At 43.1% G+C, this 72,089-nt stretch overlaps 1 protein-coding gene across 1 annotated transcript; it reads right to left on the bottom strand.

The window, feature by feature from the left end:
• Positions 1-23,321: 23,321 nt before the first annotated feature.
• Positions 23,322-53,081, bottom strand: LOC309557928 (kinesin-like protein KIF13A). Its single transcript, XM_082260800.1, has 7 exons — positions 51,014-53,081; positions 45,279-45,529; positions 42,348-42,560; positions 30,049-30,092; positions 26,453-26,732; positions 23,759-23,962; positions 23,322-23,666 (listed from the first exon to the last, which is right to left on the bottom strand). Exons 1-7 carry the CDS (start codon positions 53,065-53,067, stop codon positions 23,653-23,655), a joined length of 3,060 nt encoding a protein of 1,019 aa, XP_082116926.1. The 5' UTR covers positions 53,068-53,081; the 3' UTR covers positions 23,322-23,652.
• Positions 53,082-72,089: the final 19,008 nt, after the last annotated feature.

The raw sequence follows: 72,089 nt of genomic DNA, 5'->3' as shown, positions 1-72,089 counted from the left end.
ACAGGTTTCAGAATCAGCATAATCTCAGCTGGGTCTGGACGAATGCCCCTTGCAGGCAGGGACCGCGGGTCCCTATGGTGTAGCAAAAAAATGGAAATCTTTAGTGCTAGCTGTCCTACCTGTGGCTACTGCTCCCAGTTTCACATCTTCAGGCACTGCCAGCCCTCCTGGCTGCAGTTGCCTCTTTCTTCTGCCTGTGCCACCACAGTCCTCCTTACTGGCTCTGCACCCATCCCAATCCTCTCAGGCGTGTCTCCCAGTCCTGACTGTGTGTCACTCACCTGCTCTCTTGGCTGTTCCTTGTCCTCCTGGAGACATGCCTGACAGTGTTCTCCCACTGTCCTCTTCTTGCTCCTGTGCCTCCTGGCCAGGACACCTCTGTGGGTGTGAAGAGGGTCCTGTCTGCACCTGAGCCCGGGCCCAAGGTCAAACTCCCCCCCCCCCCCTCACCAGACTGGGGAGCTCCCTCAAAGGTAAGGTGACCTGATTTTAAGATGAAATCCGAGGACATATTGTTTTTTATTGGCAAAAGGTAAACTATTTTGTAAGCATATTTTCCTCAAATTATATATGCAGTGTATGTGGTATGTGTCTATGGAATGATTGTATGATATATATATATATATATATATATATATATATATATATATATATATTATTTTTCACATTTCTTCCATGAGATTTAAAAAAAAGATACTTCTTAGAATTTTTGGGGATATGAATACCAAATGTTAAAGCGGAGTTCCGGGCACAGAAACCATTTTTCAGTAAACATACCCCCGGGACAGTCAGGGCTAGTACATTCCACAATGGCTAGCCTCTGATCTGTCCCGGTTCGCACTTACCTGCAAGAAGAAATACTTACTTATAAAATTTCTTCTCCAGCGCTGCCATCTCTGTTGTGGGCAGCTAAAGCCGGCGCGATCCTCTTCCGCGTCTTCTTCCGCGTCCTCTTCTCCCAGAATGCGCCTGCACCGGCCCCTCTCGTCACTTCCGGTGCGGCGCCCCATTCCTCCACAGCTTCTGGGCATGCCCAGAAGCTGTTTAGCAGGGAATGCGGCGTCGCCCCGGAAGTGACGAGCGGGGCCGGTGCCGTCGCATTGATTCCTGGGAGCTATGACGTTCAGCTCCCAGGAATCATTGCAAGCCCGGAAGTGACGGCGGAGCCTCGGCACAGAGGGAGGAAGTGAAGAATAGGTGAGTATATTCGATCTACAATTACAAGGTGAGTACAAGAAAAAAAAAAACCCAACTATCCAATTCTGTTTCAGGTGAAGGAGAATAAGCGGACGGGCACAAAAAAAAAAGATTGATTTTGTGCCGGGGAACTCCGCTTTGAGAAGATAAGATAGAGAAATGATTGTATTTTATTATTACCAAAGAAGCGCAGAGGTGCTATGTACAGAGTGCAGAGTTTCACTTTAATGGCAGGGGAACATTAAAAACCTCCAGATCATATTTGCAGCCACAAAATACTGACTAGCTGTGCACACATAGTCCCACAACATGGACACTGACATACCAGAAGTATTGCTATTGGAAAAGTTGCCATAAATTATTTTTTTTTTAATTCAACCAAAAAATTTTTTATTTTATTTTTTTAAATCCATCAGAACTGACAGCAGCCGGTAAATACATGTCTAATACATATAGGGTCCATTCACACATCTGTAAAATGGGTCCGCATCCATTCCACAATTTAGCAGAACCTTTACAGACCCATTGATTTTCAATTCCAGTCTAAAAAATTAGGCATTCAGAGGATAAAGTAGTAAGTGTCGGCCAGTACAGGCCCCAAAAATTAGCCCACATGCGTTCACCTGACAGCAAAGAACTCGGTGGCTGGAGGTACATTAGGCATTCACAGGTACAGTAGTAAGTGTCGGCCAGTACAGGCCCCAACAATTAGCCAAAATGCGGTCACCTGACAGCAAAGAACTTTGCATTCTGTGGCTGGAGGTTGCTGTGTGGAGCAGGGACAGACTGTATAGTGACACAAGTCGCTAGCTAATAGGTCCAAAAAAGTCTTTTGTCAGTGTAGGGAGAGGTTGGGTCAGGGCTCCAATGGTAGAAGAGGGTCTCCAGGACCCAGCATCAGTCAGGACACCAAAGGCAGGAGAAGGGCTCTAGGACCCAGCATCTCAGTCAGCACATCACATGGGCCTTTATAAGGAAGTGTGCCAGTGATTGAAGTTGCTGATTGATCTTCAGCTTGTACCGTGTTCCTGTGGTCCTTGTTCCTGAAAGGTCTCTGTTACCGACCAGGCTTGTCCTTACTATTCTGCTTGTCTCCTGACCCGAACTTGGCTTGTCTTTGGATATTCTCTCCTGTTACCTGTGTCTGATCTCGGCTTCCCTATTTGACCTTGCCTGCTCTGGTATCCTTCTGGCTCTGAACTCTGGCTTGAACTCACTTCCCATTGCCTTAGTGCAAACACAGACCTGCCACTTCTCACAGGCGCCACCTGGCTGCAGTCACTACTGCACATGTCAGAAACCCTTCTGAGTTCTTCTGCAATCAACATCACAGGCGACCTGTGCTACTTTGAGCCTGACTCCTCCTGTTCTCACTTTCAGGGGAGTCTGGAACTTAGCCGCAAGGGAAGCCCTCTCTCCATTGGCCTCCAACACCAGGTACGTGATAGGTTGCTGTGTGGAGTTGGGACAGAGTGTAGCAATTAGGCATTCAACGGACATAAAAGGCCTTTTATGCCGCTGTATTTACCTAAGACAGGGACCATGAATTGTTATGGGTGGTGGTGGATATTTGTGGCCTGTCATGAGGAATTTCAATGAAACATGGTCTACTGGTCACATGTGTTGAATTCCTCTGAGATCCATGCCTCATTCATTTTTAGAAATGTGAGGTAGTCTACACTGTCGTGAGCTAGGCGAGTGAGCTTATCGGTAACGATCCCCCCTGCTGCACTGAATATCCTTTCAGACAGGACACTGGATGAGGGGCAAGCCCGCCAACTACTGCCATATAAACTGGTGGACTCGGAGGCCTTTTTCGAAAATTGGTGGCCATTGGAACACCACTATGGAAGGTCCCAGGAAGGAAATATTTCTCGTAGAAGGGCTGCCCAGAGCTGTATGGCCATGTTCAGCGCAAGTGAATGTATCTCTGGCACACAGTGTCGGTTCCAAGATACATCTGACTAGAGATGGCCTTGCGGTTCGCCCGGCGGTCGGTTCGTGGCAAATTTTGCTTGTTCGCTACCCGCCAAATTTGCGAACACATGGCGTTCTTCGTGGCGGCCATATTCGTTTACATTTGGGAGATCTTTGACCCATGACACAGCCGTCAGGTGGAACGGGACAGCCAATTGAAACATTTCAGCACCTGGACATGCCCCCTACCTTATAAATAGACCCGAGCTGTCGGCCATTTCACATTCTGCTTTTTATCAGCGTAGGGAGAAGTCTGCTGTCTGCATCAGGGAGAGATTGCCAGGCACAAATAGCTCTGTTAAGATCCACAAAAGTCCTTTTCAGGGCTGGTATTTCAGTATAGGTGTACTACAGTCTCTTTTGCACATCCTGCCTCCTTGGAGTTGTGCGTCCTCCTCATCCTCCCCTCCTCCTCCTCCCCCTCTATCCTGTCAGGCACCCAAGTACAGTCAGTGACCACATCATCCCCTCCCTCCTCGTCACTGGAGCAAACTTGGCAATATGCTTCAGCTGTGGCAACATGACTGCTGGTTTCTTGTCCGTCATTGTCACCCCCTCTCTCTAGGATCATGTTATTCCCTTCATCAACCTGGGAACCAACATCACAGCTTTCAAATTGCTGCGCATCCTCCAGCAGCATGTCACTGACACTATGATCGAATAGTTCAGGTGACTCCTCCATGCATGATGGTGGGGACAGAAGGAGTAGCTGTGGAGAAGGAGCCTGTGGAACGGGATGCTTTGGCAGCTGTGGTGGAAGTCAAACTAATGTGAGTGTGGGTGTCAGAGGATGAGTTTGATGAGGACGGCTTATCGATCCACTCCACCAACTCTTCCACATGTTGTGGCTGAATAACACGGGCAGCACCGGAAATAAAGGACAGGCGTGCCCTGCTTTCAGAGGATGCATCATGTCGACTGTGACCACCACTTTTCACAATGGACACAGAGGTTGCTTGCCCTCTTTTCGTGGCCTGTGAGCGTCTGCCTCTCCTTGTCGGCCTTTCGGACATGATGTTTATACAGATCAATATAGGGCATACGCAACTGACCAATAGACACTCAATGACCTGATATGATGTATTCGATAGCCCTATATATAGATAGAGATGTGAAGGGAGTAGGGTATACGCAAGTGAGCAATTAAAATACTCTAACTATCACTTGATATGATGTAATCAATAGCCCTATATATAGGGAAAGAGGTGGTGGTTATAGGATGTACGCAAGTGACTGATTAACAATACTCTCACTGATATGATGTAATTAATAGCCCTATAGAGGAGCTGTGGTGGTTATAGGATGTACGCAAGTGACCTATTAACAATACTCTCACTGATATGATGTAATCAATAGCCCTATATATAGGGAAAGATGTGGTGGTTATAGGATGTACTCAAGTGACCGATTAACAAAACTCTTACTGATATGATGTAATCAATAGCCCTATAGAGGAGACGTGCTGGTTATAGGATGTACGCAAGTGACCGATTAACAATACTCTAACTGATATGATATAATCAATAGCCCTATAGATAGGGAAAGGTGAAATGGGTTTACAGTATACGCAATGACTTGAAATTATGTAATTGATAGCCCTATCTATATATAGAGATCTATGTATGGTATATGGTCTAAGGTATGCACTACTGAATATACTTCTCACTATCTGATCTCTGAACTTGTAAAAAGCACAAATCTCTCTCCCTCCCTGCTAGAAATGTCTCACTGGTACTGCACTGTCTGACAAACTGCAAAGAAACAATTCTCTCCCTGCCTCAAACACGTTCCTTTCCCTACACTGCTAGGAATGTCTCTCTGCACTGTCTGACAAACTCCAAAAAAAGCTACTCTTGCTCTGCCTCCAGGGCCGCCATCAGGGGGGTACAGCCCATACAGATGTAGGGGGCCTGGGCGTCCCGAGGGGCCCAGTCCTGAGGGATGCCTGGACACCATGGTGACACCTCCCCTTTTTTCCTTTCCTCCCCTACACTGGCAACGCTGCAGTGGCTCCTGACTCCCAGCCTCCCGCTGGCTGCCACTGTCGAAATTATTGGTTGCCAGGACCGCCTGGCATCCTAGCATTCAATTCTATGCATTCACAGGCCCGGGCAGAGGAGGACGATGTAACTTGGTGGTCAGGCCTGGGGGCCCAGGCCTACAGCTGTGTAAGGGGCCCCAACATTTCTGATGGCTGCCCTGTCTGCCTCAAACGCGGGCCTCTCCCTGTCTCCTCACTCGCACAATGACACTACACGCTGCGGCTGCGCGAGCAGCCTTTATGTAGTGTGGGGGCGTGTAATTGGCCCCTGAGCCATGATTGGCTAAAGGCAGCCTGCCTTTTGTCCAATCATGGCAGAGATAATTTGATTGGCTAAAGCATGAGGTCAGGGTGCATGCTTTGGCCAATCGCATAACGTTCTGCACGCATTTCGCGTGCGCAGTGCATTATGGGATCCCAAATTTCCCGGAAAGAAGCAAATTTGTTTGTCATTTGATGAACGATCGAACGACTGATGTTCGAGTCCAACTTAGCTTCGACTCAAACTCGAAGCTCATCCCTATGTGGGGGAAATGTTGGCCTCTATAGGGACCTAGACTGTCTCCCATTAATCCTCCATAGCTGACTTCCGGGCAATGGTTAACACCCGACCTTAGAGAGTCGGCTGTCTCATGTCAGCAGCGTTCTGCGGTTACTTCCGAGTCTGAGGGGGCGGTGTGCCAATATAGGAGGAAATTCTGCACCCAAGATCCAGCCTGCATAGAAGTTAAAGCAGTTAACCCCATAAATGCCAAGCAGCATTTTGGGCATTGGGGATGCAGCATTTCATAGGCAAGAGAGAGCAGAGTGACTGTCAGAAATCATTACAGCCAACACGTCTTTCTTATCTCTACTAAAAGGAGAGGGATACTGCTTTCAGTCATCATTATCAACAGAGGCATTGGAAAATAACACACAGATATAACCCCACAGCTGCTGGGGAGGGAGCTGAACAGGAGGATCACAATGGACCCCTCAACGACCAGACACTTTCGTTATGTAACCAGCAGCCACTACTTGAAGCCCCCTACTTTTTTCAACCTGTCATTTCACACATAAATACACATTTACATACACGCATGGACATGCACACATGCATGTAAATGCATACATGCATAGATACACATGCATATACACAAATATATGCATGCATACACGCATGCACATACACTCATAAATGCATGTATACATACATGCATGCATGGACATGCACACATGCATGCATACTAGGGAGGAGCTTCGAGTTCGAGTCAAAGCTAAATTAGTCTTAAACATCAGCCGTTCAATCGTTCGTCGCACAACGAACAAATGAACTTCTTGGCTGGACATTTGAGCGCCCACAATGCACTGCGTGCATTATGTGATTGGCCACAGCATGCACCCTGACCTCCATGCTTTGGCAAATTAAATCATCTGTGCCATGATTGGACAAAAGGCAGGCTGCCTTTAGCCAATCATGGCTCAGGGGCTAAGTACACGCCCCACACTATATAAAGGCTGCTCGCACAGCCTCAGCGTGTAGTGTGATTGTGTGGGTGAGATAGGAGACAGGGAGAAGAACGTGTTTGAGGCAGGGAGAGAATAGTTATTTTGCAGTTTGTTGGACAGTGCAGTGTAGTCTAATTAGAGACGTTGCTAGCAGTGAGTTAGGGAGGGAGAGAGATTTGTGCTTTTTACAAGTTAAGAGATCAGATAGTGAAGTATATTCATTAGTGGAGTATATACCATAGATCATACCATACATTGATCTCTATCTATATATAGTGCAATAGATTAGATATCAGGTCATCGAGTATCTAACAGTCACTTGCGTATACCCTATATTGATCTGATCTTTATCTGTATATACAAAAAGGGAAATGGTGTGGTTCCCACCAAAGCACTCCTCCATCCCAAAATACATATAGAAACAAGAGATTGGCACGCGGGACTTTGTATGAGGTACGTCCTTAGTGGCTGGAAATCAATGAAATACACAATATGAGTGGAGGGGAGGGGGGAGAGAACCCAAAAACCATAAGGTGATTAGGGAAGAATGAGTGACGGTGTATCATAACAAAGGTCCAAATTATGTGAGGGGTGGATGGTGAGATCAAGAGTCAAAGAATGGGGTGCTATCCTAAGGAAGGTGAGTGTGAGGAGAGGGTGAGACCGTGAGGGGAAAAGTGGGAGAATGTCCCAGTGACTAACCTGTCAAGTTGCTCCGTGGCTGGCAGCAGAAATGGGACCCTAGCGTCATGTGGCGGGTGAGAACAGATCAACCAGAGCCGAGGCATCTGTGATCTCGTGGAGGAGAGGAACGCTGAAGGCGGATCTCTCCATCCCTCAGATATGAGGGCACGCAGTAGCGCGGCTATGTCATTAAAAACACTGACGCACAACGCTGGAGGTGCAGCATGACGCCGATGTACAGGTGGACCCGCTCGTCCCAAGATAGGGGAGGGGCGGGAACAGCAAGGGGGCGGAGCCTCCCTCTTAGTACATCGCAGCTCCCGGGGTTAAGACCAATACACCACCTAGCACAAGGAGCCAATAAGCCATGGAAGGATATAACATTAAATGCAAAAGGTGTCATATGGGGAGGACTCTGTAATTAGTTGGATGTTGCATACTATAAAGAAAAGGAGAAAATAAATGAAATATGGACAAAAAGAGGGGGGGGGGGCACCAAGATTACATTGCCAGCCGGGAGGAAACCAGATCATTAATGGGCACAGTGGGTGTCTTCCACCCTAATACAAGTACAAAAAGGGAAATGGTCTGGTTCCCACCAAAGCACTCCTCCATCCCAAAATACATATAGAAACAAGAGATTGGCCCGCGGGACTTTGTATGAGGTACGTGCTTAGTGGCTGGAAATCAATGAAATACACCTCTTTTCATTCAAATTCCATTCCTACTGCATACTTCAACATATTGTCTTTTTTTTAGAGAGATACCTTGAACACATTGATCTCTGAAGAAGGGAGATGTTGCTCCCGAAACGCGTCAGTTCACAATGTTATATACTCTACTATCATGTTATCTCATTATACCATTTATGTTATTTTTGAAACCAAGTGGTTACACCAAGATGTCTGCCAATATGTGATATCATATCATTCATGTTATATATCATTTTTATTTGAGCTATTGAGCTACACCATGTGCCATTGAACATATGTTGCCGTTTCTGTGTATACAATGTAATAAAATCAAATATTGTTTTACTCATATTGTGTATTTCATTGATTTCCAGCCACTAAGTACGTACCTCATACAAAGTCCCGCGGGCCAATCTCTTGTTTCTATATTTATCTATATATAGGGCTATTGAGTAGATCATATAAGGTCATTGAGTATTGTGATGTTTGTGCAGATTAACTGTGACCTTTCCCCTTTTCTCCTGATGCATGATGGGGAAGGGGCTGTACCAGGAAGTCAGACAGTGTGTGTGGAGCCTGGAAGCAGCAGCATGGTACAGAGAAGAGATTACATCTGTTAGGAACAGAAGCTGTTATATTATGAGTCCTTCATGTCAGCATGTCTCTGAGTGAGTAATAAAGCTCTCCCTGGTTAAGAAGTACATCCAGCCTGTGTGTAACTTGCTGAGCAGATACTGGCAGCATTGCTAGCAACACCCTCATGTCTAAGGGACATAACAAGTATCTATCGGTCACTTGCATAGTATACCCAATATTGATCTGATCTCTGTCTATATATAGGGCTATTGAGTAGATCATATCAGTTTATTAAGTATCTATCGGTTACTTGCGTATACACTATATTGATCTCTATCCACATCATGTCCGAAAAGACACAAAAAGAGGGCAAGCAGCCTCGGTGTCCACAGTGAAAATTGGTGGTTACAGGCGACATGGTGCATCCTCTGAAAGCAGGGCATGCCCGTCCTTTATTTCCGATGCTGCCCGTGTTATTCAGCCACAAGATGTGGAAGAGTTGGTCGCGTGGATCAATAAGCCATCCTCTTCATCCTCGTCCTGACACCCACGCTCACACTAGTTTGCCTTCCACCGCAGCTGCCAAAGCGGCCCGTTCCACAGACTCCTTCTCCACAGCTACTCCTTCTGTCGCCCCACCATCATGCACGGAGGAGTCACCTGAACTATTCTATCATAGTGTCAGTGACATGCTGCTGGAGGATGCGCAGCAATTTGAAAGCTGTGATGTTGGTTCGCAGGTTGATGAAGGGAATAACGTGAGCCTAGAGAGAGGAGGTGACAATGACGGACAAGAAACTAGCAGTCATGTTCCCACAGCTGCAGCATATTTCCATGTTTGCTCCAGTGATGAGGAGGGAGGGGATGATGAGGTCACTGACTGTACTTGGGTGCCTGACAGGATAGAGGGGGAGGAGGAGTCACAACTCCAACGAGGCAGAATGTGCTCCAGGGGCCGCCATAGGAATAGCCAACCTATTGCGTCACAGCACAGAGCTCCACAGGTGCAGGGAGCTGCAAACTCCCCGCAGACTCCCAAAAGTTCATTAGTGTGGGCTTTTTTCAGCACATGTGCAGTAGACCGCAGCATTGCTGTTTGCAACATCTGTCTGAAGTGGATCAAGTGTGGCCAGAACACCAGCCGCTTGGACACCACATGCTTTACAAGACATATGAGGACCTGCATGCACTCTGTTGGCAACAGAACCTGAAAGAGCCACAAGATCAAAACAAACATACTGCACCTTGCTCCTCATCTGGGATCTGTAACCCTACATCTCATATCTTCTCAAATACCTACCTTGAGAGGGATGATGGTATAGCAATGAGTGCCACAGAGACTTGCATCCAATCTGCTAGCAGTACACCCCCGCTTGATTTGAGCAGCAGGCAAATTTCACTACCCCAGTCGCTGAACCATAGAAAGAAATCCTGTCCCAGCCATCCACATGTTCAGTGTCTTATGCTAGCTTGGCAGGTATCAAAAAGGAATTTCTTTTCACCTAAGGCCATTCTGTCTCTCTAACGTCATGTGGAAGGTAGTGTTTTGGCCTCGTTGGAAAGAGCAGTCAGCAGGATGGTTCACATTACTGCTGACTCTTGGTACAGCAGGTATGGTCAGGGAGGTTACATTTCTTTCACGGCGCACTGGGTAACTCTGCTGGCAGCTGGGAAGGATGCAGGACAGAGTTCAGTGTTGCAGCTTGTTTTGCCACCACGCCTCCAAAAAGCTGGTGCTGGTTCTGCCACATCTGGCTACTCCACCACCTCCTCCTTCTCCTCTTCCTCTTCTTCTTTCTCCATGTCCTCTTCTGCTCAATTGTCCTCTGAAGCAGCAGTGCTCCCTAAGCGCTCAAGGGGCTACGCAAGCAGTCAGGCTAAAAGATGCCATGCTGTGCTTCAGTTGGTCTGTCTAGGGGATAGGAGTCACACCGGGGTGGAGATTCTGTCAGCTCTGCAGGGGCAGGCTAAGAGATGGTTGACGCCGCGGCAGCTTGAGCCAGGAATGGTTTTATGCGACAATGGCACCAACCTTCTCTCCGCCCTCCGTCAGACACTTGACACATGTTCCATGCTTGGCACATGTGCTGAATCTGGTGGTGCAGCGTTTTTTGACCAGATACCCGGGCTTCCAAGATCCCCTGAGGCAGGCCAGAAAAGTCTGTGGCTATTTCTGGCATTCATACAATGCCAGTGCTCGCTTATCTGACATTTAACAGCAATTCAAGCTGCCCACCAACCGCCTTATTTTTTGCATGCCCACCAGGTGGAACTCAACATTGGCAATGCTGCAGCAGCTGCACACACAGCATAGGACCATCAATGAGTACCTGTGTGAGTATGGCACAAGGACAGGGTCAGAGCAGCTTGGCTTTTTTCACCATTTGAGGAGGCCACCAGGATGGTGAGCCGGGATGATGCATGCATCAGTGACACTATCCCTCTAGTCTACCTGTTGGAGCACATGCTTTGTGGAATCATGGACAGGGCACTTGAGGTAGAACAGCGAGAGGAAGAGGAGGCCTTCCTTTTCTCACAAGGCCCCTTTATGCAGATATCATGCCTGCAGGGACTCAAAACACACAGGAGGAAGAGGAGGAGGATTATGGCAGCAGGGATGTAGAGGATAGGATAGCATACAGCAGTTTTCAAAGGATGGTTTTGATCCCCAGAAACCTCAGGAGTTGTACGTGGTTGGAGAGAGGTTGCTCCTGACAATTTATTTTCTTTTTTTTTTTTCCAAAAAGATTTTTATTGAGAGATAAAAAAAATTTTTGTTCATACAGACAAATAGCAAGAAAACTTTTACAAACTTTTGGCATAAGAATGAACATATTGAACAAGTAAATTTCCGCCCATCGGGACAATGAGTTTTCACAAGAACAACAAGAAAACTATTCAAACTCGTGGTAAAAACAGCTCATAGTCAAAAATGTATAAGTATCTGAAAACCGAGAGAAGAAGCGGAAATTGTTAAGATTGGAGTGTGGCTACGTAGAGTAACCTGGCAACATTATCTGATTTCTTCCATAAGTAGAAATTCTGAACGGTTACCGATAACACTATAGCTCCCTGATAGTGTATTGCTAGGATCTTAAGTTAAAGTTAAGCGACCTCTATATAAAGTCAGGCGTGACAGTACCTTCAACTTACAGTTAAGGACGGTATATGTTCATCATTCCTGTTGTTGTTAGATATTGTATGATGTCTCATCTGATGAGCTAGTATCCTACTCCTATCTCGGGGAGCAGGTTAGTCAGGACAAATAGATGGGTCAGGGAAGGGGTTGGAGGGAGGAGGGGTGAATAGGGGGAGGAGTGAAGGGTACGATATGGGTCTTCCCCAGCCTCTGCCCCTCTCTCAGGGGGTGGTGAGTCGAAGGGAAAATTAATTTTTTTTAAGTTTAGAGCCCTTGTAACTGGGACAGCGTCAGGCCAGTGAGAGGCTTGTCCCACTCCCTACAACATCCCTTGTTTAGGGGAGGGAGGTGGGAATGATTGCTGAAAAAGTGAAATTAATGGGACCGACACGACACTACCCCATGTCATTAGCATTCTCCGAAACATGTATGTTTGGGAGAAAAAAGTTAGTGGTATTTCAGTACGTAGTGTGAAGTGATAAATTCTACGGCGCGTTCATCAGGAGGGTGTATCTGGATGAGTTGGTGAATTCCAGCCAGGGTGTCCAAATGCAAGCATATTTTTCAGTTCTGTCTTTAGCAATAGCTATAATTTCTTCCAATTTTGCAATCTTGTCTACTCTAAGTATCCATTCTTTGGTCGATGGTGGAGTCTGGGATTTCCAATGCAGGGGAATGCAAGCTTTGGCTGCATTGAGTAGGTGGGGGGTGATCGTCCTACAATAAATATGTGGAGGGGTATTAGAATGATGTAGCAGGTATTGCGCTGGAGTGAATAGTATCTGGGTGCTCGCAATATCTGCTATAATATTGTGGATTTGTTTCCAGAATGGTTGGATTTTGGGACAAGACCAAAACACATGTAGGAGATTACCTGGTGAGGTATTACATCTCCAGCAGAGGTTGAAAATATTGAGATAAAATTTATGGAGGAGAGATGGGGTTCTGTACCACCTAGTTTGGATCTTGTAGCAGTTTTCTTGTGTTGATACGTTTAATGAGCTTTTATGTGTGATATAGCAGATATTCTACCAGTCCTGATCAGAAAAGACAACATTTAAGTCAGATTGCCATGCTAGGAGAGCTTTATTAGAGCAGGTAGATGTTTCTGTAAAAAGGAGGTTGTATATAAGATGGCGTCTGGGAACAGCACTACAGCAGAGTTTTTCAAATGAGGAAAGGTCCCTGGAGATGGCATTGGATTGGTTTATAGAGTTTAGGAAATGTCGAATTTGGAAGTAAGTCCAGTTGGGGATAAGGGGAGCAGAGGGGTCTGGTCTGAGATCAGTACGGTCTATTAAGCTTCCTTGGGTGTAGAACTGATAAGCTCGTATCGGTTTGTCTTTCCCTTGCTTACAGAGAAATTTTCCTGATAGGCCTGGAGTGAAAGATGGATTGAATTTGATGGGAGTCAGAGGTCCCGGGTTTGAGGATATGCGGTATAGCTGGGAAGTGATTTTGAAGGAAGTTAATGTGGGACTTATAAGCGGGTGATTTTTGGTGGAGGAAGTAAGTAAGTCAGGAGAAATCCAAGGTGCTGCATGTAATGGGACTGATGAGAAGGCATTTTCGAGAGCTATCCAGTCCTTATTTTCTTAGTGTAAAAGCCAATCCAGTAATCTAGTTAGATGGCATGCCCAGTGGTATTTCTGCAGGTCTGGGAGACCTATACCCCCATTCATTTTTGATTTCGAGAGAAGGTGGAATGACAGTCTGGGTGCCTTGCGATCCCAGAGTAATGTGTTACACATGGATTGGAAGGATTGGAAAAATGCTTTGGGAATTTTAATGGGGATTGTTTGTAGAATGTATAATAGACATGGGAGAATATTCATTTTAAGAATTGCTGCGCGGCCAAACCAAGAAAAGTGGGGTTTATTCCATAATTTGATATCTGCTTTAATATTTTGAAGGGCAGGGGTGAAATTGGATGAGAAAAGATCAGATAGTGATGATGGGAGATGGATGCCAAAATATTTGATTGATTTCTGCTGCCAGAGAAAAGGAAAATCGGTTTTGCATTGTTCTACTAGGGAAAGAGGGAGGGATACATTAAGGGCATGAGATTTGGAAAAATTAATTTTGAAATTCGAGATTATTTGAAAGTTCTTAAATTCCTTCAGGAGGGTAGGGATGGTCAGAAGTGGGTTGGTGAGGAAGAGGAGTATGTCGTCCACGAAGGCAGCGATTTTATACGTTCGGGGGCCAATTGTTATGCCTTGAATGTCTTGATTATTTGCTAGGGATCTTAGAAAGGGTTCCAGTGTAAGGACAAAAAGAATCGGGGAGAGGGGGCATCCCTGTCTCGTTCCGTTTCCTATAGAGAAGGCATTCGACAGGCTTCCGTTCACTCGAACTTGGGCAGAAGGTGCAGAGTATAGAGACATTATCGAGTGAACTAGTTTATTACCAAATCCTATACGTTGAAGGACACATTCCATGTATGTCCAGTCAAGCCTTCTCCGCATCTAACGACAGCATGAAACCCTTAAGTTTGTTAGAGGTTATCCAATGGTGGATATTTATGGCCTTAATTGTGTTGTCCCTGGCTTCCCTTCCAGGGACAAAGCCCACTTGGTCTTTGTGAATTATGTGAGGTATAATGGGGAGAAGTCTGTTGGCTATGATTTTTGCGAATAATTTAATGTCAACGTTCAATAATGAAATGGGCCTATAGTTTACAACTGAAGTCGGGTCTTTTCCTTCCTTGTGAATAACAGTGATATGAGCTTCGAGCATCCTATGCTGCGATGGGGAGGGGGAAGAGAGGGAGTTAAATACATTCGTTAAATGAGGGGAGATGTTGTCTATAAAGGTCTTATAATATGGGGCGGTGAAGCCATCGGGACCTGGACTCTTGCCAACTTTTAATTGGGAAATTGCTATTTTCAGTTCGTCTGTAGTAATTGGACTGTCTAATTCTCCCCTGGATTTCGTGTTAGGGATGGGTTTGGGGCAATGAGAATTTAGGAATGATTGTATTAATAAGCGTTTCTCGGCATCAGATGTGTTTGATTTAAGGTTATATAATGATGCATAGTATGCTTCAAACTGGGCTGCAATATCTGGAGTTTTGGAATGGGAATTCCCTGCGTTGTCTTTGATTGTGTGTATCGAGGAAGATGCTCTCTTCTGTTGAAGGGCTCTAGCTAAGAATTTGCTGCTCTTATTGCCGAACTCATAAAAGAGTTTTTGCTGTAAAAAAAAATGTATGTTTCGTTTTGATATTTAGATCATCCAAGAGCAGTTGTCTGTGCATTACGAGATCTTGGTAGGTGCTTTGTGCTAGAGTGCGCTTGTGAGCAGATTCCAGGACTTTAATTTTATTTATTAACGCTTGTGTTTTGGCCTGAAGAATTTTCCTTTTGGTGGATTTTAAAGAAATGAGAAATCCTCTCAGCACACATTTATGCGCTTCCCACAATGTGATTGGGGACACTTCAGGGGAACTATTGGTTTCAAAGAATTCAGTTAATTTGGCTTTGATGTGCTGTATGTCTGACTCCTTGGTGAGGAGGGATGGGTCTAGTCTCCAGTATTTGGAATGGGTGTGTGTTGATGGAATAGCTAGAGTTAGTGTCACTGGGTGATGGTCGGATACAGTCTTTTTGGGAGAGGAAAATATAGTCCAGTCTCGAATAGCGGTTATGTGGAAGAGAAAAGAAAGTAAAGTCTTTTGTCGAGGGATGAAGTGTGCGCCAAGAGTCGTGTAACAAGAGATCATGTAGGTGTGATCTCATTTTTTTTTAAGGCTCTGTAAGGTAAGGAAGAAGTGCCAGTTGATTTATCCAAAATGGGGTATAGAGCTATATTAAAATCCCCCCCTACAATTGTAATGCCTTTTTGAAATTCCGCAAGAGTATCTGTTATTTTCTTAAAAAACGAAACTTGAGCTGAATTGGGGCTATAGATGTTGACTAATGTGTAGGGTTTGTTTGATATTGTACCCTTTAGAAAAATGAATCTCCCCTCCGGGTCAATGGATTCAGTCAACGTCCAGTCAATATTTTTGGATATTAATATGGCTACTCCCTTAGTTTTCCCTAGGGGGTTGGAGGATAGATAGGTCGTAGGGTATAATCGGTTCGACAGTTTCGGTATTTTCTTTTGGAGGTGAAAATGAGTCTCCTGTAAATAGACTATATCTGCTTTTAATCTTCTCATCAGATCTAGGACCTGGCTGCGTTTTTCGGGAATGTTGAGGCCGTTCGTGTTTAAGGAGACTACTTTTAAAAGGGTGGAATCTTCTGAGTTTACAATGGTGCTCATGATCAAATTAATTAGGATAAATATGTATATTTTTTCCCTTTTCCCTTTTCCTTCCCCCCTTTTTTTTTTTTTTTTCCCTTCTAAAAGTAGGGCTGGATATATGTAGTTCAGGCAGATGAGGTTTGTGTGGGGGCAGAGACCGAGGAAGACTGGAGAGGGTAGAAGGAGTCGGGGGACAAAGGGGAAGGGAAAGTGTGTAGGTCAAAGGGAGGAGGGGGGTACAATTACCGGGAGTGAACTACTAATTGGGGTAAAGTACCTATTCACCCCAAACAATAAAACAGAGTTCACGAATGGGTGCCAGGGAAAGGGATTTTGACTGGTCCCTTCCTGTCTTGTAGGGAAAACGGCTAGAGCTAGACTAGAAGGGTTAATAGTTAGGTTACTGAGCAGCATGGGAGAGGTATTTGTAATAATAATTGATATAATACCTTCATTTTGTGGGAGAATGAGTATATAGTTAACGGACATGAGCCTTGTCTCGTATGGTGGGGAAGTAGTGGTGTGGTGGTTTTTCGTAAATAGTGTGTAGAGAGGGGCGAAGATATCAGTGTATGGTATATTTTGATCAAAGGGCTTGTATGGGATCTAGATCAAATCGGGAGGGGGCCACTTTCTGGAGGAGATATCCGGGAAGAGAGGAGAGAGATAACGAAAAAATAAAAAAAATAAAAAAAAAGGGAGAAAAAAGAGCAAATGTGACCCACTTCCCTAACCGATCAACCCTCCGAGCTCACATTCACATTTAATAAATGCTGCTTTAATGAATGTGAAAAAGGTCCATGTATATATAGACAAGTGCTATCTTTATTAATAAGTCATAGGATCAGTGTTCTGGATGACTTAGACTAGATATAAAGAAAGAAGAGTGTTGGGAAGTTATGCTGTAGTAAATATCAGCTTAGCTATCGTCATTATTAGATCTCGGAGGGTTAATCAGCGAGGTTATATTCTCTACGAGGAGGGAAAATGAGCAAGGTTTGTAAATTAGAACAGATATGAGGCGGAAATGGGTCACTACATATATAGAAGACTCATAATATGCAATGTGACATGCAATATCCTAAAACTTTATATGTCAAGAATAGAATGGATATAAGTTTTGGGTGGTATCTCTTGGCTAAGACTTAAAAAGGATCAATGAGTTTGTCTCAAAAAAAAAAAAAGGAGGGGTAATTTCTTCCCTTTCTCTTTATACTGTAAAGTACTGCTGATCGATCTTACTGAAAAAATGCATGAATGGTGTTTTGGTAAAAAGAAAAAGAATTATATGTGTATTTCTGGGTGTGGTAGAAAAACAGATTGCAGTACTTTACCAGTCTCTGTCAGTATCGGACCATTGATCGTAGGTGTATGAAGGACGATCTCATACAGGCAGCAAGGGGCTGTGAAGAGGGAGGAAAGTTCAGCGAAGCAAGTTCATAGCAGGGATGAACAAAGATGTTGGAGAAAATGTCCGGAACTTTTCAATCTTCATCTGCCTCTTGTCTCGAGGGATGTATGGTTGGGGTTCTTGACACCTGTTAAGGAAAAGGAAAGTGAAGCGAAAAAATAAGGGGAGGGGGAGAGAATGATGAGAAGGGAGACGAGAAATTTGTTCGATGAGGTCTCAGCAGAAGACATCTTGAAAGCTACATTGCTGCTTGGTTTTCTGAAGAGTTAGTCTTGACGTTGCCTTCTGTGGACCGGAGACGAAGTTGGGCTACCGTGTGTATACATCCTGGGTTGAGAAGAGCCAGTGTGTCTTGGAGATGTCGATCGTGGACGTCTGATCTGAAATTCGTCCCTCTCTGGAATCGTGTCCATCGAGGTTGCCCTGCGCATATTAGAGGCATGTGGGCTTCTGTACCAGTCTGGAAGGTCTACCAGGGGTATGTTGAGTTGGTTGCAGAAGGTCAGTAGGTCCTCAGGTACTCTTAGGTTTGCTGTACGACCGTTTGCAGTTGCTGACAGGCAGAACGGAAATTTCCAGCGATAGGGAATTTCTCTACTTCTGAGGACTTCTAATAGCGGGTGAAGATCTCGTCTGCGTTGCAAAGTCAAGGGAGATAAGTCTTGATATATTTTGACTTCGGTACCCTGATATAAGAGAGAGTGTCTATCTCTTGCTCTACGGAGAATATCTTCTTTTAAGCGGTAATTTACTAAACAGCAGACGATGTCCCTGGGAGGGTCTGTGTCCCTTGTTCTCGGGTGCAGGGCTCTATGTAGTCGTTCGAACTCCATCGGAGTGTCTGGGGGCCTGCCAAGAACATCGTTGAAAATTGTCATTGTTGCTTTAGTGATTTGGTTGCGGTCAACTGATTCAGGTAATCCTCTCAATCTCAAATTATGTCTTCGGCCTCTATTGTCCAGATCTTCCATTTGTCTCTGAAGATCTCTCAATTGCATAGTGTGTAGAGAACTGTTTTCATTTAGTGCCTGCAAAGATTCTTCCTGATGTGCAGCCTTCTCTTCCACATCAGCCACTCTGTCAGTGACATTATTGATGTCCCTCTTCATATCAGTAATAGCACTAGCCAGGGATGCTTTGATGTCCTCAGCAATCATTCTCAAGTCTTGGAGTGTAACAGGAGGTGTCTGATTAAATGAGGTGGAAGCAGCCATGGCCATGTGAGCAGGTGAAGGGGCTAAAGGGGGTGGCATAGCGACATTTGGGGGTGAGTAGGGTGTTGGAGAGGTCAGATCCTGTTGCAGTGGGTGTCCCTCTGTGGCTTGTATAGCGGAGGGGGGGCCGCGAGTAAGCTCCGGTTAGGCCGCATTTGAAGCCGGGGCCTCGCGTACCGGCGCCGCCTGCCGGAACATGTCCGGGATGTTTCTTGGGCCTCCTGGCTGCATATCACGCAGGGACCGGGACCTTGAGGGTGAGGAGCGGGCGGATGGCTTCCCCGTACCTGGCATAGCTGTGTTTGCTGGAAGGATTGCTAGTGCAGCGGCTTTTTTCTCCCACGCTGCTCAGAGCAGTGAAATCAGGCTGCCATTCCGGTCAAGCGCCAAGCCACGCCCCTCCTGACAATTTCAACCTTAGTGACCCAGAGGACTCAGAAGCTCATGCCTCCTCCAACTTACATTGCATGGACTCTCTGATTCTGCAAAGCCTGCGAAAGGACCCGAGGATTTGTGCTATCAAGCAGAGGGATAATTACTGGTTGGCAACCCTTCTTGATCCACGTTACAAGGGTAAAGTTGCAGAGCTCATCCTGCCTTCACACAGGGAGCAGAGGATGAAACATCTTGAGGAGGCCTTGGAAAAAAAATTGTGTAACACCTTTCCAGACACTGGGAGGTTAACATTCTCTGGACATGTTTCTGAGGCATAATTCAGCCAAAGGAGGAGCGGTGGAGAAGGCGGCCGGCTGACCGATGCCTTTAAACAGTCCTTTAGTCCTCAGCAGCACCCAGGGCTGTTAGGTTTAAGCAACCATCAACAGCATCTCCATCATATGGTGCATGATTATCTAGGTGCAAGAGCAGACTTTCCACCTGAGCATCCACTGAGTTACTGGGTCTTGAGGATGTACCACTGCCCAGAACTTGCTCAATATGCAATGGAGCTACTGGCCTATCTTGGAGCGTTCTTTCCGAACGGACGTTCAGTGCTGCTATAGGTTTTGTAACGGACAAAAGAGTGTGTCTGTCCACAGACTCTGTTGACCAGCTGACGTTTATCAAAATGAATCAGTTCTGGATCAGCAACAGCTATCAAGCCCCTGATGCTGATGTAACTGTTTGTATTTGCTAGGGGTCTGCCACCCCTTGAAGACTGTGTATGCTGCCTATCCTATTCCTCAACCTTGATTCTGCTAGCTTCCAGCAATGTTTTTGGTTTAGGTCATTACCAACCCCCATGGCCTAATTTTTCTGCACTTGTATGACAGGTGCATACAATTAAAATGTTGTATGTCATTTTTACCAGTAGGCTCTGTTCCTGTGCCTTGTCCCCAGCAAGAGTAACTGTTAGGGGTTACGGTGTTCAGGCATCACCAACAGAAAAAGGCTCAATTTTTGGCACCTGTATGACAAGTACATGCAATTTCAAATTTGTATGGATTTTTTAACAGCAGGTCCCGTTCCTGCGCTCAGCAAGAGTAACTGTGAGGGGTTGCGGTGTTCAGGCACCACCAACAGCAAAGGCCCAATTTCAGTTTCATTTCCTGCCGATACTAACCTTCCAGGTCCCCATCACTCCAGCCAGTTTGCATAGCCGCCACCCAACCATGGCCAGGTCATATGACAGCACAGCGCCCCCCACTAGATCACTGATAAGAACACATACAACACGTGATCGTTGCCAATTTAAAATTGGTATGGAATTTTTACCAGCAGGGCCCATTGAACTTAGTACAAATTGGTTACTATTACTATTCCTACAACTACTACTATCACTACCACTAAAGCTACTATTATTACTCCTACTACTACTATTACAACTACTATTACTACTACTACTACTACTACTACTACTACCACTAAGGCTGGGTTCACACTTGTTCGATCACAGACATGACATGTACTGTAATTCATGCCGCATTGCTGTGCAGATCACATGTGATGTCTGTTCAATGTGAGTTCATCCATACAAATTGTACGGCTGAAATTGCATCGCATTTGCACCAAAAGGGTTCAGGACCCTTTTTTTGGTCCACACTGGAATCGGATTGCATGGGTATTCACACTTATGTCATCCGATTCCTGCACCGTGTTTTAGTTCGCATTGCGATCTGTGAACCAATCTGGGGGTGTCATTAACTTTACATTGACACCCCCAGCAGTTTGCAGATGTCAGTGCGAACCAGTGTGCGATTCAGGTGCGATGCAGGAACCGGCACTGAATTGCAGGGTTTCCTGCATCACACCAGTGTGAACCGGGACTACTATTATTACTCATACTACTAAAACTATTACTACTAATACAACTACTACTATAACTATCATTATTACAAATACTACTACAATTACTTCTACTGCTACAACTACTACTATTATTACTACTACTACTACTACTATTTTGATTACTACCATCCTTCTTCTCCCTGTATATAAAAACTATTATAACCAAAGGTGGACTTTGTGCTCCAGTTTCTGTGTAGGGACACGATTCCACTCACATCTGTGCGGACCTAACAGGTCAGAAAGATTTTTCTTTTCTGGAGATTCCATAGCATGCATTTGTTTTGCTTAAAAGATAAGTTCACCTTAAAATTAATAAAATAATAACTAGATTTTTATATATAATTTAATTAATTTGCAGGTAAAATAAATGTGCATGGAACTAGCTTTTGGTTTTATAATCCAGAAAACAGGAACCTAAACACAATCACAGATGATGTGAGTTTTTTTTCTAATATGATACTGTTTACATACCGTGCATTATTGTGAAATGTATATACTAATATGATTTTGTATCATCCTGTTGTAGAAAAATATCTGCAGCATTCAGTAATTTACCCCTGAAGAAGTGCATCCCAGCTTTGAAACACGTTGGGTACTCTGCTGCTGCTTGTGTTATTTGTTTATCTGTGCTGTGTTTTTTATGTTGGAACTGTTTGCTTTTTCCTTATTTGTTACTTTTGTTCACTTGTTTAATACTTTTTGCATAATAAAATTATATTTTTATATAACCCTTTTTTTTCTCTGTCTCTCACACACATGAACTTAAATGTCATCCCAGTCTTAAGCTTGATACACACTATACAACTTTTGTTCGATTTCCTTTAGATTTACCTTCATACATAGTTACATAGTAGTTGAGGTTGAATAAAGACAATAGTCCATCCACCTTCAACTATGTAGTGCAAGAACCTGCCTGACTGCATACAAATTGTAAGTGTTTAGGTTTGACCTCATATTATATGGTTTTGGTAAATCTAAAGGAAAATAAAATCTAAAGAAAATTGTATTGTGTGTATCCAGCTTTAGTCCGTAGGGTTCAATATTGAGTTGGCCCACCCTTTTCAGCTATAACAGCTTCAACTCTTCTGGGAAGGCTGTCCACAAGGTTTAGGAGTTTGTCTATAGGAATGTTTGACCATTCTTCCAGAAGCGTATTTGTGAGGGCAGGCACTGCTGTTGGATGAGAAGGCCTGGCTCACAGTCTCCTCTCTATATCATCCCAAAGGTGTTCTATCAGGTTGAGGTCAGGACTCTGTGCAGGCCAGTCAAGTTCTTCTACCCCAAACTCGCTTGGGGGCCACTTGTCCACCCCAAACTCGCTCATCCAAAGGTCTTATAAAGGGTTTTTTTGTACACTTTTTTGGTGAATGGGTAGGAGTATGATGTACCTAATACCCATTCACATGGGGGGCAGGATCTTGGGGCCCCATTGTTAAAGGGGGTTTCCAGATTCCAATAAGCCCCCTACCTGCAGACCCCCACAAAAACAGCCCAGGGTTGTCAGGAAGAGGCCCTTGTCCCCATCAACATGAGGACAAGGTGCTTTGGGGGGCACCCCAAAGCACCCTCTCCATGTTGAGGGCAAGTAGCCTGGTATGGTTCAGGAGGGGGGGGCGCTCGCTCGTCTCCCCCTATCCTGGCCTTCCAGGCTGCTTGCTCAGAAAAGGGTCTGGTATAGAGTTTTGGGGGGACCCCACACCGTTTTTTTTTTTAAATTTTGGCGTGGAGTTCCCCTTAAAATCCATACAAGATCCGAAGGGGCTGGTATGGACTTTTGGGGACCCTACGCCATTTTTTTTTATCTGAATTGCTGAGAGCTGACAATACATTACAGCTGCGAGCAAATTTAAATGACATTTTTTCCTTTAGAAATGTCAGTATTGCTGCGCAAGGCTCCATACATCGTACAGATGCACCACTTTACAGGCACATTAAGGGGACCCCCCAGGCACGACATTTGAAGGAATTTTTCATTTTTATTGTTTCACTTTAGGCATTATTAAAATTACTGCTCCTGTAAAAACTATTGTTTTACAAACATTTATTTGCATTGATTCATGTCCCCCAGTGCAGTACCCGGGTCCCCATACACTTTTTATGGCAATAACTTGCATATAAGCCTTTAAAATGAGGTTTTTTGATTTTTCATGTTTGTGTCCCATAGACTTTAACAGAGTTTGCATGTTCACACTTTTGCACTTTTTCATTGTTTGAGATGTTCTGGTGCGAACCGAACAGGGGGGTGTTGATGTTGATCATATCCCCCCTTAGTCTCCTCTTCTCCAAGGAGAATAAATTCAGTTCCTCTAATCTCTCCTCATAGCTGAGTTCCTCCACGCCTCTTATCAGCTTGTTTGCTCTTCTCTGCACTTTCTCCAGTTCCCCGATATCCTTTTTGAGAGCTGGTGCCCAAAACAGAACTGCATATTCCAGATGAGGTCTTACTAATGATTTGTACAGAAATAACATTCTATGTATATCTCACATACAACTCATCTGATTTTGTCATCTTCTCCATGTCATAACACTGTATAATATGTGGCTGCATTTTAAGATCATGTTGGAAGTGGCCATAGACTTCTTTTGAAGCAGATGGGTTGAAGACTACCTTCTTTTTTTTTTTTCTTCTCCCACTGTACATGTTCTCTTCCTGTTATATGAAACTTAAAACTCCAGAAAGCCTCTGTTCTTCATTATTAAAGATTACCTTAATGAAAAAAAAAATGTTATTTTATGTAAATTAAATATTTCTCTACAAAGCAAAGATACACAAAAAAAGCCCACTTCAGAAATCTTGCCTTTTTATTATGGATTCCAGTTGTGCCATTTTTCTCTTGAGTTTTGACTTGTGTCGGGGATCAGACTTTGCCATTTTTTCATTATGACTAAACAGGAACAGATCCCGGGCGAGCCCCCGGATACTGGGCTGCTTCTCCAGGATCCTATTCTTCTCCAGATCACTGACTTCTTTCATATCATCAATCACCACAATCACATTGTCCTTCCCTGTAGACACAAACCAACAGTCTTGTTAACCTCATTCACTCACTGTACTGTATCTCCCCACCTCCATAACATAGGGGGAGGTGCTCTGTAGCCTTCAGAGATATCTGGAAACAATGCTAACTGATAAGAGTGCAACTCCGGCATATAGTACTAGAAATTATTAGCTGGTGAACTTTCTGGTAGGATTAACAGGTTTTATTTTTTCACTTATAAAAAAGATAACAAAATGTTTGCAAGATATATTTAACGGACCAAAAGGGAGCAAATAATAAAATATTCAATTTTTTTTTCATTCTGGAATAATTCAACGCATTCATTGTTGGGGATTATATACACTTAAAATATTCTATTTTTTTTATTCTGGAATAATTCTACGCATAATTAGTCAGGTTAAGAAACATATATATCTATCAACATAACTAAAGGACAAAAAAATAAATAAAAATATAAAATCCTGCACCCTTAAAAATGTAAACCCACAGTGAACCAAACGGAATGCAAAAAAATCAAAAACAAAAATGTAAAATTTGTGTTCTAATTTTCCCAAGCAGTGTAAAAAAATCTTGATCCCCAGGGGCAAAGCGACACCCCTTGAATCAACATTATTATTTCCTGTAAGTGATCAATGTTGGTACACTTTAATGAACTTGGTTTTACCTATCTCCTTATGTAAGGTTGATAACTTATTGTTTTAGGCATTTCCTTTATGTCTTATACATTTTCTAAAAAGTCAAATATGTTAACACCTTCCTACTCGCCTAGAGTACAATGACTGCTGGGTGGCATCCTTCCAGAACGTGCCTCTTACAGGGCTGCACAGCAGCGCAATCTGTCACTGGCTGTGTCCACCAGACACAGCTCATAACTGATCACTGCATCGGCCCGCTGCCAGTGTCATGTGATCACTGTGACCAATCACAACATATTACATGACAGCTGTATACAATGAATGGCTTCCTTTCGTGCCATCTATAGTATACAATTGTCTTGCTAACTGTGATTAGACACAGTGAACACATGGCACAGACAGGCCAATCACAGCCCATCTGTACCATTTGATTAGCTTTGACCAATCACAGCTAATCCCAACAAAATACACTGAATGAACTAGTTTAATTTCTAATAAAAATGGTTGCTTATACCAATGAAATTCATTAGTAAAAGCAATCATAATCATAAAAAAAAGATCTTCACTTCCCCATAGTAGTACAGTGTTACTATGGTAACACTGCATTGCTATGGTCACAGTGTGTTAGAAAAAAATCATTAAAAAAAAATAAAAAATTATTATTATGAATAATATATATATATATATATATATATATATATATTTTTTTTTTTTTTAACATACTGTCACCAGTCAGTGTCCTTGATCACTGCCAATTCAATTTTAGGATAATGCTGTACTGCACTGGTGACAGTATGTTAAAAAAAATGAATTTCTTTTTTTTAAATGCTCTCATTTTCCAAAATTATTGTGACACAAAAATTACAACTTCCAAAAAACTCTTCATGCCTCTTACTAAATACCTTGGACTGTTATTTTCCAAAAAGGGTTCATTTGGGGGGTAACTGTAATATTCTGGCATTTTTGGGACTTAAGAAATGAGAAATGGTTGTCAGTACATCAGGACTTATCAATTTTCAGATATACTAAATATAATAGTTTGTGTACTCTATAATTTCCATACAGACTAAATATACACTGATTTTGGTTATTTTCACCAAAGAAATGTAGCAGAATACATTTTGACCTAAATCTATGAAGAACAATTATTTATTTGAAACTATTTAATAACAGAAACAAAGAGAAACTTTTTTTTTTTTTTTCGCAAAATGTTCTATTTCCATGTTCCATTAGTTTTTGGTTTATTTGCCCAGTGGTGATAAAATACCACCAAAAGGAAGCTTTTTTTGTGTGAAAAAAAATGATAAAAATTTCTTAAGGCCCTTTTCACACGGCTCCATTTCCTCGACGCAGCCATTTAGCTCAGCAGGGGATCGATCCGCCTATCCCTGCTGAGCAGGCGGATGACAGCTCCGTCTCCGCTCTGTGTGCAGAGAGGGAGGTGACAGATCCCCGCTGTCCTCTATGGGGGAATCGGATGAGAACACACCGCCTCTGATCCGATCCGCTAGACGGATGGAAAATAGGGTTTCCATCCGTCCGGATTTGACAGACAGGATCAGATCCGATGTCAGCGGACATGTCTCCGCTGCCCCATAGAGATGCGTGGGGCATCCATTCAGATCCGCCTGAAAAACTGACAGGCAGATCTGAACGGTCCGCATGTGTGAAAGGGGCCTAAGGGTACAGTGTTGCATGACCGCGCAATTGTCATTCAAAGTGTCACAGCACTGAAAGCTGAAAATTGGCCTGGGCAGGAAGAGGGTAAAACTGCCTGGTATTGAACTGGTTAAGTAAAGAAAAAACAAGCTTACTTTATGTGATCCCTATTATATAGGGATAATGATGACATCTTCTCTTACCAAGTCTGTCATGAAGATATTGCAGCTCCTCATCATACAGAGACTCACTCACATCGGTCACATTGACTTTTCCCCAATTCTTTGTGTGATACAAAATACCAAATGTGCACTGAGACACATCATGTTTGAACCTCTGGAATCCATTATTAGATATATAACAAGGGGTGACACTCTGAACCCAACCACAGAAATCTGCTGATCTCAGCAGGTCCACCAACCAGGAGTAATCACTCTCACTCGATCTGGAGAAGATCCCAACCTCCACTTTCTTCACCTGAAACTGCAGATGGGAAAACAAAGTCAAACATGGTAACAGGTGAAGGCTACAGATATGTAGTAGGATAATGTTCAGCAATTGTTTTCTTTCTTCACTGATTTTTGGCAAGGTGTTGTGTTGGCATCACTCATTCAGCTCTGGTTACTACTATGCCTAGATTCGTTTTTTTTTGGCCTGGTCAATCAAGGCATGACCTCTTCTCTGCTATATGCTGAATGGACAATGGGACCATTTATAGAGATAAAGTTAGTGTGTAACAGGGTGTCAGGTCCCCTAAAGTGGCTGGCCAGTGTGCCAGTCATTTGGATTCAGGGAGGAGTCCAAGTAATGGGACTAAGGTAGGCAAGTGAGGTCAAGGAGTAGAGTGATGCTTGTAGAAAATGTAGATAGGTATTCCCTATCAAAATGAGCTAGTAAACATATTGTGTCATGGGTTGTAAATACCATTTGGGGATAAAATACCTGTGGGACTTAGAGTGGCAGGAAAAGTTAGGAGAAAACATCCTATTTATGGGAACTAATTGAGCACCAGGATATTTGAAGAAAAAATAGTCTTTGCCACCTAAAAATTGCTAGATTTCTACTTTGCTGGAGAGGGTGATAATTTGTTACCATTTCTTACTAGATGGTTGTTTGGAAAATTAAAGTTAAAGTTTCTTTAACCAAGCCTGGCTGGACATTCTTCTATTGGGTGCTGCTCAGATGAAGAGAAAGAGAGAAGCTTAGCATCTGAGTGGGCTCTGTTCCTGCAGCAGGACCCGGTGTCCATTCTGTCCTATGAAAAGGCAAAGTTAGAGATGAAGTCTATATCATGGGCTCTGCCAGGGTTAAATGGGATAAACGATCCTTGAGTTTTGTGTAGAGGGAACCAGAAGAAGACAACCTGTGGTTGTTGAGGTTTGTCCTGGGGGAAGGAACTCTTTTCCAGTGACCATGCCTGTGTTAAAAAGTGTTTTGTGAGTTTTGAGAGTGGGCCTTGGATCGCTTAAAACTGAGCAGAACCCTATGGCCTATGAACCTATGACCTAAGAACCTATGAAGTGGTGTTTCTCATCCCAGACACAAGGGGGAGTTGACCTTTTCTTTGGTTATACTTAGCACATCAGAGGTGACATTTTTTGGAAGATTTATCTTGATTTCTGTTGATTACACAGAAATAGCATTTTGCCTTGAGCCTGTTAGGTTTTAGAACATCCAGGTAGAACATCCAGGTAGAAGGGTTTGCTAATAATATAGCTACTGCTTTAACTGGTTCCCGACCACCCACTGCAGTTTCACTGCGGCAGGCTGGCTCTCCTGCGCGAACCGACGTTGCTCTACCAATACTGATATTTTGGCCAATGCATATCGGTATCCGCCAATATGGGCAGACATTTAATTTTTTTTTTTTATCACTGGACAGGTATTCTTGTGGAGGGATCTGGGGGTATAAAAGATCCCAAACCCCTCCTCTGCACTTAAAAGCATTCAAAACGCCAAGTTTGGCTGTTTTGAATGCTGTCATTTTTTTAAATCTGGCACCGAGAACCCGAAAGTGATGTCATCGAGGCTTTGATCGGGTCTTCGGTGGCCGTGCAGGCTGGTTGTCTGTGTCTCCCGGTGGGACGGGAGACCCGGGCAAGCCTCGGAAGGTGGCGGGAGGGGGGGGCGTCCCCTCCCGCTCCTTGTAATGACAGCCAAGCGGCTTCTCAGCCGCACCGGTTGTCATTACAAGACACCGACCGTCGGCTATGGACGCCGGTACCGGGGAGATGCCTCTAGCCACAGGCATCACTCCGGTACAGAACTTTCCTGAAATATCGGCAATATCGGTAACCTCAGGGGACAATTTCGATATAGCGGGGAAAGTGCATATCGGCCCTCGATATATCGGCTTTGCCGATAATCGGTCGATCCCTAATACGTAGTGCATACAGAGAACTAAAGTAGTTAAAGAACATGCAAGATAAAGTTTGTGGCGGTACTAACCGTCACTATGAGTGAAAGACAGATAAGTAATAATTTGGATTGCTTCAATATTTATCAGCAAAATCTTCATATAGAAATATGAAGATTTAATACCACCTTACACAGTGTGTTCCATGCTTGGCTGTGAGAGAGACACAAAGACTGTCATTCGCAGACTTCCCTATTGTTTGTGTATTGGGAGGGAATGTGGATTGCCCTGTCTCATTGTTAAGTGTTAAGGACCTCACATTGTTCTGTCTGTCTGACTTAAGAGAAACTTATTATGGGATGTATATAGGCATGTGGATTGGATGCTAAGAGGGAGGGGGGATTGTCCCACATTGTATATTGTTGTGTACACTGTATGAGAGTGTAAAACTCTGTTCCTATTGGATTGTGAATATCACATTCAGTCTTCAACAAGGTCTACCTAGGCGGTAACCTTGTGGGTGAAAACTGTATATAAGTCTCTTTCTGGTTTAATAAATTTGTTCTAGAGTTACTTCACCCTCAATCTAGAGTCCTGTCTCTTATTGGGGGGATATGCTACAAGGGATTGCTATGGTCTTCCATACTCCCTTAGATAATCACTAAGCTCTTGTAAGAGCTTGTGTAAGAGCTTGTTCTGCTGCACTCTCTGGGGAAAGAGAGGTTTACCCACAGAAACCTGGAGCCTTGTCGTAGGTCCAGGGTGGGTAGGAGACAGCGAGACCCACAACCAAGCTGCGGCGGTTCGTGGGGTCTGAAGTGGTTACGGTGTCTGGTGGAGTGCTTGGAGCCCTCGGGAAGCACTAGGAGTATCTGTCAACGGAGGTACCCAGTCAGGGGTGCCATGTTCTGTTACAAAGTTTAAAAAATATTATTCAAAATCCCATGAGAATTTGCTTCGACCTTTTGCAGGAATGCATTCTTGGGTGATTCCGAGCATCCAGCTGTCCCAGGAGGTGCACTGACTGTGACTTCCAAAAGTATCGTAACGCCGGCCAATGTAAGTATTTACTTTTTTTATTTTTTAGCAAACCTTATAATGAAATAGTTTTTGAAGCTTTTTGGAGCTTGGGGAGTGGAGGCTATACTGTAAATAAGTAGACTTTTCATTTGCAGGAAAGATCAGTTTTAAAAAGAGCTTCCATAGAAGCCTATGAAAGCCTATTGCACCATTACAAACCACACCAAGCCACCCTCGTTTTACCTTACCTAATGAATATTGAACATACAGTAGGTGTATGTGAACATTTCACAAACATTACAAACTTCACCAACGTGCTCTGGTTTTCTCAGAGATTTCAGCAAAGCAAAAACTGTAAGACTTGCTCCACCTATTAACCTACATTAGATTTTTGCTATATTTTTACATAAATTCCTCTCTTACCTCTTTTCTTAACATTTTCCACACTGATGGCACAGGAATTCTGTCTGTGGGGTGGAAAGAAATAAAGTAAAAACACTAGCAGAAGACCAGTACACTCAAACCAGACAGAGATAGACAATACAGTGCAGCTTCACTTCCCACACTGCCACACCAGTTTTACCCATGTCCCCTTGCGTGCAGATGCGGTCATTGTGTGGTAAATTTCAGAGCTTACTGCAGATTCAAGCATGATGATGAGGAAACCTCTGTACAGAGTTATAATATACAATATACATAAAATATATTACATATATTGTATATAAAATAAAACAATTTTAAAAGATTTTGTACTGGGACAAAAAAGGGAAACACAGGTCCTAGGGTAGTTCCAGAGTCTGGGACTGAGAACTTTTATGCAGGAGGATTTGTCAGTTCCAGACTTTTCTGTGTAGGATTCTGGGATCTGAGGGTGGTAGTAGTGGGTAGTGTTGGACGAACGATTTGGCCTGAACATGAGTTCGGGCCAAACATTGGCTGTTGGCCTTGTTCCAGGAACACCTGAATTTGCAGGATGTTCTCTCCACGGAAGGCCCACCAAAAGTTGGCTGTTAGCCTTGTTCCAGGAACACCTGAATTTGCAGGACGTTCTCCCCTCCATGGAACGCCCACCGAAAATTGGCTGTTGGCCTTGTTCCAGGAACACCTGAATTTGCAGGACGTTCCCCCCACGGAATGCCCACCTAAAATTGGCTGTTGGCCTTGTTCCAGGAACACCTGAATTTGCATGATGTTCTCCCCTCCACGGAATGCCCACCGAAAATTGGCTGTTGGCCTTGTTCCAGGAACACCTGAATTTGCATGATGTTCTCCCCTCCACGGAATGCCCACCGAAAATTGGCTGTTGGCCTTGTTCCAGGAACACCTGAATTTGCAGGACGTTCTCCCCACTGAACGCCCTGCAATGCACTGCACGCTGCTGTGATGATGGAAGTACCCAACGCCCTTTTCATATTAACAAAGTAATATAGATCTTTGCATATATTTATTTTAAAGCAGACAATTTTCCTTTGTCCTGCATCCCCCCTATCTGACCCTAAGGGAAATGGTGTACATTCCATGGTCCTATTTATTTTAATACCCTGCATTTATTGCATGCATATAACATAAAAGTATATGGTATATGCATAGTAAATAACTTTTTAAGTATGTGGCAAAATATTTTAATATGTCAATGAAAAAGTTATTTAAGCACTTGCCGACCAGCCACTGTAGTTTTACTGCGGCAGGTCGGCTCTGTTACACGGCACCACGTACCTGCAAGTAGTTTCATGTAGCAGATAGTGGGGATGCGCGCGGCGACAGAGGCACGCACATATACAGGGGAAGCCAATCAGCGGGCCTGATGGACGCGATGTCCGCCATGTCCGCCAGGCACCCGCGATCGCTCCCCATGGAGACAGAATGGCAGTCTGCTGATGTAAACACGGCAGACCACTGTTCTGTCAGTGACAAATTTTTTTTATTGGGAATGTTTTATAGCAGAAAGTAAAAAAAATTGTTTTTTTTCAGAATTGTCACTCTTTTTTTGTTTCCAGCGCAAATAATAAAAACCGCAGAGGTGATCAAATACCACCAAAAGAAAGCTCAATTTGTGAGAAAAAAAAGGACATCAATTTAATTTGGGTACAGCGTCGCAGACTGCGCAACTTTCAGTTGAACTAACGCAGTGCCGAATTCTCAAAAACATGGCCTGGTTATTAAGGGGGGTAAAACCTTCCGGTCCTTAAGTTGTTAAACAAAAAATAAATAAAATAATTAAAAATCAGACACTTGCCTTAAAGCTTGCTATAAATTATCCCATAATGCATTGGCTATTGCTACCATACATGGCAGATATGGTGCTGCTGCTGTGTGCCTCCAACTGGCTTTTTCTCTGCTCCTGCTGCTGGTCCATTACCAAGCACATTGTAATGTTCTGGTACATTTGGGTACCCTAATTACTCTTTCATAAGTGTATGCGCCCCACATTTCCCTTTTGGTAAGGTGCGCATACACCTTTAAGACTGATGCTGTCATCACTGAGCGCCGGACTGATGGCTATTTAGATCACCGGCTCTCACTCACATGTGTTCGTTCAAACTGCTTTGTGCCTTGATGCTAACCTGTCTTGAAGCTCTCATGCTTGCAAGCATACCTCGCTGTCGGAACCACGCTGCGCTGATCCCTGTATCCCGCTACTGGATCATCCGCTCTTGCCGAACCTCTCCTCTGCTACATTGCTATTAGTGATAAGTACCCCATAGGGGAAACCTCTATAAACTTCATACTGAAGCTTACACTATCTAGCTCTGCATACTAAGGACTATTACTACATCTGCATTATCTAAGATTGCTAGCTCTTGAACCTACTACCACCTGTTCTTGCACTGGGTTGATCTCTCTTGTATGTCCACCTGCTACTCTGTCATCTGCTACCATACATGATTGCTAAACCTATCTGCATCCATCTGCTACTATCTTACTTTCAAGAACATTTCCTTTCAAGTGTCTGTCATCTACCATCTCTACCCAACCTGTCTCTTCAGCCTATCATCACTGTGTTACTATATACATAAGTCACTCTAGGAAACATCTTATTGAGTGTGTGTATTTACTTGCTGAATTGAGATCCTCCACACATGATGAGTCATTGGGAGTTGGGAATGGTGTCTCAGCGTTTCTCTACATGACTACTGAAGTGGAATATTTCTGCAGCTGAAAATCCACACCATACATAAAACGCAGGAGCTTTAAAGATTGAACGAACCACAAATGGATTCAGCAGAAATAACCACTCAGATGACACAATTAAAACAGCAAGTACCTGCGTTAATACACGCACTTGCTGAATTAAAAGAAGACAATCAGGCTCTGTCGCAGCAGGTAATTAGACTGACACAACTTACCACTGCTCAGTCCCCTGAACCCAAAATAAATCCTCCTTTGGTATTTACAGGCGATCGCAAAAAATTTCGAGAATTTAAAAACGCATGTGAGTTACTTTTCTTGCTAAAACCCCGTACCTACCTTACTGATCACATTAAGGTTTGTACTATTATTTCTTACCTAACAGGCGATCCTCGGGCTTGGGCAGACTCTCTTTTTGAGAAAAGCGATCAGCTTCTCAACTCCTATGCCTTGTTCCTAGCAGAACTCACTAGCCTATATGATGATCCCAATAGGCAGAATACTGCCGATCTTCAATTAAGATCCTTGAAACAGGGTGAGAGACCTGTAGAATAGGGATGATCGAACGGTTTGGGTCCACCATCGGTTCGGCCCGAACATTGGGTGTTCGAGGTTCGGCCGAATTTAGAACTTTTTGCCCAAAAAGTTCGGAATTCGGCAACCAGAACCGCCCAAAATGCAATGCTTCAGGAAATGGGCTTTAAAAGCCCGTGATTGGACCAGAACCATTAGCAAAAGCCAATTGAGGGGGCAGAAGAATGCTAGGAATGTGATTGGAGTGACTAGGGGGTCCCTAGACCAATCATTAGTGAATACGCCCCCCAGTATATAAGATCGCCCCCGCCATATTCCCAGCATTGTTATACTGGACATGGAAGAGAGTGGAAGCAGTTCTGTTAATTTTACTTTAAAAGTGTCATTTAGCTATTTTTAGTGTGAGGAAAGGGATATCTTGTGTAGTTAGAGTGCTCCTTTACACTTAAGTTAGCTTCAAAAATTTAGTTTCTGTAGGGAAAGTGTTAAGTGTCAGGGGACCGTAGTGTAGTGTAGGGTTAACTGACAGTGACTGTTATGGAAGGGTGACAAAACCCTTCCATAGCAGGGTGACCGCTATAGAGAAATGATCATTTCTCTGCTTCGGGACAGGAATGTGGCTTCTCACCAGCAAGCATTTTTTAATGCTGCAGGGGCTGCCACTGCCAGTGCTTTTTTGAGGACATGTTTGATGTCAGACATGACATCTGAATATGTGTATAGGGGGTATATATAGACATATATGTCTGAATATATACCCCTAGACATATATAGGTGTGATAGTAGCAGAAATAAATGCTTGCGCTAATGAAATCATTTACAGTAATATATTTCTGCTACTATCACACCTATATATGTCTAGGGGTATATATTCAGACATATATGCCTATATATACCCCCTATACACATGTTCAGATGTTTTGCCTGCCTCAAAAGAACCCCAAAAAATGCCAAAAAAACGCTAGTGTCAAAAAAAAAAATGCCCAGGTGTGTTTTTGCTGGCATTTTTTGGGGGGTTTTGGAGGCAGGCAAAACATCAGAACTTGTGCACAGTGCCACTATACACAAGTTCAGATGTTTTGCCTGCCTCAAAAGAACCCCAAAAAATGCCAAAAAAAACGCTAGCGTTAAAAAAAAAATGCCCAGGTGTGTTTTTGCTGGCATTTTTTGGGGGGTTTTGGAGGCAGGCAAAACATCAGAACTTGTGCACAGTACCACTATACACAAGTTCAGATGTTTTGCCTGCCTCAAAAGAACCCCAAAAAATGCCAAAAAAAACGCTAGCGTCAAAAAAAAAATGCCCAGGTGTGTTTTTGCTGGCATTTTTTGGGGGGTTTTGGAGGCAGGCAAAACATCAGAACTTGTGCACAGTACCACTATACACAAGTTCAGATGTTTTTCCTGACTGCAAAGAACCCAAAAAAATGCCTGCTATTAAACCGGCAAGGTGTTACAGCAGAGAAGCCATATTCCTGTGCTTAAAGTTTTCTAATACAAACAATCTTTTTTTTTATGGTTCTGGACATGCTACAGAGCTGAAACTTCACAGGTACACCTTTTAGACCCCCCAGACACAAAATCACACAAAAAAAAGTTCTTAAAAATTGTCATTTTTGATAAAAAAGCCAATTATTGAAAAATTAAAAAAAAAAAAAAAAAAAAGAGATTTTTTGATTTTTACTTTGGATTTAGTATCTGGGGGGTCTAAAAAGTGTACATGTGAAGTTTCAGCTCTGTAGCATGTCCAGAACCCCCCAAAAATTAGCATTTTCTTATAATTTTTATTAGAACAGGAATACGGCTTCTCTACGGCGCTTTTTCTTGCATTTATCGGGCATTTTTGGAGGCAGGCATGACTTTTTTTGGATTTAGTGTCTGGGGGGTCTAAAAAGTCTACCTGTGAAGTTTCAGCTCTGTAGCATGTCCAGAACCAGAAAAAAAGATAATTTTTCAGTAGAGCAGGGATGGTGGGACCCCTCTTTTACACTTATATGATCTTTTTTTGGGGTTCTGGACATGCTACAGAGCTGAAACTTCACAGGTACACCTTTTAGACCCCCCAGACACAAAATCACACAAAAAAAGTTCTTAAAAATTGTCATTTTTGATAAAAAAGCCAATTATTGAAAAATTAAAAAAAAAAAAAAAAAAAAAGAGATTTTTTGATTTTTACTTTGGATTTAGTATCTGGGGGGTCTAAAAGGTGTGCATGTGAAGTTTCAGGTCTGTAGCATGTCCAGAACCAGAAAAAAAAAGATCGTTTGTATTAGAAAACTTTAAGCACAGGAATATGGCTTCTCTGCTGTAACACCTTGCCGGTTTAATAGCAGGCATTTTTTTGGGTTCTTTGCAGTCAGGAAAAACATCTGAACTTGTGTATAGTGGTACTGTGCACAAGTTCTGATGTTTTGCCTGCCTCCAAAACCCCCCAAAAAATGCCAGCAAAAACACACCTGGGCATTTTTTTTTTTTGACGCTAGCGTTTTTTTTGGCATTTTTTGGGGTTCTTTTGAGGCAGGCAAAACATCTGAACATGTGTATAGGGTGTATATATAGGCATATATGTCTGAATATATACCCCGAGACATATATAGGTGTGATAGTAGCAGAAATATATTACTGTAAATGATTTCATTAGCGCAAGCATTTATTTCTGCTACTATCACACCTATATATGTCTAGGGGTATATATTCAGACATATATGTCTATATATCCCCCCTATACACATGTTCAGATGTTTTGCCTGCCTCAAAAGAACCCCAAAAAATGCCAAAAAAAAACGCTAGCGTCAAAAAAAAAAATGCCCAGGTGTGTTTTTGCTGGCATTTTTTGGGGAATTTTGGAGGCAGGCAAAACATCAGAACTTGTGCACAGTACTACTATACACAAGTTCAGATGTTTTTCCTGACTGCAAAGAACCCAAAAAAATGCCTGCTATTAAACCGGCAAGGTGTTACAGCAGAGAAGCCATATTCCTGTGCTTAAAGTTTTCTAATACAAACAATCTTTTTTTTCTGGTTCTGGACATGCTACAGACCTGAAACTTCACATGCACACCTTTTAGACCCCCCAGATACTAAATCCAAAGTAAAAATCAAAAAATCTCTTTTTTTTTTTTTTTTTTTTTTTAATTTTTCAATAATTGGCTTTTTTATCAAAAATGACAATTTTTAAGAACTTTTTTTGTGTGATTTTGTGTCTGGAGGGTCTAAAAGGTGTACCTGTGAAGTTTCAGCTCTGTAGCATGTCCAGAACCCCAAAAAAAGATCATATAAGTGTAAAAGAGGGGTCCCACCATCCCTGCTCTACTGAAAAATTATCTTTTTTTCTGGTTCTGGACATGCTACAGAGCTGAAACTTCACAGGTACACTTTTTAGACCCCCCAGACACTAAATCCAAAAAAAGTCATGCCTGCCTCCAAAAATGCCCGATAAATGCAAGAAAAAGCGCCGTAGAGAAGCCGTATTCCTGTTCTAATAAAAATTATAAGAAAATGCTAATTTTTGGGGGGTTCTGGACATGCTACAGACCTGAAACTTCACATGCACACCTTTTAGACCCCCCAGATACTAAATCCAAAGTAAAAATCAAAAAATCTCTTTTTTTTTTTTTAATTTTTCAATAATTGGCTTTTTTATCAAAAATGACAATTTTTAAGAACTTTTTTTGTGTGATTTTGTGTCTGGGGGGTCTAAAAGGTATACCTGTGAAGTTTCAGCTCTGTAGCATGTCCAGAACCAGAAAAAAAGATCATATAGGTGTTAAAGTTAAAGGAGGCTCCCGAACCACATCCCTGTTCTACTGAAAAATTATCTTTTTTTTTTTCATGGTTCTGGACATGCTACAGAGCTGAAACTTCACATGCACACCTTTTAGACCCCCCAGATACTAAATCCAAAGTAAAAATCAAAAAAATCTCTTTTTTTTTTTTTTTTAATTTTTCAATAATTGGCTTTTTTATCAAAAATGACAATTTTTAAGAACTTTTTTTTGTGTGATTAATAGTCCCTGGGGCATGACCCAGAACCCTAGGCACTTTTTAGGGGCATTTATTGGGTTTTAGGGCTTAAAAATGGTGTTTTTTGATTACAGAAGTTCGGGTCCCATTGATTTCAATGGGGTTCTGAAATCCGAACCGAACTTTCGTGAAGTTCGGGTGTTCTGGTCGAACCGAACTTTTCAAAAGTTCGATCATCCCTACTGTAGAAGACTTTGTCGCAGAATTCAAGAGATGGACCCTTGATTCAGAATGGAATGATGCATCTCTGAAAACCCAATTTAGGCTTGGCCTATCAGAGGCCGTTAAAGACGACCTCGCCCGAGCGGATCTGCCAAAAACCCTGGATGCATTGATACAACTCAGTATCACCATAGATAGAAGACTACGAGAAAGAAAGGCTGAGAAAATGGGAATGCCATTATCCAGTTCTTCTCGGATTTCGGCCGTTGACCCCGTTCCTATGGAGGTAGGAACCATACGCCCACCTCTATCAACTATGGAAAGAGCCAGAAGACGATCTGGTAATCTCTGCTTGTACTGTGCATCCCCGGATCACAAGATAAACGTCTGTCCCCTAGTCTACAAAAAGAAGGGTGAGTGTTCACATGTCCTCCTAGGAGGATTGACAACTTCAATCACTAACCCTTACCTTTCTGTTTGCTTGACATTACAGTGGGACCAGAACAGGATTACTACTAAGGCCATGATTGACACAGGATCTTGTGGAAATTATATTGACATACGTTTTGCTGCTTTAAATAAAGTTCCTATTATTTCTAAACTTAAACCTGTCTCAGTGAGTCTTATTAACGGTGTTCCTTTATCCTCTGGTCCGATCACTGATCAGACACAGGCACTCCTAGTCACTACTAACGGGTCTCATATGGAGACCACTACCTTCGATCTAATATCTTCACCCCACTTTCCCATTGTTTTGGGACTTCCCTGGTTGCACACACATCAACCAACCATAGATTGGAAGGAACGGACCCTGACCTTCCTCTCTTGCTATTGCGAGGGTAAGTGTAACCTCCCGTCTTTCGGGAAGATCCTGTCTGTGGTGACAGATGAGATTGCACCACTATGTTATCAGGATCTCTCTGAGGTTTTTCTTGAGAAAAATGCTCAAGCATTACCTCCCCATCGAGACTATGATTGTAGCATTGATCTACTCACAAATAGCAAATTGCCGTTCGGTCATGTTTATCCTCTTTCACAGGATGAACTTTCCCATCTCAAAGACTATTTGGATGAGAATTTGGAAAAAGGTTTTATTAGACCTTCCATTTCTTCCACAGCAGCTAAGAACAAAAAGGCGGATGCACTATCACGACTAACTGAAGAAAACTACTTCGAAATCCCTTCCGTTCCTATAATACCTCACAAACGCATTATTGGAGTTGTCCGTTCCTTGAAGGAAGAGGTTTTGCATGGTATAAGTTTGGATTCACCCCCACCACAACTAAATACTGATGCAGAAGGCTTCCTCTACTACAATGACAAACTTTACATACCACCTACCATACGCACCAAGATCTTGGAATTATCGCATGATGTGCCAATGGCAGGACATATGGGTATGACAAAGACTATTAATCTGATTGCCAGGCAATTCTGGTGGTCTGACATGAAAACATCTATACAAAATTCGTCTCTTCATGCAATGTCTGTGCCAGGTCCAAAATTGACACTACGAGACCATCCGGTCTACTATGCAGTCTACCAATACCCCAAACTCCATGGGAAGTTGTGTCCTTGGACTTTATAGTGGAATTGCCTCCTTCCAAAGGATTTAATACCATCTTAGTGTCAGTGGACCATCTGACAAAAATGGAACATTTCATTGCTATTCGCAGACTACCTTCGTCCAAACAAACGGCAGAACTCCTGATGAAACATGTTTTTAAGTTACATGATATCCCAAAAACTCTTCTGTCTGACCGTGGATCACAATTTATTTCCAAGTTCTGGCAAGAACTATGTCACATACTACGGATCGAGCGGAAGCTCACTTCTCCTTACCATCCGCAGACCAACGGACAGACTGAAAGAGTCAACCAATGCATCGAGCAATATTTACGTTGTTACACTTCTTACCAACAGGATGATTGGGTGGATCTTCTCCCTCTGGCAGAATTTGCCTACAACAACGCAACCCACAGTACGACCAAGCAGAGTCCGTTCTACTTGAACTATGGGTTTCATCCCTCTATTCTTCCACCACGCATCCTTCCTTCAAATAACCCAGTAGCTTCAGACTATCTTACCCAAATAAAGGACTCTCTGGGTTTGTTTAATACTACCATTGCACACGCTCATAGTCAACAAAAGAAGTACTATGATCTTCGCAGAAGACCTTCTCCTCAGTACGCTATCGGTGACCTCGTTTGGCTCTCAACAAAAAATTTAAGACTGAAAATCCCTAGCAAAAAGCTTGGACCTCTGTTCTTGGGACCTTTCCCAATCAAGAAACTTATTGGAAAAGCTGCAGTACAGCTTACATTGCCAATAGACCTCAAAATACATCCCATTTTCCATGTGTCGCTACTGAAGCCCCATGTTCCTGACCAAGGAATAAGGCCTACTATCCCACCTCCTCCTCCTGTACAAGTTGAAGGTGGAGAAGAATATGAGATAAAAGAGATTCTGGATTCTCGTATCCACAGAGGAAGACTTCAGTACTTGGTTCGATGGAAGAACTATGGGCCCCAAGACGACACCTGGCTAAACACCTCTGACATACATGCCTCTAGATTAATCCGCAATTTTCATGCGAAGTACCCAGACAAACCAGCTCCAGAGGCCTTCAGGAGCCGGCCTTAAAGGGGGGGGTACTGTAATGTTCTTGTACCTTTGGGTACCCTAATTACTCTTTCATAAGTGTATGCGCCCCACCATTCTCTTTTGGTAAGGTGCGCATACACCTTTAAGACTGATGCTGTCATCACTGAGCGCCGGACTGATGGCTATTTAGATCGCCGGCTCTCACTCACATGTGTTCGTTCAAACTGCTTTGTGCCTTGATGCTAACCTGTCTTGAAGCTCTCATGCTTGCAAGCATACCTCGCTGTCGGAACCACGCTGCGCTGATCCCTGTATCCCGCTACCGGATCATCCGCTCTTGCCGAACCTCTCATCTGCTACATTGCTATTAGTGATAAGTACCCCATAGGGGAAACCTCTATAAACTTCATACTGAAGCTTACACTATCTAGCTCTGCATACTAAGGACTATTACTACATCTGCATTATCTAAGATTGCTAGCTCTTGAACCTACTACCACCTGTTCTTGCACTGGGTTGATCTCTCTTGTATGTCCACCTGCTACTCTGTCATCTGCTACCATACCTGATTGCTAAACCTATCTGCATCCATCTGCTACTATCTTACTTTCAAGAACATTTCCTTTCAAGTGTCTGTCATCTACCATCTCTACCCAACCTGTCTCTTCAGCCTATCATCACTGTGTTACTATATACATAAGTCACTCTAGGAAACATCTTATTGAGTGTGTGTATTTACTTGCTGAATTGAGATCCTCCACACATGATGAGTCATTGGGAGTTGGGAATGGTGTCTCAGTGTTTCTCTACATGACTACTGAAGTGGAATATTTCTGAAGCTGAAAATCCACACCATACATAAAACGCAGGAGCGTTACACACATCCAGCTCTGCCCATCTACAGCAATACAAGACCCTGGACTAAACTCTGAATTTGTCAACCAATTATGTATTCTACATTGCACAACAATGACTTGCAAGCATTGGATAGACCAAATGACCCAGAGATATCATATCTATCAGAGAGATGAGCCATTGTCAGAAATACAAGACCTTGGGCCACACCCTGGATGTACCAACCAAGTCTCCAAGTTAAAGCAAAAGCTTCAGCTGTACTCCCCACCTTCGGACACATCTTTTTGACGCGTTTCACCCTAATTGAGATTTATCCAACAACTATGACTAAGCCCAATTAGGGTGAAACACATCAGGAGCCTGGTCAATGGGTGGGGGCTGCAGCTTAAAGGGCTTGTAAAGGTTAATTTTATGTTTTTTTTTTTTTAAATAACAAACATGTCATACTTACCAGCTCTGTGCAATGGTTTTGCACAGAGCAGCCCCGATTCTACTTTTCTGGGGTGCCCTGGCAGCGCTCCTGACCCCTCCTCTTCATCGGTTGCCCCCACAGGGAGACGCTTTCCATGGGGGGCACCAGTGCGGGCGCGCTCATTAGTCTCGCTGCTGCATCCATTGACACAGACAGCAGGACTCAGCGTGGCCCCCTGACTCCCATGTCACTGGATTTGATTGACAGCAGCGGGAGCCAATCTCAGAGTTGTATGGTCTATCCAACGCTTGCATGTCATTGCTGTGCAATATAGATCACAACTCCCACAACCCCTTGAGCTGCATTTGAGGGCAGGAGTTATGGCTAGGGAAAGTCAGTTCTTAAAAGAGATGAGAGTGGGTTTAGGTGTGGCAAGCCACTGAGCAACAAACTTGTCTATCGGCAGTGACAATGCTGATAGTCACACCACCTGCCTCTTCATCAGGAGTTTCTATCGATTTTACAGGTACAGCCTATCTAAGACTCCGTTCACATTAGGTTGCTCCGACTTAGGGGGCGACCTGTGAAGTCGCGTGCAGCACGACTTCGGCACGACTTGCACGGACTTCATAGAATGAATGTCTATGCAAGTCGCCTCCAGGTCGCCCCGAAGTAGTACAGGACCCTTTTTCTAAGTTGGAGCGACTTGTGTCGCTCCTATTAGAACGGCTCCTGTACTACACAGTGGGAGCGTGAGGACCGACAAGTCGCCTGACAAGTCGGATCAATGTGAATGCGGTGTAAGGGTGACAACACTGCCCTGAATCCTGAATTCAGAAATGGTAGAATAGCGTTGCCACCCCAGTAATGGAATTTTCAGGTTCTGGACTTTACTTGACTATACAGTAGTTCTACATAAATATGTAAAAGAAATCCACAGAAGTCTGAATTTTATAGACAGTAAGGATATAAATAATGGATACAGTGGAAATTATTCCACATTTACCTTGAGATGTTTGTAGAATTTTTTTCAGAGATTCAATCTTCTCAGTTATTGTTCTCCTTAGGGCTGACCTGTATGTACTGACCGAGTCTATTTCTTGTCGTGTCAGGGTGATGAGGTCACAGCCGGAGAATTTCCATCTTCCCCAATCTTTCCTCACTGTCTGCTCAGCATCTCCGTCCATCACATCCGCCATGATAATGATTACACGTTTACCTGGACATGTGACAATTGTAAAGGGTAAGAAAAAATGTACATATGTATAACTGGGGATGAGTGTAGTTGACTGTTTTTGTTTCCCTGAAACTTAGGTAAAAATGAGGAGCTTTGTGTGAAATCCCTGCATTTTAGAAAGGTGCATTGCAATCAATGGGAAAAGCACTCATATACAGTATTTAAATGTATGTAAAAATATTTTAATTGTTCTTGTTGGATGACAACACCTGACCAAAAGTAAGCAGGCTACTCTGAGCGTTTGAAGACAAACATCAAACAAAATTCTCAACGCTACCCTTCTCTGTGAGGATGCCAATAGTCCAAAAGGTATGAATCATAGACTAATAGGGTGTACTGTCCATGAACGGTCCATGAAAGTGACTAAAAATAGCCTGGAGGGTTAAAATCCAGTATCTACTGCCAAGGGAAATGCAAGGCTGCTTTAATGCACACCGGCTTGGAGACCCAAAAGAAGAGGGTGTGTTTATCTTTCTACTTTGCGTACTGCTTATAGGTGTCGTATTTACCTCTAATCAGAGAATGGAACCATAGAAATAGACCATGGCCATGGACCTGTAAAGCATGCTGTGGCTAACTACGCTCATTGCACTCAGTGCCAATGTGTGTGTGTCCAACCAGGATCTAGTGGCCAAAGCAGTGTGGGGTGTAGGTCCAGTCCCCAAGGCATTACTAGGTAAGAGGTAACACTTCTCCGAATGCACTGGTTCTATTGTTATAGCTGAAGGCAGTGAAAAGTTGATTGAATAATACAAAACAAAATAAAGGGAAAGCAAAGAAAACTAGTTAAGAATGCAAAACTGCTCTATAAGGGAGAAGAGGTCCATCACCTAAGGACACTTGCAAAAAACAAGGAGTCTGCTTTTGTTTTTCATTGCATAGTTTTTTGGCAAGGGTGTATAGCAGTGTGCAGAGGGTCCATCCAAGCTATTGGGATTTGAGCACATGCATATATTTTTTCTGTTGTAGCGCAGGTCAATGAGCAGACCTGAACCTAATAGCTCACCCCCACCTTGTGTCTTTATGCCCCATGTTGGCATGGTGTCTACTGTAGTATTTGCAATGACAAAGCAGTTGCGGACTGGCCATAAGAGGGATTACTGTGATACAGTTGGCCAGCTTAAGCATACATTGCAACATGTGTGAACTAAGAACCCATGTTTTTCACTGCATAGTTTGCTGTAAAGGGTGTATAGCAGTGTGCAGAGGGTCCATCCAAAATTTGCCGCTTTTGTTTTTGTCTCAACTCTCCAGCATCAAGATTAGGGAACTCTCCAGGCCCTTTATTTTAATTTATATAGAGTGGGGAAAAGGGTGGCTAGGAACATCTAAACCAAGAACTCACAGGACTGGGATGATCTAGATCAGTGGTCAGCAACCTTTTAGACCTCACAGACTACTAAACTCACAATTTTGAGTCCCCGGGACCACTAACATTAATTGTTCATGCCTTATACAAACAATGCTCTGACTCTCTGCCCCCCTTCCCCTGGATCACACTTCTGCCCTATACACACAATGCTCCGGCTCTCTGCACCCCCCGCACCCCCCGCACTCTGCATCACACTGCTGGAGCCAAAACTACAGAGGAGGCATTGGTTATCAATGCGTGCCAGTGCCAAGTTTACTGTTCTTTAGACTTTGGGGGAAAGGGGGCAAAGTGTGGCCTATATAAGTAGAAAATATCCTGACATCAGTGGGAGTAAGCAATGCCCCATCTTTGATATTAGAGGGAAGAATTATGCCCCATCATTAGTGTCAGTGGGAGGAACAGTGCCCCATTGATGGTGTCAGTGGGAGAAATCATACTCCATTGTTGGTGTCAGTGGCAGTAATAGTGCCCCATCATTGGCGTCAGGGGCAAGAATAGTGCCCTATTGTTGGCGTCAGGAGCAGGAATAGTGCCCTATTGTTGGTGTCAGTGGAAGGAATAGTGCCTTATTCTTGGTGTCAGCAGGAGTAATGACACTTTTCCACTGCAAGTACCGGCTCAAATCTACTCGGCCCTGCTTGGCCCAGTTTGCTTTTCCACTGCTGGTACCGCATGGTACGGTGTTGGAACGGTTCGGTACGGTACGGTATGGTTTGCTTTTCCACTAAAGTAGTACTAAAGTTAAGTGGGTGGGATAACAACGGGGTGGGTGGGATTCTCTGACCAATCAGTGGCTAGTAGTGACTGCATGCAAAGGATTGTGGGATATGGTACCGGGTATGGTACCTGTTGGAACCACAATCGAGTAGGTACTGTTTTTGAGAGCCGTACCGTTCGGTTCCATGCAGTGGAAAAGCGCTGCCGTACCGTACCGAACCGTTCCTACACCATACCATGCGGTACCAGCAGTGGAAAAGCACAAAAGCGAGCCGAACCGTTTGGTTCCATGCAGTGGAAAAGCGCCATAATAGTGCCACAAAAGCTGGATAAAGGCAAGCAAAGGGCTAAATCCAGCCCCTGGGCCACAGTTTGGAGGCCACTGCTCTAGAAGCTGGAAATCATGGCTAACCACCTGTGATGACAATACAGTAGGGTAGCAGCTCGGCATGGGACCCAGAAACTAGTGGAAATTGCTGTAGTAGTAGTTGTGTTTACTACAATGATTTTTAACTACCTTGGGGATCACACAGGAATGCTTTATACAAAGTTACATTGGCCCAAGCTGGAACAATTAAATATTTTTTTTTTAAATCCTGTATATCACTTACCACATATTTCTTTACAATGTCTAAGAAATTCTTCCAGCTGAGTCCACTGAGCCTGTGTAGTGAATGAGTGACAGAGAATGATGGGTGAGTATTTATGAACCTCGTTTTTCCAGTAATCTCCAGCAGGATGTGAAATACAGCAGATAGAGGCATCAGAGATGGAGGTCCTTGGAAGGAGATCCGTCAGCCACTGTATATCAGTATCTTTGTCCCAACAGAAAATCCCATGAGTGTTCCTTCTTCCACCACCACTGAAACAGAGATGGGAAGTAGTGTCTTAAAACTGAGATATTTAAAGGAACATAAAGCAAACCTGTTATCATACAAGCTGTTATTGTCAACACCTCAATACAGATCTGTAATAGTAAGATGGCTGTCATTCACTGAAAGGTTTATTTGAATTCTAGGTGAGAGGCGAATCATGCAAAGGCCAATCAACTCTTTGCAAGCCATCAGATCTTCCCATCTATGACCAGTATGAAAGCCTGACCCAAATGATGCAACAAATTTGAACATGACTAGAAATAATCTCACAGAAGAGGGACCAGTCCTATTATCAATAACATTGAGAATCAAAAGTGCTCATTATCAATTGTAGAGAATTCTGGAAAATCTCTGAAATGTGTGATTGTGAGCATGTTATGCAGCAATATACAAAGTACATAGGTCCACGCTCGTTAGGAGAGCTCACAATTGGTTGCTACTTCTGAGTAGGGAGGATCGAACGGTTCGGGTCGACCATCGGTTCGACCCGAACGTTGACTGTTCGAAATTCGCCCGATTTTTGCGGTAAAAGTTCGGAATTCGGTCACCAGAACCACCCAAAATGCAATGGGACAGGAACTGGGCTTTAAAAGCCCATGATTGGCCCAGAAACATCAGTAAAAGCCAATTGAGGGGGGCAGGAGTCTGCTAGGAATGTGATTGGAGTGACTACGGGGTCCAGAGGCCAATCATGAGTGAATACGCCCCCCAGTATATAACATAGCCCCGCCAAACCTCATATATTTATATATATATATATATATATATATATATATATATATATATATATATATATATCTATATATATCTCTCTCTCTCTCTATATATATATATATATATATATATATATATATATATATATATACCCCTATACAGAAGTTCAGGTGTCATGCCTGCCTCCAAACGCCTTCAAAAAACGCCCAAAAAACGCCTGAAATGCGTCTGAAACAAAAACGCCCAGGTGTGAAAGGAGGGTAACACCATCCCTGCTCTACTGAAATTCTAATAAAAATAATCAGTTTTTTTTTTTTTTTTCTGGTTCTGGACATGCTACAGAGCTGAAACTTCACAGGTACACTTTTTAGACCCCCAGACACTAAATCCAAAGAAATCTCTTTTTTTTTTCACTAATTTTTTCAATAATTGGCTCTCTATCAAAAACGACAATTTTTAAGAACTTTTTTTTGCATGATTCATAGTCCCTGGGGCATGACCCAGAACCCTAGGCACTTTTTAGGGGCATTTATTGGGTTTTAGGGCTTCAAAATGGTGTTTTTTGATTCATGAAGTTCGGGTCCCATTGATTTTAATGGGGTTCTGGAATCCGAACTTTCGGGAAATTCGGGTTTTCTGGTCGAACCAAACTTTTCAAAAGTTTGATCATCCCTACTTCTGAGCTCACACAGTAGGCCTAGATCGGGTAGAAGCTGGTAAACCTACCTCCATTTTTTGGGGATTTAGTAGGTGGAAGCCAGGGCACCTGGAGAAAGAGTACAGAAACACAGAGAGAACATACCAACTCCATGCAGAGAGAGCCCCTGTGGGGATATATATGCAGGCCACAGAGTGTTTTGTCTGTCACTGGAAACAAATAAGTTGTTGGCAATCTATTATTTGCCGCAATGACGAGAAGATCTCCAATCTTGTTGTCATTGACGTATTATGGCCATGAATGGGTAGCCTTATGTAAACTACACACGTGATAAACATTACTGAATGGTATCTTAAATTTATGGTCATATAATAATTAGTCATCATTTTGCCACACACGCTCATTCTCTTATTTGATTTCATAAAAAAATCTAAATTGACTATAACATATAAAAGGACATTACCATAGTGATCAATGTCCTTGTACTCATTACTAGGGATGATCGAACGGTTCGGGTCCACCATCGGTTCGGCCCGAACATTGGGTGTTCGAGGTTCGGCCGAATTTAGAACTTTTTGCCCAAAAAGTTCGGAATTCGGCAACCAGAACCGCCCAAAATGCAATGCTTCAGGAAATGGGCTTTAAAAGCCCATGATTGGACCAGAACCATTAGCAAAAGCCAATTGAGGGGGCAGGAGAATGCTAGGAATGTGATTGGAGTGACTAGGGGGTCCCTAGACCAATCATTAGTGAATACGCCCCCCAGTATATAAGATCGCCCCCGCCATATTCCCAGCATTGTTATACTGGACATGGAAGAGAGTGGAAGCAGTTCTGTTAATTTTACTTTAAAAGTGTCATTTAGCTATTTTTAGTGTGAGGAAAGGGATATCTAGTGTAGTTAGAGTGCTCCTTTACACTTAAGTTAGCTTCAAAAATTTAGTTTCTGTAGGGAAAGTGTTAAGTGTCAGGGGACCGTAGTGTAGTGTAGGGTTAACTGACAGTGACTGCTATGGCAGGGTGACAAAACCCTTCCATAGCAGGGTGACCGCTATAGAGAAATGATCATTTCTCTGAATTGCTTCGGCACAGGCATGTGGCTTCTCACCAGCCAAGCATTTTTTATGCTGCAGGGGCTGCCACTGCCAGTGCTTTTTTGAGGACATGTTTGATGTCAGACATGACATCTGAATATGTGTATAGGGGGAATATATAGACATATATGTCTGAATATATACCCCTAGACATATATAGGTGTGATAGTAGCAGAAATAAATGCTTGCGCTAATGAAATCATTTACAGTAATATATTTCTGCTACTATCACACCTATATATGTCTAGGGGTATATATTCAGACATATATGCCTATATATACCCCCTATACACATGTTCAGATGTTTTGCCTGCCTCAAAAGAACCCCAAAAAATGCCAAAAAAACGCTAGCGTCAAAAAAAAAAGATGCCCAGGTGTGTTTTTTCTGGCATTTTTTGGGGGGTTTTGGAGGCAGGCAAAACATCAGAACTTGTGCACAGTACCACTATACACAAGTTCAGATGTTTTGCCTGCCTCAAAAGAACCCCAAAAAATGCCAAAAAAACGCTAGCGTCAAAAAAAAAATGCCCAGGTGTGTTTTTGCTGGCATTTTTTGGGGGGTTTTGGAGGCAGGCAAAACATCAGAACTTGTGCACAGTACCACTATACACAAGTTCAGATGTTTTTCCTGACTGCAAAGAACCCAAAAAAATGCCTGCTATTAAACCGGCAAGGTGTTACAGCAGAGAAGCCATATTCCTGTGCTTAAAGTTTTCTAATACAAACGATCTTTTTTTTATGGTTCTGGACATGCTACAGAGCTGAAACTTCACAGGTACACCTTTTAGACCCCTCAGACACAAAATCACACAAAAAAAAGTTCTTAAAAATTGTCATTTTTGATAAAAAAGCCAATTATTGAAAAATTAAAAAAAAAAAAAAAGAGATTTTTTGATTTTTACTTTGGATTTAGTATCTGGGGGGTCTAAAAAGTGTACATGTGAAGTTTCAGCTCTGTAGCATGTCCAGAACCCCCCAAAAATTAGCATTTTCTTATAATTTTTATTAGAACAGGAATACGGCTTCTCTACGGCGCTTTTTCTTGCATTTATCGGGCATTTTTGGAGGCAGGCATGACTTTTTTTGGATTTAGTGTCTGGGGGGTCTAAAAAGTCTACCTGTGAAGTTTCAGCTCTGTAGCATGTCCAGAACCAGAAAAAAGATAATCTTTCAGTAGAGCAGGGATGGTGGGACCCCTCTTTTACACTTATATGATCTTTTTTTGGGGTTCTGGACATGCTACAGAGCTGAAACTTCACAGGTACACCTTTTAGACCCCCCAGACACAAAATCACACAAAAAAAGTTCTTAAAAATTGTCATTTTTGATAAAAAAAAGCCAATTATTGAAAAATTAAAAAAAAAAAAAAAAAAAGAGATTTTTTGATTTTTACTTTGGATTTAGTATCTGGGGGGTCTAAAAAGTGTACATGTGAAGTTTCAGCTCTGTAGCATGTCCAGAACCATAAAAAAAAAGATTGTTTGTATTAGAAAACTTTAAGCACAGGAATATGGCTTCTCTGCTGTAACACCTTGCCGGTTTAATAGCAGGCATTTCTTTGGGTTCTTTGCAGTCAGGAAAAACATCTGAACTTGTGTATAGTAGTACTGTGCACAAGTTCTGATGTTTTGCCTGCCTCCAAAATTCCCCAAAAAATGCCAGCAAAAACACACCTGGGCATTTTTTTTTTTTTGACGCTAGCGTTTTTTTGGCATTTTTTGGGGTTCTTTTGAGGCAGGCAAAACATCTGAACATGTGTATAGTGTGTATATATAGGCATATATGTCTGAATATATACCCCTAGACATATATAGGTGTGATAGTAGCAATGTTTTAACATTTTTTCATGCTGTGTGTGGCAACAATGCATCAAAATAGAACCATCAGAATATTGGAGTTTAAGAAAAAGTTTCTGCATACCCAACTTCAAAGACCAGGCTACAGTTACTGCATGGTTTAGTAGCAGTTTTCAAAGCTATTTGTGCCAGATACCCAAAGAGAGGAAATTATATTGCCTGGCCCTCGTGTCACACTGTATATGGCCTGTTATTACTTATGTCTAGTGTTGAGCGAACACGGACTGTATTATTCGTGTTCGTACCGAATAATTGGATTTTTGTTACCCGAACAAGGACCCGAAAACTTTACTGTATGTTCGGGTTTAAATTCCGTGTTCGGTCATTTTATTTCCTGTTTTGTATGTAATGGCGCTTTTAATGGCGGGCTTTCAACAGCCAATCAACAAGCGTTTAACTGGTGTGCGCCATCCCAGCCATGCCTACTAATGTATTAGTAGCTGTGATTGGCCATCTGAAGCATGTGACCATGTCTTTATAAGTTTGAGAGCCCCAGCGCGCCGCGTCATTCTGCTGTAGTTTAGGGACAGAGCACACATCATACGTGCTGGCTGCTGATTAGGGACAGACAGTGATTCTGTGAAAAATTGTGTCCGAAAAGAATGCAGGGAAAGGTCGGAGTGCAGGCAGGGAGAGTTATTAGAGCATTTTAGGGCGAGGCTGGAGATTAGGCAGGGACAGTCTTCTACATCGATTTTGCTGTGTGGGGGGTGGTGCAGTGAACAATCTTTTTGCCCTCACTTGAGCCCACTGAGGAGGAGGGAGAAAAAAAATCTATTTTTATCAGTCTGTTGTGTGCAGCGTTCAGCTATATTTCACTACAGATTGCTGTTCTAATCTGCTATTAAAAAAATAATTTAAAGGGGAATTTTTTTTAAGAGCACTTGCCATGCTCTTAACTACATTTTTCTGCCATTTGCAGCACTCTAGCCCTTTCCATTGGTGTTTTAGAGCCATTTTAGTGCCTGAAAGTTCGGGTCCCCATTGACTTCAATGAAGTTCGGTGTCCGGGTAGAGTTCGGAAAAAGTCCGGGACACGGACCCGGACTTTTTTTTCAAGTTCGGCCGAACCCGCCAAACACGGACATCCAGGTGTCCGTTCAACTGTACTTATGTCTTAAAATAAAAAAAAAACAAAAAATAAAATACCTTGGTGAAGTAAAATTATTTTCCTGATGTGGAGTGTTCCGAAAGTAATTGCTGGTTTGTAAAGCTTTAGAAGTTTGAGAACTGGCCTCCCCATATTGCGGTGAACATTGTTCTTGTGTGCCTACACCTATCTCCCGGTATTCTGATTGGGTATTTCCAGTGGTATTTACATTATTATGGAAGCTGTTTGACTTATTCGAGATTTCAGATACTTGTTTGTTTTTAGAAGAGTTACAGTCATCATCGGAGGCTGGAAAGATTTGTGCAAAGCCATCAGTTGCCTTGTGATTTTCGGACATTGCTGAGTAAGTCTTCTCACCCTCAGCCATGCTACAATTCCAGCCGTCCCTTTTAGATAAGATGGATGAGATGTCATTTTCTGTGTTCAGTTCATCATATGTTTGATCCTTAGCTTCAGTGGAAACATTTGTCCTCATATGATTTGGCTTTGGTCTGTTGGGAAGGTGTAAAATAAATACATTGTTTTCTATCTGTATTTTATCCTCATGCCACAGTTGGGTCAATGTTTTGGACAAGCAGCCATTAACATAGGTTTTTGAGTTGTCAACTGGAGTTAGAAAAACCTCTCCATCTTCTGTCTTCCTAATCACACAATGTTCACACTCAACCCCAGGACCAGAGATGTGGATGTCTTGAGAAAGTCCAGAGCCAATCTTGGTGATATCATTTATATTATGGATAATTAATGCTGCACCTTGTTGGATAAGATAGCATTGATTACTAAATATGACAACCTGTTTATTAAGAATGATGCCCATGTTCTCTATATTCTTCTGCCATTCCTGTGTGGTGATTTCGGTCCTCTTCAGCTTTTCTTCCCAGGAGGTTTTCAGATCTCTTAGAAGATTTTCTTTTTCTTCCAAATTTAACTTTAGTTCCTGTACTTCTGCCTCTTTCACTTGTTCTGTTGTTGTAAGCTGCTCTCTGAGTCTTTTTATCTCCTCTTGTAGCTCCTCTATGACTTTGGATTTCACATCCTCGTTCACCACGGCTTGGTTGACTATTCGTTTGGCGCTGTCTGCGTATCTTAGAGTAGAGAGGGTTTCCTGAAAATTATCTGCTGCAGGACTGACTGTGGCCAACATTATCGTTTTACTGTTTCCTCCAAGATTGTTCTTTAGTAGCCAGGTGAGCACAGAGTCTCTATAATTCACGTATTGGCTCCTCCTTTTATTTTCTGAGATTTCAGCCAATGAATTTATGACTAGACCAAGAGTTAGGAGGGATTTGTTGATATTACAACTCTCCTTAAGCTGACTGCCTTGGGCTCCAGATTTGTAGGACCTCTCACTTCCCGCCAGATCTACCAGGCTGGCCTTACTCACCAACTCTCTGGAGGCTCCAGACTTTTGATCGCTACATGTTTGTGTAACGGTCAGTGTTAGTATAGAATGAGAACGACTGCTCTGTTCATTCATCCTGGTTTCTGCAATGGCCCTCTGTTTGTTACCTTGGTCCAGCAGCAATTTAATTTCTCCATAGCTTCGAACAGCGTGACAAGATAACTCCTCAACATATGGACCGATTAGTCTGTCTTCTCGAACTCTTAGTTTCTTTTGGTGTTTTGCTGACCTTAAAAGATCTCTCACCTCCTCATTATATATCTCAAAATAGGAGGCCTCAATCCTGATGGTTTCCAAGTCATTGGACTCTTTATTAAATAAAGCTGAGCAGATTCTTGGCACAATACCAGGTTGGTCATCTGTCCCCATCATTGAAAATGTTTTTCCTGATCCGGTTTGGCCATAAGCAAAGATACACACATTGTAACCAAGCCATATGTTCTCAAGAGCTCCATCTCCGAGATGTTCAAAAACGTCCTCCTGCCCAGTATCATGTCTATCCTCTGTCCAGAAACAGTTGTCAAATGTGAAGATATGAGGATCTTTTCTGTCTTTTTCTTTGCAAGAAATGGGTGGCAGAAGGGTAATACGGTTTCCACTGACCCGAACAACACACTCTGAGTTTAGTCCTTCCTCCCTCTGATTCAGAGGACGGACCCTCACAGCCACTTTCACTTTGCTGTTATTCATTTTCCCAGTTTTAGGTAACCTGTAGAAAGAAAATATGAGAAAATCTGAATCTCCTTATATTATCAACCTTCTGTCTTACATGTGGAAAACAAAAGAAAATGATATTAATAGTGTATTTGCTTTCAAGCTTGGTAAAATATGGCCTATGTATCCTTTGGATATTTATGTTAGTAAATATATTCTTTATATGCTAATACAGTGTACAGTATATGAGCAAAGCGTAAATAAAATGGCTGCCAAGCAACATAAAGACTCTGAATTTACCAGTGGCCTGGGAATGTGCTTGTCGTCATAACCTGTAGTATATGCAAACATGGTACACTAAAGCATAAAAGCCCACATATTTTTTGATCCAGCACTAGTCTCTTGATCCAACACTGGTCTTCCTCTGGATTGAAGAATACCCAACTTTATTTAACCCACTTTTTTACCACACATTCTCAAGGATTTCCCCAGGGGGTTGTCATCATGGTGCTTTGCACTGAAAGTATAATAACACAGAGAACAGTGCTGGTATCATCATGATCTCTGCATCATTAAGGACTGCCTAGCACTGAAGAACAGGCAAAGAGGTAGAAGACGGCTTGTGTCATGTGACTAAGGTTGCCCCCTTTTCTAAGAAAAAGATATTAGCCTTAATGACCTTAGCTGAGGTGGCAGCTCTCATTGTGGCCAAACTAAAGCCTCGTACACACGCAACGAATTTCCGCCGACCGGTCGTCCGTCTTTTGTCCAGAGTGGTGTCTGTTGGTTGGAATGTGCTCTAGACTGCACACAAATTTTCCCGCATGACAGAATTCTACTTCAGAAGTGATGTCATGTGTTTGGTTTCTATGTGTTCTTTCATCTCTGAGCATGCCTAGTCTTGCTCATAAGATTTTTCCCTGTCAAAATCTGTGCTGACTGCACGAAAATCGGACGTGTTTTGATGGAGGACAAAATTTTTATAGCCTGCACACCAGGATTTTTTCTGCCGAAAAGTCGGAGTCGGTTGTCGGAAGCATCATACTAACAAGCTGAAAATTGGCGGATCGGTCGTCGGACGAAAATTCCCGGCCGGATTTTGACGCGTGTGTACGAGGCTTAAGAATCTCTGGAAATAGGCAAGTATAAAAAAAAATTAAACAATACATGGCCTCCCAGGGTGCAGAACTGGAGGCTTTAATGATGTGAGGAAGAGTTATAGCCTCTTCATTTCTGTGTCTACATTGGAAGATATCTCCACGCTAGAGGTTAGCTGCTGGTTCAGTGGTATTTCTACCACTTCTATATATATATAGCACCTTCCTAGATAGGTGCTAGGTAGGGAGTGTATTTGCTCTGCCTGCTTATCAGGGGAGTAGCAGGTAAAACCTAGTTGCTTTTCTGCTTATCAGGGAGCAGGATTTCTAGTCAGGCCTGTTGCATGTGTCCATGTGTGATTCATCTAGTCTGAGGGAGTGTCCCCACTGCACTATGTCCAATAGGGGAGCCTTTTGGACAGTGGAGGAAACCCAGCCAGTGACACACAGGCTTTTGTGGCTGTCCCAGTAGGTTGGCATAGACAGTGTTGCATCCTGGGATAGGCTATAAAAGCCAAGGGCACATGTGGCAGGGTGTCTTTGGGTGGGAAGCCAGGTCCCAGAAGGAGGGTGACGGCTGTCTCTCCTTCTGTTTGCTGTGGATGGTGGTCACAGGCTGTCAGCCTTGTGGACCAGGAGTGTGGTGCTGAATCCAGAGGTCCAGGAAAGCTGACTGATGGAGTAGACGGCAGAGCAAGTCTGGAAAAACAGTGTCTGTGAGTACAGGGAAGCTTGCCAAGGGGTCTGCCAAGGAAGGGGACCACTCCAGTGGACAGAGTCAGTGGACGGGTGTAATCACACACACAGGCAGTGAAAGTAAAGGGGGTTCCAAGTTAGAACCCTGAAGAGAATGACTAAAACAGGAAGATGGAGTGCTAGGCTGTCGGAGGCCTTTGAGAGTAACCTCCCTTGTCTGGGGGGGGGGGGGTGAATTTAGGCCTAGGCTCGGGTGCGGAAGGGATTCCTCTTAATGACACACAGTGGGATCCTGACCAGGGAGCAAGGAGAGGACCCCAAGAATACACTGCCGGGCAAATATTCAGGGAGGAAGACAGCCAGGAGGGCTGGTGAGTCTTACAGTCAGAGGACTTAGAGGCATGCCTGAAGGGACTGGGTGAAAGCAGTCTGGGATAGATGTAGAGTCAGTCTGGGAAGACTGTGGAGTCTTAGCCAGGAGGGCTAGTGAAAGAGGCAGCTGCAGCCAGGCGGGCTGGCAATGCCTGAAAACGGGCTACTAGGATCAGTAGTCACAGGAATAGTACAGCTAAGTACTAAGACCTCTTTTCTGCTACACTACCAAAGGGGCTTGTAGTCCTTGCCTGCAAAGGGCATTTGCTCTGGATCTGACTGGGTCTGTGTTGGATCATCTTTGCCATGTTAGCTGGTCCTGGTAGATGTAGTTCTACAAGCAAGATTGTGCTGGAGGTAGAGGAGGAGAAGTGTATATACTGTGTGTATATAGTTGTGTCCCTGAAGAATTATTCCTGTGCTGATCAAGTGGGCACCCCATAATAACCCTATTCCCTATCCAAGTGCAACTCCTGTAATAAATAAAACAAAAAAAAAAAACAAAGCTGCAAGAATTGATTCCCGACTCCGGCGTGTGTGCAAAATTTGTGTGTCAGAGTGTGTAGGGTGGGATATACCCATATTCACCAGCGGCTCCTATGGTAAAATCTGTATTTTTTGCCAAAAAGTTACTTAGAACCCCCAAATATTATATATATATATATATATATATATATATATATATATATATATATATATATATATATAATATTCTGCAGAGTCTTTGCTAAAAAAAATATATATATTAATTTTTAGCAATAACTCTGGAGAATAAAATGGAGGTCATTGCAATATTTTTTTGTCACTGGGTATTTGCGCAGCGGTCTTTCAAGTGCAATTTTTCAGGAAAAGATACTTTTCAATGAATCTTAAAAAAACTAAACAGTAAAGTTAGCCCAATTTTTTTGTATATTGGGAAAGATGATGTCACACCCAGTAAATAGATACCCAACATGTTACGGTTTAAAATTGCGCACACTCGTGAAATGGCAACAAACTACGATACTTAAAAATCTCCATAGGCAACATTTTGTACATTTTCTTCCGGTTACCAGTTTAGAGTTAGAGAGGAGGTTTTTTTTTAGAATTATTGCTCTTACTCTGACGATCACGGCGATACCTCACATGCGTGATTTGAACACCGCTTTCATTTGTGGGCGTGATTTATGTATGCGCTTTCTTTCGTGCGCGAGCTCGAGGAGACAGAAGTCGCTTTAAAAAAAACGTTCCTATTTATTTTATTTTTTATTTTTAACACTTTTAACATTAACATTAAAAAAAAATAAAAATCTGATCACTTTTATTGCTGTCACAAGGAATGTAAACATCCCTTGTGACAGCAATAGGCAGTGACAGGTACTCTTTATGGAGGGAGCGGGGGTCTACAGTAAAAGACCCCAAACCCCTCCTCTGCACTTCAAAGTATTCAAAATGTTGAAATCGGCATTTTTGAATACTGACAGTTTTTTTTTTTTAAATCAGTGCCATTGGCAGCTAATTAAACCCGGAAGTGACGTTGTGACGTCACTTCGGGGTTACATGATCAGAGACCCGATCAAAGCCGAATCCTGCTTTGTTCGGGACTCCAACCAGCTGGAGGGCCTGTCGGCTGGTTGCTCGGGTCTCCCGGTGGGACAGGAGACCCGGACAGAGCTGTGGAAGGCGGCGGGAGGGGGGCGTCCCCTCCCGCTCACTGGGATGACGGCCGAGCGGCTGTTCAGCCGCGTCGGTTGTTATCTTCTGAAAGCCGACCACCGGCTCTAAAAAACGGTACCAGGGGTGATGCCTGCAGCTGCATATAATCCCGCTACAATCACTTCTTCCAGCCAACGTACACATCCCCCACATGGTTAGGAAGCACCCCCTAGGGACATGCTTAACCCTTTGATCGCCCCTGGTGTTAACCCCTTCCCTGCCAGCGTTATTAGTACAGTGACAGTGCATACTTTTAGCACTGATTACTGTAGTAATGTCACTGTTCCCCTCAAAAGTGTCAGTTAGGTGTCCGATCTGTCCACCACAATGCCGTAGTTCTGTTAACAATTGCCGCCATTTACTAGCAAAAAAAATAAATAAGTTAATAAAAATGCCATAAATCTATCAAAATTGGATTGTACTCACAAATTATGAAGATAAGACAAGCAAAATTCTTATCCTCCTCCGGATACGCCTGATGACAATTATATGGATCCCATGGATGTGTGGGGGTCCGCTTCCTGCGATATCCTGGTGAACTGAATGACTGGTCTGTGAATCCTGGGATGAGTTGTCCAGAGATATCAGCCTAATTCGGTCTGATGAAGGAGCTAGGAGGCTCTGAAACATGGCGCTGCCTACTTCACCGCCCATTGTATGACGTCATCATGGCCAGACGTCGGTTGGACATGCTCTTCAGGTTGGCTTCAGGTTGGCTTGCATTCCAGCCTGGTTACGGTTGGCCATGGCCTTTAGTTGCACCAAAACATGGCACTGCCCTCTTCACCGCCCATTGTGTGACGTCATCATGGCCAGACGCCAGTAGGACATGCTCTTCAGGTTGGCTTGCAGTCCAGCTTGGTTACGGTTGGCCATGGCCTTTAGTTGCACCGAAACATGGCACTGCCCTCTTCACCGCCCATTGTGTGATGTCATCATGGCCAGATGCCAGTAGGACATGCTCTTCAGGTTGGCTTCAGGTTGGCTTGCATTCCACCCTGGTTACGGTTGGCCACGGCCTTCATTTGCACCGCGCTCTCCCCCTGCACGCCAGCCAACGTCTCTGGACAACTCATCCCGGGATTTACTCCATTCTTGGGGTATCAGAGCTGCCTGCTCATAGGGTTATTACACACAGACCAGTCATTTAGTCCACTAGGAGATAGCAGGAAGGGGACCCCGACACATCCATGGGATCCATATGATTGTCACCAGGGGTATCCAGGGGAGGATGAGAATTTTGCTTGCCTCATCTTCACAATTTGTGAGTGCAATCCAATGTTATTAAATGTGTTTTATGAATAAACAGATACACTTTGATGGCTGTGCCTTCTTGTTCCTTTTATCTATTAGTTGCTAGAGGTTCCAATACCCTCATATAAGAAGTGCTTCAGCAGCCAACACAAGTGAAACTTTTTATGGGACTTCCTAATGGACTCCTACAGACTTTCATTCCCATCTTAGAAAAAAGGCATTTATTGAAGGTTTTTTTAAATATTCTGTTTTCGCTGAGAGTTTATTTACTTGGTTTTACAAACATCTATCCCCTACTTTGTAGACACGATAACTTTTGAAAAAAACCAATCAATATACACTTATTCGTTTTTTTTTTTTTAACCAAAAAATACATAGTAGAATACATATTGGCCTAAAATGATGAAAAAATTAGATTTTTTGAATTTTTTTTATTGAGAATGTTTTTTATAGCAGTTTTTTTTTTTTTTCAGAATTGTCGCTCTTTTTTTGTTTATAGCACACAAAATAAAAACCTCAGAATACCACCAAAAGAAAGCTCTATTTGTAGGAAAAAAAAGGACATCAATTTTATTTGGGTACAGCATCGCACGAACGCGCAATTGTCAATTAAAGTAACGCAGTGCCGAATCGCAAAAAATGGCCTGGTCATTAACCACTTCTGGACCGGAAAGGATTTGCCCTCTTAATGACCAGGCCATTTTTTGCAATTCGGCACTGCGTTACTTTGACGGAAAATTGCACGGTCGCCATACCCAAATAAAATTTATGTCCTTTCTTTCCCACAAATAGAGCTTTCTTTTGGTGATATTTGATCACCTTTGCGATTTTTAATTTTTTGCGCTATAAACAAAAAAAGAGCGGCAGTTCTGAAAAAAATTATATATATTTTTCACATTCTGCTATATAACATTCCCCAAAAAAATTAAAAATCAAAATGTTTTAACATTTTAAGCCAATTTATTTTCTGCTACATATTTTTGGTAAAAAAAAATAAATAAAAAAATTGCAAAAAGCGTATTTTGATTGGTTTGTGCAAACGTTATCACATTTACAAACTAGGGAAAAGATTTGTGTAATTTTTATTGTTTTTTTTTTTTTTTTTACAAGTAATAGCAATTTTTAGCGGGACTGCAACATTGCAGCGGACATATTGGACCCAAAACTGACATTTTTGACACTTTCGGGGGGACCAGTGTCATTACTACAGTAATCAGTGCTAAAAATATGCACTGTTACTGTAATAATGACACTGACAAGGAAGGGGTTAACCCTGTGGATGTTTAAGGGGTTAAATGTGAGCCTAGGGGAGTGATTATAACTGTGGGGGGGCTTTTTGAAATGATCATAGAGAAGGATCACAGGCGCTCTATGATCATTCCAGGGAGAAGGACGGTCAACTGTGTTTACAACAGCCGACCGTCCTCTCTCAGCGATGAGCGATCGCAGATGGCTGGCGGCAATCAGAGCCACCTGACCCATGCATCAGCTTCCCCACTACTTAATGGGGGCGGGAGCGCGCCAGCAGCAGCGCGCGCTCACCCCCTAGCTGCAGGCGTGGCGTACAACCGACGTATACCTACGTCGGTTCGCAAAAGAGGGGCTGCCTACCACAGTAAAACTGTAGCGTGCGGTCCTTAACCACTTGCCGACCGCCCACAGTATATTTACTGCGGCAGTCAGCCCCTCCTGGGCAAAGTAGTACAACGTGGCTCATGCAGGAGCCTGTAGGGGGCGAGCGCGCGCCGCCGGAGGCACGCTCCCTCCCCCGCTTGTTCACGGGCATCCCCGCGCGTGTGACCGGCAGCTCCGATGTCCGCCGGTCGCTCGCAATCTCCCCTCCCCGAGAAGAGGGAGAAAGGCAGGCGGCTGATGTAAACAAAGCCGTCTGTCATTCTCCCTGGTGTAACTGCAGAGATCATACGATCCTGCTATGTAGGATCGTATGTCTCTGTGATTACATCACAAGCCACACCCCTTTACAGTTAGAATCACGCCCCTAGAGACACACTTAACCCCTTGATCACTAATAAAGTTAACCCCTTCCCTGCCAGTGTCATTTTTACAGTAACAATGCATATTTTTAGCACTGATTACTGCAGTAATGTCACCGGTACCCCCAAAAGTGTCAAAAATGTCAGTCAGGGGTCCGATCTGTCCACAGCAATGTTGCAGTCCTGCAAAAAAAAATTGCAGATCGCCGCTATTACTCGTTAAAAAAAAAACAATAAAAATGACAGAAATCTTTCCTGTAGTTAGTAAACGCAATAACTTTTGCGCAAACCAATCAAAATACACTTATTGCGATTTTTTTTTACCAAACATATGTAGCAGAAAACAAATTGGCCTAAAATGTTAAAAAAAATTTGATTTTTACATTTTTTTTTTGGGGGGGGGGGATTTCATATAAAAAAAATTGAAAAATATTGTTATTTTTTCAAAATTGTCGCTTTTTTTTGTTTATAGCGCAAAAAGTAAAAATCGCACAGGTGATCAAATACCAGCAAAAGAAAGCTCTGTTTGTGGGAAAAAAACGACGTCAATTTTATTTGGGTACAGCGTCGCACGACCGCGCAATTGTCCGTTAAAGTCACACAGCGCCGAATCGCAAAATAGGCCCTGGTCTTTGAGCAGCCAAATCCTCTGGGGCTTAAGTGGTTAAGAGGTTAAGGGAGTAAAACTTAATTTTAATAGTGTTTGGTTACATCAAAACTTCTTTGAAGTTCAACACTCCAACCAAACCCAGGGCAGGCACTCCTTGCTTTATGTTATGGAAACAAGAGAGAGGGGAACCATGCAGACACAGGTATATTTAGAAGAAAATAGGAAAAATAGATGCGCTGTAGTAAACTGGCCGCTGGCACAAACAAGCAGTATACACAACTTGGGTAAACAATATATAAATAAATGTGACACGCCAAAATATTAATCAGTGAAATCGAACCACATGGAATAAAATACAAAATCAAACTTGGTGTGTAGAGTCCTTCATGCCAAAGGTACAAAGATTAGTGTTAAACAGTCCAGTAAAAAAATGGAAGACTAAAACCCCGTACACACGATCAGATTATCGAACGATCTGTCGTCCGTTTTTTGTGGCATGCTAGTCTGATGTGGAAAGTGAAGAGGTTTTTATCATATGAATTTTCCCCTATGACAGATGTTGGATTGATTTTATGTGTTCTTTCGTCTCTGAGCATGCCTAGTCTTGCACTTAAGATTTTTTTCCGTCGAAATCTGTACTAATGAGACGAAAATCGGACGTTGTATTACGGACAACAAAAATTTTATAGCCTGCACATCAGGATTTTGTCAGCCAAAAAGTCAGAGTTGGCTGTCGAAAGCACCGTACTAACAATCCGAAAAATCGGCAGATCGGTCGTCGCACGAAATTTCCCTTCTGCATTTCTTATCGGGGCTTAAGACTAGTCGAAAGGTCCTTTTCACTAGTCTTCCATTTTTTCACTGGACTGTTTATCTCTAGTCTTTGTACCTTTGGCATGAAGGACTCTACACTCCAACTTTGATTTTGTATTTTATTTCCTGTGGTTTGATTTCACTGATTAATTTTTTGACGCTACACATTTATTTATATGCATAAAAGAAAGATGATAAAAAAAATGACAATATATTCTATGGTTTGGAGCTATGGTAACTTTGTGGGCCTTTAAAAGAAAATAATAAACTCACCATTGAACAATATTTGTTTGGATTGTCTCTCCCGTGTGGTAAGTTCCCTTGAGGTTGGTGTTATCTCGCTGGTCCTGTGCTGTGTTCCCATAGCTTGATCTCTTCTCATCGGTGAAGTTTTGGTTGTCCCATCATGCATTCCATATATGTTGAGGAAATGTAGATCTAACAGAGAAGATTAAGGTGTTCGTATTCCGCACTTCTTCCTCTTCCGTGTTGTCTACAGAAGACACCTCCCTCTTGTATTTGTCACCTGTTGCGTTATAGCTTTGTTCTCTAATTCCCAGAGGGTGTGATCTGATTCTGGTCTTACTGGTTTGTTTGCTTTCCTGGTTGCTTAAAGGTGGTGGCAGTTTCACTTTTATTATCACTAGAGATTAGAGAATCTTTAGAAATCTGCTGTCATAGGAGTGTTCCTAGTCTGGCCTTATCATTTTTTTTTCCAGGGAGGTTTATGGCTTCTGGTCTACAGTTTCCGATTATTTTAAGTTGTGATTATTTTAATAGTTGAAAAAAAAAAAAAAGTTTGGTGTCCTCCCAAATTCATTTTTTTCAGGGAAATTGGTTTTAGTACTGAAGGCCTTATACTAACTCTCCTTGAAACCCTAACAATAACACGTTCTTTAACCACTTTACCAGCGGAGGATTTTGCTGTCTTACGTCTGGGCCACTTTTTGCGATTCGGCGCTGTGCGACTTTAACTGACAATTGCGCGGTCGTGCGACGCCGTACCCAAACGAAATTTACGTCCTTTTTTTCCCACAAAGAGAGCTTTCTTTTGGTGGTATTTGATCACCTGTGCGATTTTTACTTTTTGCGCTATAAACAAAAAAATGCGTACATTTTGAAAAAATAACAATATTTTTCACATTTTTTTTATATGAAATCCCCCCCAAAAAATGTAAAAATCTAAATGTTTTTACATTTTTGGCCAATTTGTTTTCTGCTACCTATGTTTGGTAAAAAAAAAAAATCACAATAAGCGTATTTTGATTGGTTTGCGCAAAAGTTTTTGCGTTTACTAACTAAGGGAAAGATTTTTGTCAATTTTGGTGTTTTTTTTTTTAACGAGTAATGGCGGCGATCTGTGATTTTTTTTGCGGGACTGCGACATTGTGGCGGACAGATCGGACCCTTGACTGACATTTTTGACACTTTTGGAGGTGCCAGAGACATCAGTAATCAGTGCTATATATATGCACTGTTACTGTAAAAATGACACCGGCAGGGAAGGGGTTAATTTTATTGGAGAGAGAGGGGTTAATGTATGCCTGGTGCTTACTGACGTGTGTGGGGGGAGGTGACTGAGTGACACAGGGACAGATCGCAGGTTCAGCTATGCTGAACCCTGCAATCTGACCCTGCCTGTCACTTAGGAGATCCGCCTGCTCTGTTTACACAAGGAGGCGGATCTCCAGACTCGATTCCCCGACGATCGGGGAAGAGCAGCGGCAACCGCCACCGCTCCTCCCCTGGCCCTACTCCCGCTGTGACTGAATACAGTGGGAGCGAGCCTCCGGCGGCGCCCCGCCGAGAAAGGGGAGTGTCTGGCGACGTAGACCTACGTCACCAGACGATAACGAACCACTTTAATCTTAACATTAACCTTTCCTGTAACACCAACACTTACAATAACAAAACAATTAGAAAATAAAAATAACATTATTCATATTTATTCACTTGCTGCCAAATCACGTACATCACATGTGTCTAACACAAGGCTCGTGGGCCAAATCTGGCCCTCCAGGCCATCTCATCTGGCCCTCCAGGCCATCTCATATGGCCCTCGCATCTCTCCTGCAGCAGCTCCAGCCTTCTTTTAGTTCTCCTCCAGACCCTGTACTTTCTGCTTCCCAGAAATGCCCCTAGCTTCTTCTCAGCAGCAGCACAAGGTAAGAGTCTTGAAGTGATGTAAAGGAGTGGTATAGGACTCTTAACTGCTGATGGTTGGGGGGGAGTTGGCTCTTGACATCTGGTAAAAAGGAAAAAAATCCACGCTCAGGATAATAGATTGGCTGCAGCCTACCTCCTGAATATAACCCAAAGGGTATATGAGATGTATGTGAAGGGGGAAGAGAGGTAATGGCGCTGCCTCAGTCAATAAATGCAATATGTCAGATACAAAGGTTGTTTAGAAAGAGTAGTCGGCAATGATACCATATAAATATGCAGATGTTAGGAGGTAAAGGCACTATTGAAATAAGTATTAAATGTAACGGAATAGGTATGGTAACCTACCAGCTACCGGAAGTGCGGAAATGATGTGTGACGCTCTACGCATTTTGTCAGAACGACGTCATCAGGAGCAGCCTTTACCTCCTAACATCTGCATATTTATATGGTATCAATGCCGACTACTTTTTCTTGACATCTGGTGCAAGGAGGGGAGGGGTACTCTGGACATCTAGTCTTACAGATACAACAGGCCCTTTGAGGGCAATCATTATGCTGATTTCGGCCCGTGATGAAACTGAGTATGACACCCCTGATGTACATGATTAACTTCAAGTGGTTATATCAGGGCTGCAGCTGTCACCATAAGCCTTGTGTCATTTACTTCAACCGTCAATCCTCTACAAAGTAAAAGCAATCCTAGTGGCTAATTATCACCTGAATTGCTTTTACAGACAGCGGAAGAGCTCTCCTGCTCCCCTCTGGTGCCTCTCTGGGCTCTCCTGTCCCTGGGGGGGGGGGGGTTAGCCTGGGATCAGATCCAGTGGTTGTGTCAGCTCACAATAAAGGTGTTCGGAGACCAAATCATCTCCGATCACCTCTTTGGTCTAGGTGATGGAAGGCATGAGCATTGTCATCACTTCTGGTAAGGGCAGATATAAACACTGCCATTTTTTTTTTCTGGAAAGCATGAAATCAAATTCTTCTTTTTTTATTCTCATGAGTTCAAGGGTAGAGGAGAGATCCGGGGTCTTATAGACCCCAGATGTCTCCATAAAGAGCACCTGTCATGCTTTATTTTTTTGTGATTGAAATAAAAGTAATCAATAAAAAAAAAAGACAGAGTAGAAATATACTGAACAAAATTATAAACCGCAACGCTTGTTTTTGCCCCCATTTTTCATGAGCTGAACTCAAAGATCTATGAAAACCAGGATTCATCCGTGAAGAGAACTCCTCTCCAAAGTGCCGGACGCCATTGAATGTGAGCATTTGCCCATTCAAGTCTGTTACGACGACGAACTGCAGTCAGGTGGAGACCCCGATGAGGAGGAAGAGCATGCAGATGAGTTTCCCTGAGACAGTTTCTGACAGTTTGTGTAAAAATTCTTTGGTTATGCAAACCGAATGTTGCAGCAGCTGTCTGGGTGGCTGGTCTCAGACCATCTTGTAGGTGAAGATGTTGGATGTGGAGGTCCTGGGCTGGTCTCAGACCATCTTGGAGGTGAAGATGCTGGATGTGGAGGTCCCGGGCTGGTCTCAGACCATCTTGTAGGTGAAGATGTTGGATGTGGAGGTCCTGGGCTGGTCTCAGACCATCTTGAAGGTGAAGATGCTGGACGTGGAGGTCCTGGGCTGGTCTCAGACCATCTTGGAGTTGAAGATGCTGGATGAGGAGGTCCTGGGCACCATCATGGAGGTGAAGATGCTGGATGTGGAGGTCCTGGGCTGGTCTCAGATTATCTTGGAGGTGAAGATGTTGGATGTGGAGGTCCTGGGCTGGTCTCAGATCATCTTGGAGGTGAAGATGCTGGATGTGGAGGTCCTGGGCTGATCTCAGACCACCTTGGAGGTGAAGATGCTGGATGTGGAGGCACTGGGCTGGTTTTAGACAATCTTTGAGGTGAAGATGCTGGATGTGGAGGTCCTGGGCTGGTCTCAGACAATCTTGGAGGTGAAGATGCTGGATGTGGAGGTCATGGACTGGTCTCAGACCATCTTGGAGGGGAAGATGCTGAATGTGAAGGTCATGGACTGGTCTCAGACCATCTTGGAGGGGAAGATGCTGGATGTGGAGGTCCTGGGCTGGTCTCAGACCATCTTGGAGGTGAAGATGCTGGATGAGGAGGTCCTGGGCTGGTCTCAGACCATCTTGGAGGTGAAGATGCTGGATGAGGAGGTCCTGGACTGGTGTGGTTACACGTGGTCTGCGGTTGTGAGGCCAGTTGCATGTACTGCCAAGTTCTCTGAAATGCCTTTGGAGGTGGCTTATGGTAGAGAAATGAACATTCAATTCTCGGGCAACAGCTCTGGTGGACATTCCTGCAGTCAGCATGCCAATTGCACGCTCCCTCAAAACTTGTGACATCTGTGGCATTGTGCTGTGTGACAAAACTGCACATTTTAGAGTGGCCTTTTATTGTGGCCAGCCTAAGGCACACCTGTGCAATAATCATGCTGTCCAATCAGCATCTTGATATGCCACACCTGTGAGGTGGATGGGTTATCTCAGCAAAGGAGAACTGATCACTAACACAGATTTACACAGATTTGTGAACAATATTTGAGAGAAATCGGCCTTTTGTGTACATAGAAAAAGTCTTAGATCTTTGAGTTCAGCTCATGAAAAATGGGGGGAAAAAAAAAGTGTTGCATTTATGATTTTGTTCGGTGTAAATAAATAAAAAATGAATGCGCCCCTGCGAGTGCACACAGAGATGAATACATACCAAGGTCGCACATGCACATGTATAAGGTGTTTGCACCACAAATGTGAGGTACCATTATGAATGTTATAGCAAGAGCAATACTTCTAGTGTTAGACCCCCTTTGTAACCTGTAAACATGTTTAAAGCATTGCCTATGGAGATTTTTATTGTAGATTGTCACCATTCCACGGGCATGCGCAATTTTAAAGCATGACATGTTCGGTATATATTTATTGAGCATAACATCATCTTTTAGATTTTACCCAAAAATTGGGTCATGTTGTGTTTTTTTTTTTGCATTAAAATTCATTTGAATCTCAAAAGACGGTGTTTGAAAAACGACTGCGCAAATACCGTGTGACAAAGAAAAATTGCAACGACCACTGCAGTGAAAATGTGTTACTGTGAAAAAACATGTGTGGCTGCCTTTCATTCTGAATACCACCAACACACATGTAAAAATGCAGTGCAGGTGCAGGAACCGCAGGGAAATCACATGGGCAAAAGGACCATACGATTTCCCTGTGGGCCGCGTTTTGAAAAAGGCGTATGCACCTTTTCTGCAGGAAACGCAGATAAATGAATAGGCTGCCATGCCCAATCAAACACGTCCCCCCCCCCCCCCCCCCCCACACACACACACATACAAAAGTGTGGACTAGGCCTCAAAGAGAATTGCAGAAGTCCTGACTTGTGGATTTGGGCAAAGCCATATAATTTCTTATTTACAAGGTTATGCATCACCTAAAGGTGATTGGACACTGTCAAAAGATAGTAAAGCCTCTCCTATTTAACCCCCCCCCCCCATACAGGACGTACCTCAGTTTTGTAGCAATCTATACATCAAGACATAGATAGGAGGCATCTTGGTGTCCTGTGATGTAGTCCAAGAATTGGATTTTACAAATAAGTAAAAAAACGAAATAGCAGCCCGAAAAACACTGTGACCAAAAGGAGTCCCTTCAGTGGCTCTGACATCCGCCTGGTAAAATCTTGGTGTGACCTGAAGACCAGGTTGTGGCCTTGCAGACCTGAGCCACAGAGCCTGATGATCGAAAGCCCAGGAGGCACCTACTTTTAGAATAAAATGAGCTGTCACCTCAAAAGATGATAACTTTCCTCTCAAGCCATTAGCTTGAGAAATGAGCTGACAGATCCACCCATAAATAGTGGACTTGAAAGCTGCGTGGTTTTTCTTTGTCCCTTGGAAGGACAAACAAAGAGTCTTACTGTCTGATTGCAGCAGTCAATCGCAGATACATTCTGGCAGCCCAGGCCATATCCAAGGTGTGCAGGGCCTTGCTCCCCCCTTCCCCAAATATCTTAGTTGATATGGAAAGCCAAAACAATATTCAGCAGAAGTAATGATTGGGGTTGAAGATCCATCTTGTCATGGTGAAGTACCAGGAATAGCTCCCTGCAGGAGAGAGGTGCCAACTTGGACCTGGCATGCAGGGGCAGACTGGCAACTCTCAGCCCAGGGGGCAAGTACAAACCAAGGGCCCATGGTGCGGCGACTCGGCCCCACTCCCACTCTCCCTGTTCTTGTCCTCCTCCTGACCCTCATTCTAGGCTGAATCTCCGCTCCCGGTACTCTACTCACCGGCTGAATTCCGGTTCCCGACCTGGCCAGCGGGGGGGGGGGGGGGGGCAGTTGGGGGGACCTGGGACAGCTTGGTTGGGGCTGGCCGAGGGGTGGAGGAGTCTCCTTTGGGGTATTAAACCAGCCTCTGCTCAGACACAGTTTACACCATCCATGCTGGAGGTGTGGGGGGGGGGGGCTGTACTCTGTCCTTGTCTTCAACCCACACTCAGTAGGTCAGCGGCAGGGACTTTTAACTTCCCTTCACCAAGAATCCTTTAGGAATGTCTGTAGCAGAAGCGGTTCAGCCTTTTTACAGGGCATCAGAGCAGCCCAGGGGGAAATTGCCCCCCTGCCCCCTGACGCAGTCCTCCCCTGCTGGCATGTATGGCCTGGATTCTGAGCCTTTGCAACTAAGCATTTGGATGCTTTTATTGGACTTGGCTGCTTTATACCACCAAAGCTTCTCCTCATATGTAACTCCTTTACAGCATTTTGGAAACGCTTATGAGAGTGTGAGAGAAGTTTGAATGGAACCACCATTTGGGGAACTGTATCTCTACAAGTTTTACTTTGGAAGAGATCTAAAATAAATCTTGGTGATACCTGGTGATACTTGGTGGTAGTTAAACTAATCCTTTCCTGTCTACTAAGACCTCAGACAGTCACATGGTGGTGTTGTCAGTCATATGTTAATAAACATTTGTTCAATAACGGATTGCAGTTGGGTTTACTGGATAACAGGTTAATAAAGTCCATTCATGTTGACATCCTTTTCAATGTACTAGGCACAGGGGCAGAACCAAAGGACATTTAGCTTAATTCCACATGATGGCACTGATGACGTCTTTATGACAAAACGCATAGGGGCGGTGACTTCCGGTGCCATCAGTTGGTTGGAACGCACGCTCGCTTTAGGGTACACAGGGCAGTGGTGGACATCTTTCACTTGGTGAATTGGCACACGATCCCTGGTACCTTGTTTTGTAAGTGCATATATGCTTTTATCTAATTGTTATCAATAAATATATAGTTACTTGTCTAAGTATGTCTTTGGTCTTTCCCTTTATCTGAGTCACCCATTGAGATGTGGATTTTTTTCAGCCAGTTGGCGATGGTATAACAACTTAGAAAGTCTGATTGACCCATCGGAATGTAGGTTCAGAGGGTCTACAGCAGCGTGTGAGTGCATACCCTGGTAGGGGCACAAGCAGGGTATGTGTACATAGACTTTTCATCTTATTTATAAGGATTTATATTGTTTGTGGTGTTGCACTTGTATCAAGTATTATAAGTACTTTAATACATTGTTTAATTTGCACCAGTATTGGGTATAATATAGGTACTTTCATTTATCACTAACATTTGCACTTGATTACTAGAGAGGGCAAGCACCGTTTTTTCTATTCGCTACCAGACATGCCAACTAGTGATCGACCGATATCGTTTTTTTAACCACCGATACCGATACCAATATTTTGGTTATCGAATATCGGTATCGGCCGTTATCTACCAATATTTTCAGGCATTACATTTTTTTTTTTTTTGTCTACAGGTACTGTGGCGGAGGGATCTGAGGGTCTAAAAGACCCCAAACCCCTCCTCTGCACTTAAAAGCATTCAAAACGCCATCTCTATGACCTTCGGAGGCCGGGCAGATGTAAACACTGCCTTTTTTTTTTGCTGGAAAGCCTGAGATTGATTTTTTTTTCTAATCTCAGGCTTTCCAGCATAGAGGAGAGATGTGGGGACTTATAGACCCCAGATCTCTCCAAAAAAGATGACCTGTCATGCCTTATTCCTATTACTGGGGATGTTTACATTCCTTTTAATAGGAATAAAAGTGATTAAAGAATAAAAAATAAAGGAAAAGTATAAAAGAAAAAAAAATTATAAAAATAAACAATTAAAAAAAAAAATTAAAGTGCCCCCAGCTCGCACACTGAAGCGAACAGCTACATAGGTCGCAACCGCATATGTAAACAACGTTCAAAGCACAGATGTGAGGTATCACCGCAAACGTTAGAGCAAGAGCAATAATTCTAGCATGAGACCTCCTCCGTAACTCTAAACTGATTACCTTTTAATTCATAGCCTAAAGAGATTTTTAGGTAAAGAGGGTTCGCAATTTAACCACTTAAGCCCCAGCCCTATTTTGGACACTTTTTGTTTACAAGTTAAAATCAGTATTTTTTCCTAGAAAACTACTTAGAACCCCCAAACATTATATATATTATTTTAGCAAAGACTCTGGAAAATCAAATGGCGCTCATTGCAATATTTTTTGTCACGTGGTATTTGCGCAGCGGTCTTTAAAACGCCATTTTTTTGGAAAATTTTTGAAAAATCAAATTTCACTGCATTTAAAAAATACTAAACAGTAAAGTTAGCCCATTTTGTTGTATATTGTGAAAGAAGATGTCATGCCGAGTAAATAGATACCCAACATGTTACAGTTTAAAATTGTGCGCACCCGTGGAATGGCGACAAACTACGGTTAATAGAAATCTCAATAGGCGACGCTTACATTTTTTTTAACGGTTGCCAGTTTAGAGTTAGAGTGTAGCTCTTTTTTTTTTATTATTTCTCACGCTCTGTCGATAGCGGCGATACCTCACATGTGTGGTTTGAACAGTGATTTTTTTTGTGAGCGAGCTAACGGTGACGGCAGCGGCTAAATTTTTTTTTTCCTATTTATTTTATTTTTTTTAAACTTTATTACAGGTTTTTAAAAAAAAAAAAAAAATCTGATCACTTTTATTGCTGTCACATGTAAAAATCCCTTGTGACACCAATATGCAGTGACAGGTACACTTTATGGAGGGATCGAGGGTCTAAAAGACCCCAAACCCCTCCACTACACTTCCATGCATGCAAAATGCCGAAAACGGCATTTTTGCATACAGCCATTTTTTAAATTTGCCGCTTTTTGCAGCACAGTAACCCGGAAGTGACGTCATGGACGCCGCCTCCGGGTTACGTCACTGGAGACCCGATCAAAGCCGTTTCCGTCTTTGATCGGGACTCCAACCAGCCGGTGGACGCGCCGGCTGGGTGCTCGGGTCTCCCGGTGGGACGGGAGGCCTGTTAAAAGTCACGGAAGGCAGCAGGAGGGTGGGATGTCCCCTCCCGCTCACCCGGGTAACGATCGAGCGGCTCCCGAGGCCGCATCGGTCATTACCGACAGAAAGCCGACCGTTGGCTCTAAACCACGGTACTGGGATGGTGTCTCTAGCTAGAGGCATCATCCCGGTATAACCCCGCAAAGTTACCCGACGTATATATACGTCAGTTTGCGGTAAGTGGTTAAAATTTTAATTTTCTTTTAAAAAAAAGGATGATTTTTACAAGTAGGAGAGGAATGCCAGAATTTGCCCGGTAAAACCTTAATTGCATGTCCTGCAGAATCTGGGGATGAGAGAGGGTGGGGTTTTGCCTTTTTTTTTATATTTTAAAGCTTCTGATGTCCTGCAGCCCCTGTACGACCGGTCCCCGTCCACACGCACTACATTGATAACAGGCTGCGTGTTTTTTTCTTTTTTCACAGGGCATAATTTTTATAACTTGTTTCGAGTTTCATTTTTTTACACCCAGCACACAAGGTACTGAGCACTTTTAGCATTTTTTCACTCCCAGCTAAACAATGTAAAACAGATGTTCACGAACTTTTAATGATCTTTCAATCTTACTCCTAACCCCCCCCCCTTCAGAAAAAAAGGGGGGTGAGGGATTGGCAGGATATTTATTTTTAGTGTAGTGCACCAAGAACTTCTGCTTTCCTCATCTGCAGTAGGCAAGAATGACATCTCCCCCCCCCCCCCCTCCCCAAGCCCTTGGGGAAATTCATGTCCCAGGAGGATTCAGAGCTTTGTTTAACTCACAGTTTATTTTGACACACAAAATTTTTATGTTCAGCAGCTTCTATCATACCATGTACCCCACAATACTCAAGTACTTAAATCTGTACCTGGGGTGCATTGGGAGCATTTTTTTTTTTTTTTTTACAATTGGTTGATGTATTTTGTGCCTCATTCTTTTATGGAAAAGATACACCAACAACATCCTAATAAT

This window comes from Pelophylax lessonae (assembly GCF_965119305.1).
Source record: "Pelophylax lessonae genome assembly, chromosome: 6".
NCBI lineage: Eukaryota > Metazoa > Chordata > Amphibia > Anura > Ranidae > Pelophylax > Pelophylax lessonae.
Note: the sequence above shows the minus strand (reverse complement) of the source record. Positions and strands in the feature narration are given on the sequence as shown.

Coding starts and splice junctions, on each gene's coding strand:
- LOC309557928 (XM_082260800.1), bottom strand. CDS start 53,067: ATGAATAACAGCAAAGTGAAAGTGGCTGTGAGGGTCCGTCCTCTGAAT. Junction 45,530..51,013: donor AATAATTTTACTTCACCAAG/GTATTTTATTTT, acceptor TCTCTGTTTCAG/TGGTGGTGGAAGAAGGAACA. Junction 23,963..26,452: donor ATATCTTCATGACAGACTTG/GTAAGAGAAGAT, acceptor TTGTGTCTACAG/GGAAGGACAATGTGATTGTG.